The 72089-nt window shown below is 42.4% G+C and overlaps 5 protein-coding genes and 1 pseudogene across 5 annotated transcripts; 1 reads left to right on the top strand and 5 right to left on the bottom strand.

Moving 5' to 3' along the window:
* Window positions 1-1172: 1172 nt before the first annotated feature.
* On the bottom strand, window positions 1173-9547 carry LOC139457225 (secreted protein C-like). The gene is made up of 6 exons (XM_071238638.1): window positions 9534-9547; window positions 8397-8548; window positions 6656-7540; window positions 4966-5055; window positions 4136-4358; window positions 1173-1443 (listed from the first exon to the last, which is right to left on the bottom strand). Exons 1-6 carry the CDS (start codon window positions 9545-9547, stop codon window positions 1173-1175), a joined length of 1635 nt encoding a protein of 544 aa, XP_071094739.1.
* Window positions 9548-15067: 5520 nt separating this feature from the next.
* On the bottom strand, window positions 15068-31557 carry LOC139457707 (vitelline envelope sperm lysin receptor-like). Its single transcript, XM_071239061.1, has 9 exons — window positions 31516-31557; window positions 26476-26518; window positions 25455-25639; window positions 23964-24118; window positions 22070-22221; window positions 20238-20325; window positions 17897-18050; window positions 16054-16093; window positions 15068-15141 (listed from the first exon to the last, which is right to left on the bottom strand). The coding sequence occupies exons 1-9, from the start codon at window positions 31555-31557 to the stop codon at window positions 15068-15070; spliced, it is 933 nt and encodes a 310-aa protein (XP_071095162.1).
* A 2531-nt stretch (window positions 31558-34088) lies between these two features.
* Window positions 34089-36727, bottom strand: LOC139457224 (uncharacterized; annotated as a pseudogene).
* A 927-nt stretch (window positions 36728-37654) lies between these two features.
* LOC139457706 (uncharacterized) lies at window positions 37655-50991 on the bottom strand. The gene is made up of 10 exons (XM_071239060.1): window positions 50979-50991; window positions 50412-50513; window positions 47424-47882; window positions 45451-45543; window positions 44421-44685; window positions 43633-43890; window positions 42162-42256; window positions 41431-41520; window positions 40048-40258; window positions 37655-37904 (listed from the first exon to the last, which is right to left on the bottom strand). Exons 1-10 carry the CDS (start codon window positions 50989-50991, stop codon window positions 37655-37657), a joined length of 1836 nt encoding a protein of 611 aa, XP_071095161.1.
* A 2079-nt stretch (window positions 50992-53070) lies between these two features.
* Window positions 53071-56235, top strand: LOC139457705 (ankyrin repeat domain-containing protein 29-like). Its single transcript, XM_071239059.1, has 2 exons — window positions 53071-53137; window positions 54261-56235. The coding sequence occupies exon 2, from the start codon at window positions 54270-54272 to the stop codon at window positions 55476-55478; it is 1209 nt and encodes a 402-aa protein (XP_071095160.1). The 5' UTR covers window positions 53071-53137; window positions 54261-54269; the 3' UTR covers window positions 55479-56235.
* Window positions 56236-66039: 9804 nt separating this feature from the next.
* Window positions 66040-67569, bottom strand: LOC139457704 (beta-1,4-mannosyl-glycoprotein 4-beta-N-acetylglucosaminyltransferase-like). Its single transcript, XM_071239058.1, has one exon. The coding sequence runs from the start codon at window positions 67567-67569 to the stop codon at window positions 66040-66042; it is 1530 nt and encodes a 509-aa protein (XP_071095159.1).
* Between the last annotated feature and the right edge of the window lie 4520 nt (window positions 67570-72089).

Here is a 72089-nt window from a genome sequence, read left to right as displayed (position 1 = left end):
GGAAAGCCCGAAGTGGTGCAGGTCTCAGACGTTTACCCACGAGAAACCCACGAGCACAGGCATGGTGCTGACAAACCTAGAAACATAATTCGAGCGAACCGGGATTCGAACCGACAATCATAGGTTTCTGGCATGCCCAAGGGACGCAACTCTGCACAGCGAATCGCGGCGCCTTAGACGACTGGGCCACCCGTGCCCCCGGCTGCTTTTAGAAGAGATTTCTTATGAATATGGAAAGACGTTTTTTGCCTTCATTTATTTGAAAAGAATTTTATGTTCTCGAAAATGCTAGAAAATATAATATAATATATAATATAACCTTAGGTTTTACAAACAAACACGTTCACTGACATGTTAGATGTCCCGAAAAATATCGTATTATGCGTTAAAATGTTTAAGGATTGACTGTATTTTTTTCGGTTCATTGAGGTCTGAATCGAAAAACCGATGTGCAAACTGTATGAATCCGCGCAGTGGATTCTTACAAAAGTTTGCACATCGAAAATCCGGCTACTTAATTTAAAAACCAGAACTCTAAAATCAATGAAGGACACGAAAACAATCATAAAGACAATTTACACATTAAATACGTTTTATTGGAAAAAATAATACACTTCAACATTAATTTTGTTGAAACAATATCACAGGGTTTGGTGAAAAGATACATACAATGTATAGTCAATAACACGTCCATGGAGCTTGGTACGCTACCTTGATACTAGACTATGGAAACAGCAAATGTCGAGGCACAATGGCTGATTAATTTATCTATATAATATATAATTAATATAATATATATCTGTTGGCATGGTATAACATACTTCATCTGTTGGCATCGTATAACATACTTCATCTGTTGGCATGGTATAACATACTTCATCTGTTGGCATGGTATAACATACTTCGTCTGTTGGCATGGTATAACATACTTCATCTGTTGGCATGGTATAACATGCTTCATCTGTTGGCTTGGTATAACATACTTCATCTGTTGGTAAGTTAGTATTGCATACACTCGTTAGTTATAAAATGTACTTCATTTACAACACACTTAAACTGCTGTAAAGTCATAACACACTTCCAACCCCACTCCTACTGTAGGCACTGTATATACATGTTAAGGGCTTGTCGATCGCGACATTACAAATTAGTAATGGACATTAACACGCATGTTACGATACGATGGGCCTAGTCACGGTGAAGCTATTGATAGTGCAGGTATTTTGAGAATGTTGAAATACGTTGATTTTGCCACAACGGGCAATGTGGTTCGAGCTTGAGTGAGGTCTCGTTCTGTCAATCACGTCTGCTGTACCGCCACATTCAGCAGGCTGGTTCCTGTCGCTCTCCCAAACGTCGGTGAAGCCTTTGACGTCGAACCAACCGCTGGGGGTGTCGCTACATCGCATACAGGTGTCCCACCCCCAGTAGTCGGTGCCAATACTGGAAGTATAGATTGCCATGAACATATCAATATACTACCGTCAATCCGGATTAACGATGCCTGTTTATGTAGTAAAGTCCGCTTGTGTACATGTAAGCTCACCTGACAGCAACTGTTTGTGAAGTGGGGTTTTCGGGTTAACGGGGTTCCGGATATACGAGGTTACGCCGTTAGTACAAATCTCAATAGCGCGGAAACTTCGCCTTTAGCGTGTTTACCGTTATGTTTGTCTCTTTCAGAATTGCCTGCAATATTGTTTTTGCGGTTAGGAAGGTATAAACGTAACTTCCCGTGGGCATACTGTGTACTTACACAGATGTTTACGTTTATAAACAAATAAAAAAATACGTCAACAATAATAATTTCACATACTGCTTATTTATTCATTAACAAAAATAAAAACCCTGAATACAATCAGCGACATTGTTCAGCGCAATTATGTAACACAGACCCCGCCCATTCTATAATCAACCAATCAAGAAACAGTAGCTCGTGAGTGGGCGTGGCCTAATTGTATTTCGCTTTATGGAAACAAACACAAATATAATTGCTTGTATAGCCAATCAAAAGCCACGGAATCACTTGTAATTTACATATTCAGTCATTAACTGTTGATGTCACATATGGGTCAATTATTGTGTCTTAAAACATTACAACAACCATATAATCTACAGTACCTCAACAGTATTTCGTAGTGAATCTCGTATGCTTCGTACCAGAATCATTAGTGGCTGACCTATTCTGGAGAGAAGGGATTTGGGGGCGGTTGGGTAGCCTAGTGTTAAAAGCGTTCGCTTGTCACCCTGAAGACCCGGGTTCGATTCCCGACATGGGTACAATGTGTGAAGCCCATTTCTGGTGTCCCCCGCCGTGATATTGCTGGACTATTGCTAAAAGCGGCGTAAAACTATACTCACTCACTCACTCACTCACTCCCAGTGACGAGATAACCATGACTGTCACATTGAGTGTAATTGTGTCTAGCTGGTTCGTTCGTTCGTGAGTTGGGTTTAACGCCCCTTTGAGAACAGACGTTCCAGAATATCAGGCGTGTCAGATGTGGAAGGAAAGCTCGACTTGAATCAGATCTAAGACGTTTACCACTTTGGTGGACCCACGAGCACGAGTTTACTAAACTAGGGACATAATCGGGATTCGAACATACGATTATAGGTTCCTGGCACGCCTAAGGTACGCAACTCTGTTTAGCAAATTGCGGACCCTTCGACGACTAGACAACCAGTGCTCACAGACGGTACAGAGCCTAGCAGAAAATGTTTGCGTGTTTGCTTAATGTTTGCATTAACCCAGCTATATGACGGCGATCTGTAAATCACCGCGTCTGGACCAGACACTCCAGTGATCAATATCAGTGATCAATATAGGTTCCTGGCACGACTAAGGTACGCAACTCTGTTTAGCGAATTGCGGACCCTTCGACGACTGGACAACCAGTGCTCACAGACAGTACAGAGCCTAGCAGAAAATGTTTGCGTGTTTGCGATCTGTAACTCATCGCGTCTGGACCAGACACTCCAGTGATCAATATCGTGGGCAACGGTCCAAATCGTCGGGGTACGATGACACTATCAACCAAGTCGCCGAGCCAGACCGCCCGATCCACTTGGTTGCCTCTTACGACAACATAGAATATTATCGTAAATATTACATATATCGTAACATAGAATTCACAGCGGAGCACAGAATATGTAACTCAGTAAAACGTTAAATGTGTATGGAATTAATGAATGTCTCCTTTGTTTGGAAATTGAACATTTCTGCTGTAAATCGACATGTTCCACGTCTATGAACAAATGTGAATGTGTCCGGCGTTTTGCTTGCTTTTCTAACCGTTATACCCACGGGATGTGTCCGGCGAAAATACATGTGTCTGACGTTAATGCATGTATCGAGGGTAAATGCACGTGTCTGCTGTTAATGCATGTATCGAGGGTAAATACATGTGTCTGACGTTAATGCATGTATCGAGGGTAAATGCACGTGTCTGCTGTTAATGCATGTATCGAGGGTAAATGCTCGTGTCTGCTGTTAATGCATGCATCGAGGGTAAATTCACGTGTCTGCTGTTAATGCATGTATCGAGGGTAAATACATGTGTCTGACGTTAATGCATGTTTCGAGGGTAAATACATGTGTCTGACGTTAACGCATGTATCGAGGGTAAATACATGTGTCTGCTGTTAATGCATGCATCGAGGGTAAATGCACGTTTCTGCTGTTAATGCATGTATCGAGGGTAAATACATGTGTCTGCTGTTAATGCATGCATCGAGGGTAAATGCACGTGTCTGCTGTTAATGCATGTATTGAGGGTAAATGCACGTGTCTGACGTTAATGCATGCATCGAGGGTAAATTCAATTGTCTGCTGTTAATGCATGTATCGAGGGTAAATACATGTGTCTGACGTTAATGCATGCATCGAGGGTAAATGCACGTGTCTGCTGTTAATGCATGTATCGAGGGTAAATGCACGTGTCTGACGTTAATGCATGCATCGAGGGTAAATTCACGTGTCTGCTGTTAATGCATGTATCGAGGGTAAATACATGTGTCTGACGTTAATGCATGCATCGAGGGTAAATGCACGTGTCTGCTGTTAATGCATGTCTCTTCTTGATGCATGTGTCAGATGTTACTCCATGTGTCCAAGTCGTAAGGTTGAACTTACGTGTTAAGGTAGTAATAGTTGGCTTCACCCACAACGTTCGTTGTCTTTACGGACGGGGAACCTTCGGAGAATTCTACGCCATTGTACGGCCGCTGTCCGTCCTCGGCACCGCTCCAGTCCAGGGCTGTGTCTCCGCCGGTCTGGTAATAGTACTTGTCGAAGGCCGAAGAAGAACCAAAGGGCTGGTCACTCGAATAGCTCAACTCAACTGTATTGCCACCAGCTGTTATAATGGGGTAGTGTATATGAGGAATCGACCAAAACAAATACACTTTCCACCTATAAAGCGTGAGCGCAGGCGACTTCACAATCGATACTGGGTATATTGGTGAATGCCAAAGAAAGTATGGGAAAACTAACTCTCCAGGCTGGGGTGTTTTTGGCCAAAATACTTTTTTTCATAAAAATTTGTCCACAGGCTTTTACACACCCCCTCCCTCCCTTGACTAAACTCTCACTAACATAGGGCTGTTTGCGTGTTTTGAGGTAATGACTTGTCTCACACATTTCCAGTCTCCTATCCAACTACCCCCACCCCTAGAAAAACAAAAACAAGAACAACAAAAACAACAAAACACCAGCAACAAAACAAAACAAGAGAAAATTACAACAAAATTACAAAAAAAACATAAAGCAAAGCAAAACAAATCCCACACAGCAGCCCCCCAAAAGCAAACAACAACAAAAAACAAACAAGCAAACAAACACCTTTTGTATAGCATACCCTATCAACTTGACGATCTTTCAATTTCTTACAAGTATTACACGCTAATCATAAGTCGCTCGCCCACTTCAGTTCAATAGTTTCCCTTGTAAGTTGAGTTACAAACCTGGGTTCGTCCTCGTGTCGCTGAGACCGCCGCGGAAGAAGAGGTTGCTGCTGCCAGAGTACTGCATCATCACTACGGTCCTCTCATAACCTGAAAAAGGGCTCACCTGTTAAGTATCCAAAGGTGATCCTGAAACACTAACAAGCGCAGGTACAGTTCTACAGCACACAGTATAGATGGTCTCAACCCCCGATCTGGGCTTCCGGCATGCCGTGTAACAGGGCGAGACCTGATCTGATCTTGCCTTGTCCTCATATACTTGACCTGATGAGACCTGACCAGACCTGATCTTACCTTGTGTTTATCACCTCACCTGATCTTACCTTATATTAATTTATCTGACCTGATCTTACCTTTTATTAATTTATCTGACCCGATCTTACCTTGTGTTAATTTATCTGACCTGATCTCACCTTATCTTAATCTATTTGACCTGACCTAATCTTTAAAATAAAAAATGATGAGGTCAGGTCAGGTCGGTGATTTACACAAATCGAATCTGTGACGGAAACTCGACCCAACCCATGCGTGGCGGACACACGAACAACATTCATCCATTCCCAATTCCCAATTCCAAAGTATGCCTGTAACATATAAAGTTGATAAATCGTGGATTGAGTGTTCAACGATTTTACCCAGTATCAGTATCTCCATCCCACACTGGGAGTCAAGTGGTTAATGCGTTCGCTCGTCGGTTCGATTCCCCACATGGGTATATGAAGCCCATTTCTGATATCACCATCTTGAGTTTGCTGGCATATTGCTAAAAGCGGCGTCAAACCATACTTACTCACTCGCTCTCTCGCTTACTCATAAAGATCTGGCGATCGACACGTGCACAATGGTGGATAATAATAATAATGATGATGATGATGATGATGATGATGATGATGATAATATTAAAAATAAAAATGCTTTCTGTTTGCTGCTCAGGACCAGTCACTTCCCACTTGAAGCGCCTATGTGTGATTTTGCATCAAAATGTAAATATGACCTCTCAGACGTATCCAGGCCAACAAACCCGATCTTGTCTTTTTTGCTAAATCCAATGAAATCATTTATATCATTGTACCTTCTGTCCCCTTTGACACTAATGTGATTAACAAGATTCAGGAAAAAACATGGCAAATATGCTGACCTCGCTTTCGAAATGTCACGCTTGCATCCCAAGTACCAAGCTGTCCGACTCCCCATTGTTCTCGGTGCCTTAGGTTTGGTACTACCCATCGGGAGAGTACCCGGGTTTGCTACCAGGAATTCAGCCCTTCTGACAATCTGGGTAATGCAGTGTTGGGGAGTCTTCACATTCTCCGAAAAAGTCTGGGTGGGTTTGACTAGGCAGCTTTTCCTGGGAGAAGTCCCATTCGCTGTATGGGTTGCGTGTAGAAGGGGTAAGGGCCCTGAGCTGATGATGAGCCTAACCAGCCTGACTGTGCCAGGATCACCCAAACCCTCTTTGCAGCATTTTTTATTTTAATCTGTAAATAATAATAATGAGTGAGTGAGTGAGTATGGGTTTATGCCGCTTTTAGCAATATTCCAGCAATTTCACGGCGGGGGACACCAGAAATGGGCTTCACACATTGTACCCATGTCGGGAATCGAACCCGGGTCTTCGGCGTGACGAGCGAATGCTTTAACCACTGAGCTACCCAACCGCCCCTGTGAATAATAATAATAATAATAATACCTGATGCACACACTACATTCGGTGTTGTTGTTTGTAGAACAATAACCGTTGCCCCTGTTGATGCTGTGTTTATTCCGGGTTTAGTCTGCCTTGATACAGTTGATGCACTATTGCCTGATCCAGGTATTGTAAACCCAGGTACAGCTGAACCTCCATTGGTCAGTCCGGGTGTCGTCTGTCCAGCTGCAGTTGGGCCGCCACTGTTTGAACCGGGTGTCGTCTGTCCAGTTACAGTCGGGCCGCCACTGTTTGAACCGGGTGTCGTCTGTCCAGCTACAGTCGGGCCGCCACTGTTTGAACCGGGTGTCGTCTGTCCAGCTTCAATTGTGACGCCATTGCTCGAACCGGATGTCGTCTTTCCAGCTACAGTTATGCCGCCGTTGTTCGAACCGGATGTCGTCTGTCCAGCTACAATTATGCTACCGTTGTTCGAACCGGATGTCGTCTGCCCAGCTACAGTTATGCCACCGTTGTTCGAACCGGATGTCGTCTGCCCAGCTACAGTTGTACCGCCGTTGTTTGAACCGGATGTCGTCTGCCCATCTACAGTTATGCCACCGTTGTTCGAACCGGATGTCGTCTGCCCATCAACAGTTATGCTACCGTTGTTCGAACCGGATGTCGTCTGCCCATCTACAGTTATGCCACCATTGTTCGAACCGGATGTTGTCTGCCCGGCTACAGATGTGCCGCCGTTGTTCGAACCGGATGTCGTCTGCCCAGGTACAGTTATGCCACCGTTGTTCGAACCGGATGTCGTCTGCCCGGCTACAGTTGTGCCGCCATTGTTTGAACCGGATGTCGTCTGCCTTACTACAGTTGTGCTGCCATTTGATGTCGTTGATGAATTGCCTACCACATTGACGTCGCCTCCACTGTTTCCAACTGAAATAAATATATAATTACAATCACCAGAAAACAATAACCTGATGATTAATATTAACATAGTCTTGATAGAATAGAACATAAGTCGTTCGTTTAAATTGTTTCTTCTCTAATTGAAGAGAATCAGAACCCACAAGAACGATAGTAAATCTAAAATCAGCATTCCAAATGCCACGAATTTAACCATTTAACCACCCGAGAAAGGTTCCTCTGCTTAGATAACAGATGTTCGCCTTCGTATTCGTATCAGATATTTTTTGACAACTTAAACAAAATCAATTGAAAGGTTTTGAGGATTCTTGTATGGTTGCAATAGGTCACATTGAATCTTTGAATTCCGTCAACAAAATCTTAGGGCTAATTATAAGTAATAAAAAAATCTATCTAAACAGAGCGATACCTGCCCACTGCCAGAACACAGAATGCATATCGGAAATGTTAATTCAGCGCCCAGAATGAATGTTGTTTAAACGCCGCAACGTCGGACCGTAAATGATTCAAGTCGTTACCAGACCAAACGATGGTTGATAATATGAACAACATCCGACGCCTTCGGGGTACGTGAGTACGCAGTTACCACCCGATCCACTTTAGTCTCCGCTTACGACAGGCATAGGTGAGTGAGCGAGTGAATCTTGATCTTGAATTTTAACACTGGGGCCCCGTTCCACAAAGCGATGATAGCATTACGACCATTCTTCAAAACAGACCTACGCCCTCCGCAGCGTCAAACTTTGTGGAAGGGGTCCCTGGGTCTTTGATAAATCATTGGGCTTTCAGCGCTCAGATCGTTTTGTGGAACGGTGCTGTGACCTTAATCATCCCATGTAAAGGATGCTGTCGTATAGCTTCTCACCTGTCAGACCAACCGACACACCAATGACGGCACCACTAACAACGACACCTGCAACGACAGCGATGACGATCTTGACGAGGGGGGCACAAGCACCGACCTTCACTGCGGCTGTTCCTGCTTCTGCTGCTGCCGAATAATACCGATAATAAATGCTTTACAAATATTTGTGAACTGGATGCTAAAACTAAATTTCACTGTTACAGAACAGTATCGAAACATCAGTAATTGATAAAATTGAAGAGGCAGTCTCGACTTTTCGTACCATGGTATAGGTAGCAAGTTAGATGGTTTAACGCCGCTTTGAACAATACTTCAGTTATATCACGGCGTGTCAGCTTAATGTTGGAGGAAAGCCTGAAGTGATGCAGGTCTCAGACGTTTACCACTTCGGTGAAACCCACGAGCATGGGTATGGTGCTGACAAACCTAGAAACATAATGGGGGCGAACCGGGATTCGAACCCACAACCATAGATTTCTGGCGTGCCCAAGGGACGCAACTCTGCACAGCGAATCGCGGCGCCTTAGACGACTGGGCCACCCGTGCCCCCATTTCAGCTGAGAACGCTTGTTGACCATTGATATATAGTCTATACGTCTAAACGTAGTAATAAGCATATTCACACTTTGGTAAAATTAATACTAACTATATCAGTCAGAAGAATTTTCGTCGGAGCTCAACAGGGTAAATAAGAAAACACAATATACCTACATTTGTAAATTGATAATAAATTGTAAATTAATTCATCATGAACTTTACTCAGATTGGTAACCTTTTACCTGTTTAAGTTGTTGAATAAAAGGAGTAATCACTTATATTCATAACTGCAGGTTTAATTAAAGGTTTTTGATTAAACGGATAATCACATATATTTTGTAACGGTAGTTTTTCAGTTAAAGATACTTAAACAATCACATATATTTACTTATTCCAGTTTTTAAGTAAACGATCTTTTATGAAAGAAATAATCACATATTTACTAATTCCAGTTTTTAAGTAAACGATCTTAAAGTAAGTAAAAGGTGTGTAAAGAGACAAATAATCACGTACATACATACATATGTACGTGTTCCAGGTTTTAAGTAAATAATATTTTATCAAACAAACTATCACTTATAATTAGCAAATCAATATTACTGACCTGCCTCCATCGTGAATCCAGAAGGCGAACTAGGTAACGAAGGGTCTGGAGAAGTCGGCTATATAAGACCGTCATGTTTTGTTGATATGGGTTTCCAAAGAGATGGGTTCCATTTTGGTAGCTCAGATGTACCAAAGCCTGTACCAGGAGGCCCCTTCACTGGTACAGTCATGCGTAGTAATCTGATCCCCGAAACGAGAGTGACTGGAGAGGTTGAGTTCAAGGGTCAGAGGGATGTTGACTGAACCAATCAGAAAGCAGTATTTGGTTTCAAAAGACTATGACTATGATGGTGGTGGTGTGTTTCACAAGATGTTTTTTCGGTTGCTAGGATGTGATGTTGTACACAGTATTTTTGAAGAACTTCTTTGTGACGGGATTCGTGCAAGGGATTCAGTAGGATTGTCTCCGTGGGCATAAATTCATGGGGATTCTCCCGCGGGGTTGGTTGGTTGGTTTGTTGTTTAACGCCGCACTCAGCAATATTCCAGCTATATGACGGCGGTCTGTAAAAAATCGAGTATGGACCAGACAATCCAGTGATTGATATCATGAGCATCGACCCACGCAATTTGGATCGATGACATGCATCAACCACGTCAGCGAGCCTGACCACCCGATCCCGTTAGTCGCCTTTTACGACAAACATAGTCACCTTTTATCGCAAGCATGGGTTGCTGAAGACCTATTCTACACCGCAATCTCCACGGATCTCTCCCGCGGGGAGTCGGTTAAGATCAACAGTGTTCTCGTAAAAGGCGGAAAGGGGACAGCTTAAAAAAATGTTCCAATTAATGTCTTCAATCTTCACTATTACGTGTTCCCTCAATCCCGTGTTTGTTCATGTGAACACTTGACTTGACTTTGCATGTGTTTGTGACGGGCACCATCTGTGGGGCAGGATACATTCGCCTTTTCGCGAACACCTGGTGTCATAACTATTTGATAGTGATTCATAAACACGCTCATGATATAGTTCCTGGTGAGACATTACGTCACTCGATCCATTCTTGGTGACAGTTGAGTGACAGTACTTTGTCGGTCTACCCGTAGAATTGGTCTTCAGCAACCGTTGCTTGCCGTAAATGGCGACTGTGCTTGTCGTACGAGGCGACTAACGGGATCGGTCGGTCAGGCTCGCTGACTTGGTTGATGCAGGTAATCGATCCCAATTGCGTGAATCGATGCTCATGTTGTCAATCACTGGATTTTCTAGTCCAGACTCGATTACTTACAGACCTCCGTCATATAGCTGGAATATTCCTGAGTGCAGCGTTAAACAACAAACAAACAATATTTTACCATACACTTCATGGGATTATCAATCTAATTAAAATCATATCTTCGTGGTCACTACCTCTATACAAAGATCTGAGGACATCCCAGTGCAGGAAACGTCAGAACGATCTTTCACGAACATTGATCGACAATTGAAATGACATTCGTGACCAACTCGTTCTATTCCGGGACAAGCCGAATAGCGACTCGTGCATCTCTCGTGGCCGGGTTCCGTCTTAGCGCAAACGGGCATACATAAAACAATTGTCAACTTGTTACATAATAGGTCACATTATAGATTAAAATGAATGAATATACATATTTTTTAATCTATATGCTATGTTCAATATCGTGTTGATTTTCGTGTACTTGTTAAAACTGTTCTGTACTGTGGGCCATATGGCCTCAAATGCTCAAAGAGCTGTCTGTTGACTGAACGTTGCCCATTGTTTTAACAAGTTAAACCATTCGGATCTGATGTTTAGTCGTTGAAAAGGTCAGTTAAACAAACCCTCAGCGATCCGATCCGCACTCTCATCCGTACATAACATATCCATTTAAAAAAACCATAGCCTGTGTTGATAGTCAGATTCACCTGCAACAATATAAGATTCATCTGCAAGAATAGAATGACGTCATCATAATGGCTTCCTGGTTTGTAGTCCCATAAACATTCTTTTGGGTCAAAATGTGAGTGAGTGAGTGAATATGGTTTTACGCCGCTTTTAGCAATATTCCAGCAATATCACGGCGGGGGACAACAGAAATGGGCTTCGGGAATCGAACCCGGGTCTTGGCGTGACGAGGGAACGCTTTAACCACTAGGCTACCCGACCGCCCCGGGTCAAAATGTGAATTTAAAAAGCATGTTTGTTTTGTTTGTTGTTTAACGCAGCACTCGGCAAAATATTCCAGCTATATGACGGCAATCTGTAAATAATCGAGTCTGGACCAGACAATCCAGTGATTGACATCATGAGCAACGATCTTCGAGATTGGGATAAAATGACATGCATCAACCAAGTCTGCGAGCCTGACCACCCGATCACGTTAGTAGCTTCTAATGACAAGCATGTGTTACCGAAGACCTATTACAACCCTCATCTTCACGGGTCTGTTTGGCATGAAAGAATAAAGGGTATTATTAGCACATCGTTATATGAAAATGTTTTGTTTTTTTGCAATCAGAATTATACCAGCTATATGACTGCAGCATGTAAAAATCATCGAGTGTTGACGAGAAAATCCAGTGATTGATGGTATGAGCAACGTTCTTCGTCGACGATTTACGATGATACGCTATCACTGGGCCGAAACGTCCGATTCACTCAGTCTCCGAATTGCGGATAGGCTGTCGAGGTTCCATAACAATATAGAGACAATATGGCGATCGCTTACAAAAAACATTTCGGGTTGAGAATCGGGTCTTGCTTTGGAAAATATATTTACCAGCGTCCATAGCAACCTTAATCCAAACATTTGTTTTTGAGATGAGACGGATAGAAATGAGACTTGAACTAACATTTCAAAACTAAAGCAAACATACTTTGTGTTAAATACCGGGATGTAGTCACGTGCGGTCACCATGTTATACAGGTGAACGACATCGAGTAGATTAATCCCTGAAGCCTCTATTCGACAAAGTATTAATCTGTTGCTATTGGGATATCATAACTGGACATTGTCGGGATACAGGTGTTGAGTTTCAAGTGTTCACCTGATTGTGTCGGGTAGGTGATGGGTGGCTTAGGTGCGGGTGGTGTTTGGAAATCGGGGTGGGAGGGTTAGAGAGGCTGTGGGGCGATGGGGTAAGTTATAGACGCGTGTTTGATTTTATGAATTTCATTTGCAAAGTTTACATTGTTAAACAAATTTTGAGAATGAGGTGGTGAAATGGGGTTTAACGTCGCGTCCAAGATTATTGCGCTTATATAGAGACGTGCATGTACGTACGTGTACGCGTGCGCACGAGTATGGACTCGATTTATGGTGCTAGCACACTGAGATACCATGCCGCAGTTTAACATGAATACCCCACTCAGACACAGTATACTGACTCCGAGCCGACCAGTCCTTGTTTTAGACCCTTAATGCCGAGCGCCAGACAGGGTAACAAAATCTTGAGAATGAAAATACCTAAGACTGTCCAACGTCTACGCTAAAGTATGGGAGTTAGGATCGTCTTACAGCTACGCCCGCTTTGTTGAAGGGGGTCATTATCATTATCACCATGTACCTGATCAAAACAACGTGTCAGAAGGATTCTAATTAAATAGCGTCTCAACATCCAATAAGGTGTTTTGCAAACACGCTTGAATGCTATGACGTCACGATATATATGTCATCATATTGAACCAGCCAGGCTGCAGGATGTCGGGGTATTTCCGATACATATCGATCAAATTAATATAGAATTAATGTGGTGTTAATTTCGCCAAGACGAATAGCAAGAGATACTTCAAGAAGGAATTCACAAGCAGTATAAAGTTCAGGATCTAACGCTTTTCACCTGATGTTTGTTTTACGCCGCACTCAGCAATATTCCAGCTATGTGGCGGCGGGCAGGAAATAAACCAGTGTGGACCAGACAATCCAGTGGTTGACATGAGCATCAATCGGGGTCAGGGTCAGTGTCGGGGGTCAGGGTCAGGGTCAGGGTCGGGGGTCAGGGTCAGGGGTCGGGGGTAATATATATTTGAATAAGACCGTTGACACAGTCATCACAATGTGCATTATGACATTCGTATGTCGGCGCAGTAAGCATGTCCTTGTGTCGTTGCCTTAATATTTTTAGGTATATTTAAACCACGGTCCCATATCTTTACACAAGGTTGCGCATGATTGATTTTACTTTATAAACCTACTGGCTGTTTGTGGAACTCGATATGGAGTTTATTTTATATTGTGGTAACACCTCGCAGGAGGGCTTACAATCATTGTAAACCCTTGATAGAACAAAAACTACGAACAGCCTACGAGACGCACGTGCTGATGTCACCGGTTTCATTGAACCGAGTTCACGACTGCAGGCGATATTTCCTCTCCGTTTGTTTGTTTGTTGTTTAACGTCTCACTCAGCAATATTCCAGCTATATGACGGAGGTCTGTAAATAATCGAGTCTGGACCAGACAATCCAGTGATTGATATCATGAGCATCGATCCACGCAATTGGGATCGATGACCGTGCATCAAGCAAGTCAGCGAGCCTGACCACCTGATCCCGTTAGTCGCCTTTTACGGCAAGCTTGGGTTGCTGAAGATCTATTCTACCCCGAATCTTCACGGGTCATTTCCTCTCCGATACAGGTTATACATTTGAGAGTTTTTATTAGTTATTTAATTAAAAACGTTGTCTATGTGATGAGTCGGTTTAGAGGTTAGAGAAACCATTTCTCCTGGGGTATTACCAGCGATTGTAAACCCTGACATTCGAGGACATACCTACGACCCCCTCGGTATGTCACCTCATGTCAGTTTACAATCGCTGGTAATCCCTCGTAGAAATGGTTTCTCCTATACTTAGAAACAGCGAGCGGTGCTGCGGTTAGTTTCAACGTGCAAGTGTTCCCGTGTTTAAAGTAGGCCACTAATATTATGTTGACAAGCGCTCTTCGCCGGTCGACGGGTCGGGTGGGTATACATTCAACTTTCGTACGCTTTGTTCAACTCGAAAATATTCAAGTCAAAACGGCGGCCTGTAGATACTGGAGGCGAGGTGAAATGGGGTTTAACGTCGTTCGTCCGTGTGTGCTCGGGTGCGTGTGTGCGTCCGGACTGATGCCGATTTATAGTGCTAGCACACTGAGATACCATGCCGCAGTTTAACATGAATACCCCACTCAGACATAGTATACCGACTCCGAGCCGACCAGTCTTTGTTTTAGTCCCTTAATGCCGAGCGCCAAGCAGGTTAACAAGTACAATATCTTAACGTATTTTGGTATGACGCGGCCAGGGATCGACTCACGGACTTTCCGTTCTTCGGGCGGAAGCTCTACCCCTGGACCATGGAGGCGGTCCTATGGTAAGGGGAACAGCTCCGTGAACAAGGCACTGGAAAAAAACCTTTAAAAATAATAGGACACAGCTTTTCTCAGACATTTATTGAGGAACAGCTTTATCTTTCGGACAGTCGTAGGAACACGTCCCATGACCTACTGGCCGTGAACCCCAACACTGATGACCGATGGTGACCAGCCTCCACGTCAGACTTCGTCGACGTCGTGACCTTGACCCCGAGGAACAGTTGCGTCATCTTTCACCCCTCGATACTTCCGGATTTTGGAAACGGGCCGACGTCAACGTGATTTGGTTCTCAAATATACCTGGTAGAATAAAATGTTATTTCCTTTTAAGATGAGGTGAGGTGGGGTGAAATTGGGTTTAACGTCGCGTCCAAGATAATTGCACTCATATAGCGACTTGCATGCACTAGACCGGACTGATGCTGCTCTCCGTGCGGACGCTCTACCACTAGACCACGGAGGCGGTCTGCTTTTTAAGACCGAGTGTCTAAGTCCAATACGGACATATCACTAGAGACTGAAAAGTTACAAGGTTGTTTATTTGAATTTATCTGCTAGGGACGCTGATGAATTATAATATGCATTTAGGTTATATATATTCACAGACCCGTGAAGATCCGGGGTAGAATAGGTCTTTAGCAACCCATGCTTGCGGTAAAAGGCGACTAACGGGATCGGCTGGTCAGGTTCGCCGACTTGGTTGATGCACGGTCATCGATCCCAATTGCGTGGATCGATGCTCATGATGTCAATCACTGGGTTGTCTGGTCCAGACTCGATTATTTACAGACCGCCGTCATATAGCTGGAATATTGCTGAGTGCGGCGTTAAACAAACCAACCAACCAAATATATATATTCACCGAGTTCATTGTCAATTACAGTCAATTGTTTTTGTTGAAATATATAATTGAAGTTTGGTTGGTTTATTACGAGTAGGGAATGTTCTGGGTTTAAAATCGAATCTGGACTAAATCCAGTGATTGACATCATGAACATCAACGTACGTAAGTCACCGAGCTTCTAACAAGCAGAGGTAGCCTGGGACTATATTCTTACCCGGAATCCCCACTAGTTGGAAAAATTAGGTGAAACTTAAGGCTCAGTCTACAGTTCTCCATATTTTTCACGAAATGTTTTTTCTACAAACAAATTCCAAGCCCCAATAGATAACAGCCATTTTGACGTTTTTGAAGCTTGAACAGATACTAACCGTGGATATCCCTTCTGTCACGATTTTTACGACAGGAACTCTGAAATAGTAACAAATAGTAAGTTTGGGTATTTTATTTTTAGAAACGCGGTTACACATTCGCAAGAAACAAGCATCAGCAGTATTCCCGTAAGGTTAGGTTAAAATGGGGTTTAACCCATCTTCCTGTGGCAAGAAAATTAACTGACTTTAAAAGTCTAGTTTCCATCCTTGCCGACCATGGCTGGAATTCATGTGCTCTATCGTAGGGCCACCAGTGGCTATTACGATTTATGTCCCTTCTGTGCCTCTCCTATGGACCAATCAGATTCCACCTCTCATATCACTTGCATTTGCTTCAAACAAAATGGCGGCGCCCAGTCAAGACGATCTGATCGATAATCAAGATCTATATTGTGATAAAACGAGTCTTACATCGTGAAGTGCATCAAATCACGTGAGCACCTTAATCAAAAAGATGAAAAGATTTAGAAAATATCTGTTGACGCCGAGGTGGCGGTGCAAATACTTTGCAAATCCTGCAATCGACCGAAATCTGCATGAAAGTTTACGAACCGGATTTCGATTTCGTTGCGCGATTTTGATTGGACTATGCACAGACACGTTAGTCCACAATGCCAGTCTAGTTCGGCAAGGGTGGAAACTGAACTTTTTAAGTCAGTTAACTACTTACCTCGGGAAGATTGGTTTAATGTCGCGATAAAGATTATTTCAGTTTAAAAGCGACTTGCGTGCCTTTACTAGTTTAGCACAATTTAGATGCAGCTCTCATAGACTTAGGATCGAAGTAGGCAGGCATAGACAGAGAATTGAGAATATGTGAGCAATGTGATTTAAATGTGATTGAAGATGAGTTTCATTTTCTGTTAGTTTGTCCAAAATACGACCACCTTAGAAGAAAATATATTGATCTGCCTGGTTATGTACATCCCACTATACAAAGATTTACAACGATCATGTCAACAACTGATAAAGATACTCTAAAAAAATCTATCAATGTTCATTTATCATGCTATGTTAATTAGAATATGACCTGTTAAACGGATCTGTAACCACTCCCGAAAACAGAATTGTACTATGGGCCTGAGGCCTTTCAGTATGGAATAAAACTTATCCTATCCTACTAGTCCGGACTAATGCCGATTTTATAGTGCTAGTCAATTGAATCACCTTGCCGCAGTTTAACATGAATAGCCAGCCCCCTTTCGATATACCTTCTCCGAGCCAACAGGATGTTTTATCCATCAATCTCATTAAAATCAGATCTTAGTTCTCGATACCGCTAAACAAAAGGTCTGAGGACATCCCATTACAGCTCACGTCATACCGACCTTGCGCGTACTTTGACCGACCAATGGAATGATCAATCAGAAGGCAGCTTTCTCGTGCTTTACAGCACTAATTTCAAATCGGCAACTACGCTCCGAAACATATTTTGTCAAGTTCTCGATTACAAATTGGAAATCTAAACAAAAGAATATTCTGGAATGGCTAATAGATGCTCTAGATTGTATGGATTCAGTCATAAACCCGTAACTATCGTTCGGAATACCCCGTGTTAAAGTTTTCGAGGTTGCATGATTAGAAAATGACATTCCGACTGTCCCTTTCATGATCTGGTAAGCGATTGGTCGGATGAAAGGTCGTTCTGACGTGACCCCTAAAGGGATGTCCTCAGATCTTTGTTTAGCGGTAGCGAGAACTTAGATCTGATTTTAATGAAATTGTTTTATCCATTTAACGCCGAGCGTCTGACAGGGTTCCATCTTTTAACGCCTTTTGGTATGACCATCCGTTCTATCCACTAGACCAGGGAGGCGATATGAGGCTGACATTAACTCACCCCGTCACACAGTGTGCTGCAAAGCGTCACGTTACACTCAAACGCCAGAGTTTTCTCCCCTGGTAAGGTGAAACTGTCGAAGTAGGGGCCGATGCTTGTGAGGCCCTTCGTTTTGAAACTGGAGTGTCGGGGAAAGACTATCCCATCGCCGCATCTGGAGAACGACAACAGGAACAATTGTGAATAATTAAATTTAAGCTTAAAAAAAAAAATAATCAAAAAAGAAAATCAGCCATTACGTTTGACACCCATCCGGTCAAATGTCATTCTCAGCTCCCTGAGGGATACGCTTTGGGACACGTTACGATAAACATTACGTTTGGCCCGATGAATTGCAAAATAACTCAAAATAACACGGCAATCAATAACCTGTACCCAACAATATCTGCTGCTTATTTTTGTTCCCAGCAGTGAACAAAACGGTTTAAGAAACTATGTTATGTGTACAAGTTGACATCTTGAACGGAGGGGGGAGAACACAGGTAGGAGGAACAGCTCTCAAACACGCACACGCTACACAACGATACGGGGAAAGACAACCTATGGTCGTCTCATAATATACTACTCAAAAGAAGTTAAGGAACACCCGATTATTTCATATTATTTCATATTTCATCCCACAGTTCTGTTCAAACGTCCAACGTCACCTTTGACGGGACCCCAAATCAACTATTGGGTTCAGACCGCCCTGGTCATATTCATCTGTTGCAGCCGCGTCATATCTCTTTAAGGCTATTAGATGTCAGGGCCTTGCTGCCTGGATCCTGCATACTATGATATGGTGCATTGTCCATTAGGGTCTTGGCAGGCAATGCAGAAACCAATTTACTTTTCATCCACTCCAGAAATACCTTGCGGTCACTTCTGTGTGTAGTCCCCGTTGTCCTTGGCCCGGGAGACGAGGCCCCAGCCTGGAACTAGCACAGCCAGCATGGAGAAAGATAAGTGTCACCTTATCCCATTGGTAACTTTCTCCCAGACTCCTTACAGTCCCCACCGGGTACCCACTAACTGCTGGCTGTGTGAGAGGCATTTACCCACGTCTCATTTAGGAAAAAGGGCCATATCCTTCACGTTTCTCATCCATGGTTTAAAGATATACGTGTGTCACGAATGGAATACAGTCCTATTTTCACAACTTATATTTTTTTATTTGTGTTCAAATGTATGCAAAAGTTGCCATAGCTTTTATTTTGTAACAATTAAATCATGTTCAGTTTCAAGATATTTCTTCAAGAGTCTTAGTGGCATGTATTTATTTTCTGAACGCAGTGTAACAACTGCACGTCAGACTTGATTTTTCTGAAAACTGTCTAATTTATCAACCCTAATTTTTTTTGATATGTTCCCCTCCTGCTTTGCCTGATTGCTCGAGTCTCGTGGACGGACAACATTTTTCAGTTTGTTAGGAGACATACAAAGGGCTTTAGAAGCTCGTTTCAAGTATTTGTTAAATGCATTTAATGGTTTTCCTCTTTCTGCTTCACATTGACAGAAATCATACACCTTAACAATCAACTGTTTCACGTCAGCTGAAGTCTACAGCAACCGATGCTTGCTGTAAGAGGCGACTATAACGGGACCGGGTGGTCAGGCTCGCTGATTTGATTGATGCATGTCATCGTATCCCAATTGCGTAGATCGATGCTCATGATATCAATCACTGAATTGTCTGGTCCAGACTCGATTATTTTTCAGGCCGCCGTCATATAGCTGGAATATTGCTGAGTGCGGCGTTAACAACAAACAGTCAAACAAACATCATCTACGTATACATCTTTCGTATCTACGAATACATCTCTTTCGTATCTACGAATACATCTCTTTCGTATCTACATATACATCTTTCGTATCTACATAATTTATTTTTTTATGCATCTTTTTCGTATCTATGTATACATATTTCGTATCTATGTTTACATCCCTTTCGTATCTACGTATACATCTTTCGTATGTGCGTATATATCTTTCGTATCTACGTATACATATCTGGTTTGTAATACATCAGCATGGTATACTTCGTACCGACTCTGGGGCTCGATTATTTATAGACGTAATAGGCTGTGGCATAAACCTTTCTGCTTCACCTATGCCAATGGCAGTTTCATACAATTAATAGATTATTGAAAATGTGTGTAGCAATGTGTTTTGGACCGTAAACATGACTTTTAATTGCTGAAAAGTATTACAAACTGTAGTGACACCAGATCTTGTATTGTGAGGTTATCCGTTTTTTAAAAACGGTTCAAAATTCAGCATCGTACTGTGAAAACTCGACAGATTGGCCGCCATGTTGGGATTGGCCGCCATGTTGGGATTGGCCGCCATGTTGTCGACTTACCCCGCCCTCAGCACAGCGTATCTTGTCTCGGGGACAGAACCAACCACATCACAAGCGAGGGGGCTGACGCCCACTTCTTTTGAAGTCCCTGAAATGAAACCGTGAGTGAATTGTGTCATGGTGCGGTCGGTGATCGTGGGCATATAGCGCTTCTTTAGTCGCTTTATAAAATATTAATAACTGTACATATCAGGAGCTTTAGGGGGACAAGGAAGTGGGGATAACGATGATGTGGGGGGAGGGAAAACGGGGATGTGGGGGAGGGAAAACGAGGATGTGGGGGAGGGAAAACGAGGATGTGGGGGAGGGTAAACGGGGATGTGGGGGAGGGATAACGAGGATGTGGGGGATAACGATGATGTGGGGGGAGGGAAAACGAGGATGTGGGGGGAGGGAAAACGAGGATGTGGGGGAGGGTAAACGGGGATGTGGGGGAGGGAAAACGAGGATGTGGGGGAGGGATAACGAGGATGTGGGGGGAGGGATAACGAGGATGTGGGGGAGGGATAACGAGGATGTGGGGGAGGGATAACGAGGATGTGGGGGAGGGATAACGAGGATGTGGGGGGAGGGATAACGAGGATGGGGGGGGAAAGGGATAACGAGGATGGGGGGGGGAAAGGGATAACGAGGATGGGGGGGAAAGGGATAACGAGGATGGGGGGGGGGAAGGGATAACGAGGATGTGGGGGAGGGATAACGAGGATGTGGGGGGAGGGATAACGAGGATGTGGGGAGGGATAACGAGGATGTCGGGGAGGGATAACGAGGATGTCGGGGAGGGATAACGAGGATGGGGGGGGGGGGGGGAAGGGATAACGAGGATGTGGGGGAGGGATAACGAGGATGTCGGGGAGGGATAGCGAGGATGTCGGGGAGGGATAACGAAGGGGAGGGATAACGAAGATGTGGGGGAGGGATAACGAAGATGTGGGGGAGGGATAACGAGGATGTGTGGGGGGGGACAAAGCGGATGTGGGGGAGGGACAACGAGGATGTGGGGGGTAGAGATAACGAGGATGTGGGGGGAGGGATTACGAGGATGTGGGGGAGGGATAACGAGGATGTGGGGGGATAACGAGGATGTGTGGGAGGGATAACGAGGATGTGTGGGAGGGATAACGAGGATGTGGGGAGGGATAACGAGGATGTGGGAAGGGATAACGAGGATGTGGGGAGGGATAACGAGGATGTGGGGGGAGGGATAACGAGGATGTGGGGGAGGGATAACGAGGATGTGGGGGAGGGATAACGAGGATGTGGGGGGAATAACGAGGATGTGGGGGTGGGATAACGAGGATGTGAGGGGGATAACGAGGATGTGGGGGGGATAACGAGGATGTGGGGGATAACGAGGATGTGGGGGGGATAACGAGGATGTGGGGCAGGGATAACGAGGATGTCGGGGAGGGATAACGAGGATGTCGGGGAGGGATAACGAGGATGTCGGGGAGGGATAACGAGGATGTGGGGGAGGGATAACGAGGATGTCGGGGAGGGATAACGAGGATGTCGGGGAGGGATAACGAGGATGTCGGGGAGGGATAACGAGGATGTGGGGGAGGGATAACGAGGATGTGGGGGAGGGATAACGAGGATGGGGGAGGGATAACGAGGATGGGGGAGGGATAACGAGGATGTGGGGGGAGGATGTGGGTGATTTAACCACTTGGCTACCCGACCACCCCTGAATCAGTCAGTCTAACCAATATATATGATTAGAGTGGGCTGTTGCATACATTCATTTGAAACACGTTCCAGAAATGTAAAACAATTATTGCCTTTTTGGCAACCCCAACATCCAGTATTTAATATCTTCCGGTCGAGCTTACCGTCGGTTTTTATTTTTAAGGTGACCTTGCGACCGAGCGTCAATGCCTCGTCAGGGCGAAGGTCATTTCCAAGAATGTCTGCCATGGTCAATGTCACGGACGAACTGGAGACTGGGCCACTGTTGATCTGGAGCACCCGAGGAGCGACAAGCCTGGACGAGATGTTACATACTTTTAAAAAATAAAGTTTTAATTCTATACAACAATTTGTAATTCAAAATTATTAATATGGCCGATCCCTAAAACTTCCGCCCAATCACATGTATATATACACACTGTCAGCATAAGATGTTTTGAGGGATACATTTCGTGTCATCGTACTGTTGTTCCCAAGTTATATTTAGGGAACACAAGGGTTGCTGGGGATGCAAGGACCAACTCCATGTTGAGAAAGACCCGTGTAGATTCCGGGGTAGAATAGGTCTTCAGCAACCCATGCTTGCCGTAAAAGGCGACTATGCTTGTCGTAAAAGGCGACTAACGGGATCGGGTGGTCAGGCTCGCTGACTTGGTTGATGCATGTCATCGATCCCAATTGCGTGGGTCGATGCTCATGATGTCAATTACTGGATTGTCTGGTCCAGACTCGATTATTTACCGACTGCTGTCATATAGCTGGAATATTGCTGAGTGCGGCGTTAAACAACAAACCAACCAACCAACCAGAACTTTTCAACTCGTTCATAAAATTAGTATTACACGAGAGCTCGTTTAGTATTCTATATTTTTCTTTCCAAACCGGCTTCCACAGGAGATATGACTTCAGTAAGATTACATCACAATACTTTGCAGGCAATAGTGACGTATTCGGTTACTATGACGTCACAATGAAATCATGCCAATTATTAATATTTACGAATAATAAAGTAATGCCTGGAAATTTAGATAGTTGCTTGCTTAGATCTTGAAGTACGTCGTAACAACTTCATACTGGTAGTGTGTGACTTCATAGTGTTGGATTTGAACATAACATTAGAGCATAAATACTAGGTGTATCTCTCCCCCCCCCCCCCCTAAGTACAATCGACCAAGCTCTCGTAAATCTTGCTTGCTTGCTTGGTTTGTTGTTTAACGCCGCACTCAGCAATATTCCAGCTATATGGCGGCGGTCTGTAAATAATCGAGTCTGGACCAGACAATCCAGTGATAAATATCATGAACATCGATCAACCAAGTCAGCGAGCCTGACCCCTGATCCCATTAGTCGCCTTTTACGACAAGCATAGTCGCCTTTTACAGCAAGTATGGGTTGCTGAAGACCTATTCTACCCCGGAACCTTCACGGTTATCTCTCTGCTGCTGAAGCTGGTTAGCTGTACGTTTTACAACAGATACACTGCTTTTTAAGGTTTACAAAACTGAAAAAGTTGGGAGAGATTTTGGACGATAAACAGAATCTCACCCCAGTGTCTTGATATGAAATATGTCCATACTCGTCGATGGTTGGTTGGTTTGTTGTTTAACGCCGCACTCAGCAATATTCCAGCTATATGACGGCGGTCTGTAAATAATCGAGTCTGGACCAGACAATCCAGTGATTGACACCGTGAGCATCGATCCACACCATTGAGATACGATGACATGTATCAACCAAGTCAGCGAGCCTGACTACCCGACCCCGTTAGTCGCCTGGTACGACAGGCATAGTCGCCTTCACGGTGAGCATGGGTTGCTGAAGACCTATTCTACCCCAAATCTTCACGGTTTACAATCGTCGATGAAAGTTTTAAAATCCTCAGCAAGTCTTATAAAAAATGTATACATTGTAAAGGTTTTCTATTTGAAGTGGATATATTTTCACAATTACTTTTGTCTTTTTTATTTCTTTTCTCTTTTAAGGGGGTGGGGGGAATTTTCAACATCGAATTTGGAACTGCTTCATTCTGTTACTTACGTCTCTTCAATGGTCTGCTCGGCAGTGTCATCGAGGGCTTTGGCGTCAAAGGTACATGTGATGGTGTAGATCTCATCGCTCTGTTGCACCTGGTCGTCATCCTCGCCGTAGGCAACCACCACCCTCGTCACGTACGTCTCAACGTCCTTCCGCTTCTACAGTATCAAACATGGACTCGTCAGTGGAGCAGTTAAACAACATCCCCACACACGCACGTACGCACGCACGCACACGCACGCACACGCACGCACGCGCACACACGCGCACACCCGCACGCACCCGCACGCACGCACCCGCACGCACGCACGCGCACGCACACACACACACACACACGCACGCACGCACGCACGCACGCACGCACACGCACACGCACACGCGGGTGGGAGGATGGGGAGCTCAAGCCATGCTCTAATGTTATATTCAAATATGGTTTCTTTTTGTGGCAAGCCAACAATGATGAAGTCGCACACAACCAGTAACATCTTTTTAAATGTAAATAACGAATTACATTCTTTGGACTCATTTTTTTATCTACAATACGAGGCTTATGTAGAAACTTCGGTAAAGCAAGGCTTGGATATTTTTTTGGAGAATGTTTGTAGGTCAACTATTCACTGTTAGGTTTAGTTGAATAAGGTGAGGTGAAATTGGGTTTATTGCACTTATAAAGCGACGTGCATGCACGTGTGTGTGTGGCTGCTTGTACTAGTCCGGACTGATGCCGACTTATAGTGCTAGCCCACTTGGATACCATGCCGCAGTTTAACATGAATACCCCACTCAGACACAGTATACTGACTCCGAGCCGACCAGTCCTTGTTTTAGTCCCTTAATGCCGAGCGCCAGACAGGGTAACAACAAGTACCATCTTTAAACATCTATTGGTATGACGCGGCCGGGGATCGAACCCCGGACCTTCCGCTCTCCGTGCGGACGCTCTACCACTAGACCACGGAGGCGGTCTTTAGTTGAATAAGATGACATGCAACCTATCTAACAAATCGCCGAGCCTCGTCACCAGATCCGGTCAATCACCTCATACGACGAGCATGGGTTGCTTGGGACCCCATCTAACTCTTTCCACGAAGCCAAGCGAGGGACCGACAAAGTACTGACAGTCAACCGTTACCAAGAATGTTGTTTGTTGTTTAACGCCGCACTCAGCAATATTCCAGCTATATGACGGCGGTCTGTAAATAATCGAGTCCAGACAATCCAGTGATTAACATGTGCAATCGCGATACGATGACATGTATCAACCAAATCAGCGAGCCTGACCACCCGATCCCGTTAGTTGCATAGTATCCTCTTACGACAATCACAGTCGCCTCTTACGACAATCACAGTCGCCTCTTACGACAAGCATAGTCGCCTCTTACGACAAGCATGCTTTGCTGAAGATCAATTCTACCCCGCTTCTTCACGGGTAGACCGACAAACTACTGACACTCAATTGTTACCAAAAATGGATCGAGTGACGCTATGTCTCACCAGGAAGTTACATTTGGAGCTGCCCTTTCCCGGGAAGGAGATGGGGAGGTTGTAGGTGATCCCGTCGTTGCTTGTGAAGTCTACATCACCCGCCGGACACCTGGCAAAGACTAACGCCCTCGGGAGGTCCGTCAGCACGGTGACGACAGCATCGCCGACGTGGTCACTGCCGCAGTTGGTGCTCACTGAAAGTTTGGCAAATGTCAAGTTGGATTCATAATGAATGTTCTGCTATGCCTCACTCGTCAACTGGGGCGGTCGGGTAGCCTAGTGGTGTTAATCCAGTCCGGACCAGTGATTGCCATTGCTAGCAACGACCCAATCAACTAAGTCACCGAGCTTAATCGAGCTTCATCGAGCTATCTGGCCGCCTCATTCGACCAGCACCGGTTGCACATTATTACCACGGGGTTAACAGCAAACGAATGATTGACAGCAATATTCGAGCTCTACAACAGCGACTGGGATTTTTTTGTTTTGTTTGTTGTTTAACGCCGTACTCAGCAACATTCCAGCTATATGACGGCGATGTGTAAATAATCGAGTCTGGGCCAGACAATCCAGTGATTGCCATCCTGCGATCGACGCAATTGGGATACGATGACATGCATCAACCAAGTCAGCGAGCCTGACCACCCGATCCCGTTAGTCTCCTCGTACGACAAGCACAGTCGCCCTTTTACGGCAAGCATGGGTTGCTGAAGACCTATTCTACCCCGGATCTTCACGGGTCGAAAAATGCAAGGGAATATACACGAAATGCAAAGTAATAGTCCTCGCCATACCTCAATACTAGTGCAAAACTGGAACTTATTTTGCAAAATGTATCACAGGGGTGATAACGTCACGGTACCAGTGAGGATTTGGGTTAGACCAGCGACTAACGGGATGGGTAGTCCGGCTCGCTGACTTTGTTGATGCATGTCATCGTATCCCACTTGCGCACATCGATGCTCATGATGTCAATATCTGGATTGTGGCGTTAAACAACAAGGAAATGCTCCATGTACGCAAGGTTTACCTTTCAGAACGTAGTTTTTCGGGATAGCGCCGTAAACAGAAACCTGAAAATAAAAGCAATGACTAGGTGTGAGGGCATAACAGTGTTAAAGTTGTCAAAAATGACTTGAGCATGACCCCAAAATACTTTGACAGATTTTTCGCGATGAGTTTCCGCATCGTAGTGAGTTGAACGATATTATAGCTGTATCACAGCGTGTCGGCTTGATGTGGGAACAAAGCCCGAAGTTGATGCAAATCTTGTACGTTTATCAGTTTGGTGAAATCGAGTACGAATATCGTGCTGACAAATCTAAAAAAAATAATCGGGCTTAACCTGGATTCGAAGGTTTCTGGCGTGCGCAAACTTATTGACCCTTTTCACTTTCGCCATCTTGGATCGAAAACGAGGCTTGGAGAGCATAGCTCCATGCAGTGTGAGACGCATCAGCTGATAGGGAACAGAGCACGTTGTGCATGTCACTGGACATTTCAAACCATAAAATGGTATCCCTTGTAACTAATACAGAAGATATTTCACATTTAATCATGAGGTCCAACTAAATTATGCCTGTAATACACTGGAATTCGCGATTTGCTGTCAGGATCCCGGAAGTGAATCGAAAAGTGCATTTCGAGATACGTATTTCCGAAATAGATTGTTTTATCATAACCTCGTCGGCATCTGGGTACAGTGTGATAGTATATTCAATGACGGAAGTTTTGTTTCGTAAATGAACTGCATAACATGCAACACGTCCGTGTATTTTGCTTATTTGCACAGTCAACGCGTGGCCTTGCGAACTCGAGATCGTCGACCATGTTTATTTCACGTTTCATTGTGGTGTTTGCTGCACCACGCACTATCGTTTTGCCAGTTGACAAAAAACACTTTTTCTGCTATGATTTTCATCCAAACATTACGATGTAAATGAAATTGGTTTACAAAATGACTCGTGTGTCAACATACATTCAGAAAGGGCGATAACTAATCAGTGTATACAATGACAGATGAAACTTTACTTTTCCTTCAAACACTTATTTAACCGATTATTGGCGATTAAGATTGCACCGTGCACGATGTTTGAAATAAGCTGAAATGAAACTCAAAATTAAAACCAAAATTAAAAAAAATATATATATTGCGTGAAATTGTATTAATTTGTATATTTCTTCTAACATCAACTTCTTGAACACCCTGACCTATCCTAGATGACAGGGATTTGTATACCAAACTGAGGCTACTAATGCCAAAGTCACCAAACATCAAATTGAAAGCCAAATATAAGTTTGCTGTGCTTTCTTAGTCATCACAGGACAATAATTAATTATTTGTTTAAGAATGACAATAAAAAAACCCATGTCAGTAGATTAATTAAAGAATTAAGGTTTCAATCTGGGTCTGTAGATAGAGTTCGTTACACATCAGTTCAGAGTGACAAGAATAAATTTAACTTCAATTTTTTGTATATTCGTTCTTTGACATTGATCATGATACCCCTGGCTATCAAACTATTCATACACCAAATCTACCAAACAAAATTACACAAGTATTGTGGAATTAAAAAAAAATATGGCAACCACCAGGATAAGAGTTAGTGAAACAGGTTTTCCAATGTATCTGTAAGTGTTTCTGGTCTCAATAAGTTCATACAGAACAATGTATGATATGAAAATACTTATGACCAAACACAAATAAAGGTATTCTTTTCATAAAGCTTCAAAAATAAATATACAAATATATATTTACAGTCTATTTACATCTTAAAAGCTGGATATGTGTAAATATTAAATTGTTTATGCATTATCCAAAACTGATTATATATACCATACCATATATGGAGATTATCAAGTTTTATGATGAGAAAATTGAGAGTTTCGAAGGAAGTATTGTTTGTTTGTTTGTTGTTTAACGCCGCATTCAGCAATATTCCAGCTATATGACGGCGGTCTGTAAATAATCGAGTCTGGACCAGACAATCCAGTGATTAATATCATGAGCATCGATCCACGCAATGGGGATACAATGACATCCAGCAACTTCGTCAGCGAGCCTGACCACCCGATCCCGTTAGTCGCCTTTTACGACAAGCATAGTCACCTTTTACAGCAAGTATGGGTTGCTGAAGACCTATTCTATGCCGGAATCTTCAAGGGCTGAAGGAAGTATTGAAATTATGTCATTGTAACAGAGCTCCAGATAAGCTTTTGGTGTTGTGGGTATTTTACCCATGCGTTTTAATTTCATTGGGTATCAGTAATTCTATCTGCGTATTCAAATTTCTGTTACCCACTAGTTTTTACACATGTAGGTATTTAAGTTAAATATTCAAAAAGACTATTCATCTAGTCCCTGCAAACTGGTGTCGTGTGGGTTCGAGAGCTTTATAGGACTCAATACTACGATACTTCCACAAGAAAGTGTGATGGCAAATGATCATGATGTAACTGTCATCGTGGAGTTTGGCAAGGTTGACGGAATGCCCGTTTATAATTTCAAAATAAGTTGCTGATTTGCTAATCGAATACGCAGGGTTACTTCACAATATTTTGATGATACGCACACGTTTTATTTTTGTAGCGTATCTGTAATGTTCGTTGCGTATTTGATACGCTTGGTTTATATTTTAGTGCGTATTTCTGCATTTCTGATGCGTATTTCACGCAGATACGCAGCTTATCTGGACCTCTGAATTGTAATATGATTTCAATTATTAAATCATTGAGATATCTCACAAAACGTTCAGCATGCTTAAAATATATCCATCATGTTCATGTTTATTTTATTTCAGATATTACAACAATCTGATAATATTTGCCAGCAAACATGTAAATGGTGTTTAATGTTACCTATGAACTTACCAACCTCACATTTTACAAGAATATCATCTTGGAGAATTACTAATGTTCCCACAGTTTCAGTCAGTAATAAAATGTCAAAGTGGGTCGAGGGAAAAAGTACTTGACACATCCCCAATATTGTTATTTGTTCTGTTTCCAAAACCTGGTAATATATTTAAGGTGGTGAGGTGAAATGGGATTTAACGTCGCGTCCAAGATTATTGTACTTATATAGCGACGTGCATGCACGTTTATGTGTGTATGTGTGGCTGCTTGTACAAGTCCGGACTGATGCCGATTTCTAGTGCTAGCTCACTGAGATACCATGCCGCAGTTTAACATGAATACCCCACTCGGACACAATACACTGACTCCTTGTTTTAGCCCCTTAATGCCGAGCGCCAGACAGGGTAACAACAAGTACCATCTTTTAACGTCTTTTGGTATGACGCGGCCGGGGATCGAACCCCGGACCTTCCGCTCTCCGGGCGGAGGCTCTACCACTAGACCACGGAGAATACATTTAAGGAATCACTATTGCTCTAATTTGGACAACCTGGAAACCAAATAATTAAAATCAATTCTTATATCAAGAAAAGGCAAATAAAATGCGTGTTGGTTCAGTTGAATAATTCTGATTTATCGTCGGATATTAGTGAGTGTCTGATATGCAACTACCTAAAATCATCTGGATTTCTCATTTAACAAAGAAAAAACAGCAAATAATGTCTTTTTTTCTTAAAATAAGCTTGTTTATCGTCCACTTGAGTTATTCAAACTTTTCAAAGCTTAACATGGGTGTCTGTCAGTCAAAATCACCTTATTAAATTCCAGGAGGAAATAATTTTCTTGCTTGTAAACAAATGGTACAGAGTGTTGTTTTAGAATAGGTTTATTCTAACGTCGCGAGTCTGATAAATATTGGCCATGTTGTTGCGTGAGCGATTAAGGCTTTTCGCTTCCTCGTTCTATTTAAGTGAAACGTGACAGGAAGCACAATGTGTGTTATCAGCAGCACCCTCCTCCAGACATCCATCACCGGAGATGGTTTCAGTTGCAGCATACATCCTCCCCGTGAAGAAAGGAAATCAACAGAGCTGACTGTAGACGGTAGATATTCATTGTGTTGACTCTCTGGACTCAAAGCGTGAAATAAATAATATTGTAATAATATTTCTACTTGTGATTTTTTCACCTTCTCTCTAAATATTGCTCATTCAGTAAACATTCTTCTGAAATAGAGACGTTTTAGGAAAATTAATCACAGTGAATAACTTTACAGCCTACTTTAGAACAATCTTGAAGGTAACAATTCATCTGATATGTCTAAAACTCATACAGTGTATTCTGTTTAAATTAATGAAACCGATTTTGTATTATGTATTTAAACATGAACTACTTTGTTTAGTCTGACCATGCTGAAAACATACTTTTGCTAGAGTGAAATAAATAAGATTATTAAAATCAGGAGAAATATCACGTTTTGTCACACCTACCGTCAGTCTGCCTCATTGACACGATGGTTTTCTGAGTAAGGTCATGAAGATCACAATTAAAATATATGAATAGGACTTGTATTTGTTTTTTTTCAAATGACATGTTTATCTCATCTTGTGTATTTTTGTGTGATTTGATCCTTGTAGCCAGTACCTTCGCACACAGACTTTATTGCCTGCGCTTAAAATCTTCATTTCAGAAAGTATATCAGTAAACTGCCAAGTCGTTACAGATCTAAGATGAAACAGTAACGTCATAGATGTACTTTAAAAAGGGCGAGTGTTGTTTGACACCGCAGTCGGGTGTATGACGACCGCCTTTAAATGATGAAGATTGTACCCAATGTTCGAAGAAAACTAGTGAATGAAAACATGCGCACCTATTCACGGCAATATCTTCAATTACATACAACTATCCATTTCAGAAGCTGGGACGTGTTTCTGATCACATGGTTCCTCTTAAATTCGTCAACATGAAATCTTCGCAACTGAAGATTCAGTTTTATATTATTAAATCAAATATTTATAAAAGTTATTAAGTTATTGATAGATACACTGGTCGACCGTTTTATTTATGTAATAGCTAGCTGTAACTAAATTATATTATTTACAAATTGTTCACTTTTATTGCCAACTTTTACTTTGTAAATATAATTAACACGTTTTTTTTACCTGTGATAAAATATGACTGAAAAAAGCTCAATCTGTAAACATCTTCTACTCACGAGAAATGTGACGACAATCGCCAATCCAAAGCCAAACACCATACTCGCTGTTTCGACTGCTAGCTCTGTGTGCCCGCGGCGATGACTTCTCCAGCCTCACGTGCTGCACGTGCTCAGCTGATTGAGATGCACGTGCGAATGATTGCATTGCAGCTTACTTCGATCCCCTGTCGGGGTTCTTTTCCCGTTCTGGATTTCTTGAAATCACGTTGGAAATTGAAAATCATTGAATGGATTATTTTTCTAAAGCGATTAAATGATACTAGAGGTGAGATATACAGATGATATTTCATGTGTCGAGTGCAATATCATGTTTCTCTCATCGGGGGAAAACACAGCGACGTTTCATCACCCCTTGTATTTGCGACATAAAATTTAGTTCCGTGTTTGCAAAATCTTAAAGAATATAAAACTATACTTAGGGTAACGAAAACTCTTTACCATACATCTAGATATGATTATATGCAAAATCAACATTTACTTTAAAAAAATATTCTCGAAATCTACTAGACCGCTGTTAGGAGCGAAAGAATGCACGCTTGTCAATTAACCAAAATGTCGCTTTGCGAAACGAACAGTCTCGATTGACGAGTAAAATGAAAAATTTACAGTTTATAACGAAACATTTTCAAGAGAATAACAAACGTCAAGAAGCAACATTAACTCTATTAATGACCATCTGTCCTTAGACCGCCTCCGTGGTCTAGTGGTAGAGCGTCCGCACGGAGAGCGGAAGGTCCGGGGTTCGATCATACCGCGTCATACCAAAAGACGTTAAAATGGTACTTGTTGTTACCCTGTCTGGCGTTCGGCATTAAGGGGCTTAAACAAGGACTGGTCGGCTCGGAGTCAGTATACTGTGTCTGAGTGGGATATTCATGTAAAACTGCGGCACGGTATCTCAGTGAGATAGCACTATAAATCGGCATCAGTCCGGACTAGTACAAGCAGCCACAGCCACACACACACACGTGCATGTATCCAAGGTACTTTTAAACTTCTTAATGAGCGGTGTTAATTGGTGTTAGTTGGTCTTAATTACCGGAGTGTAACAGTCGTTACCTCTTCACCTGACTACGGCAATCCCCTCGTTCTTGGTGCTGACAGTCGGGGATGAGCGAGAGGTACCAAGTCAGAACCCGATGGCCTTGGATAAATTACCGTAATTCTCCCAATGAGCACAAAGAGTGTTCTTCGTCGATGGCTTTTTATTCAATCAAAAGATTGATCACCAACTTTATGGTCACGATGTACTAATGGACTTTAGCCGCGAAGCTTCAGGCAGTCCTGGCCGAAATACTGGAGGTCTAATCTGGCGTTTCCAAGAGTAAGATCGAGACCGTGGTGCTCAAGTGGGACCCTCGAGCCACCCCGAACCTTGGGTCTCCCCGTCTTTTTACCCCCAGCTTACGTCAAGGTTTTTCCCATTTTTTTCCTATTCCACTGGTCAACCACCTTTCCCCCCTCACCTTAGGTCGTTCTCCCCCCATTCTTATCTAATAACCATCACCTTATTCGTGCTTTAGCTTCTCACCCTTTTGGAATTCGAACTATCCCCCCCCCCCCCCCCCCCCCCCCCCCCCCGGCCAATACCATATATGTCTCAAGTCCCTGACGTTTCCGTCCTACTCATCTCTGTTCCACTTTTTATCCATTTCCTATCTAGTTAATCATTTTTCATTAATGTATAGCTCTCGACCTACTACCCTCACCCATGGTTACTGGTGGCCAGGCATGCTCCCGTAGTCTTCAACTACCAGAGCAGCCCGTCTCCTATATGACCGCCTCCGTGGTCCAGTGGTAGAGCGTCCGCCCGGAGAGCGGAAGGTCCGGGGTTCGATCCCCGGCCGCGTCATACCAAAAGACGTTAAAAGATGGTACTTGTTGTTACCCTGTCTGGCGCTCGGCATTAAGGGGTTAAAGCAAGGACTGGTCGGCTCGGAGTCAGTATACTGTGTCTGAGTGGGGTATTCATGTTAAACTGCGGCATGGTATCTCAGTGGGCTAGCACTATAAATCAGGATCAGTCCGGTCTAGTACAAGAAGCCACACACACACACACACGTGCATGTACGTCGCTATATAAGTGCAATAATATTGGACGCGACGTTAAACCCCATTTCACCTCACCTATGCCTATAATACGACCCCCGTTTTGGCGAAGAGTGTGTCCTCACACTCTCAAGACGTTGATTCACTTTTTGAATTTGGAATATTTGGAATACTTTGGGTGATAACCATCGTGACCATAAACTGGTTGACCGTGGACAGTTTCACAGCGTCATTGTACAATATTCATTATACATACAATTTCAATAGATGTGGAACATTATAATAACCACATCGTTTTTACAATAACAGTTCAATGTCTAAACAGAAACGACTCATCAAAAAATAATAATTGGTTTTATCTTAACCTTACTATCATTCTCATAACGAGAAGTTATATCGCCATATCGACACATATATTATGCGTAATGTAACTACCACTATAGATATTACTTCATAACACTTTTCATACAAATATATATTCACCTGTAACAAACTCTAATACAAATATCACTTCTAATGTACTAATGAAAAAGTGTGGGATGGGTGTGTGTGGGGGGTGGGGGGGTGGGGTGGGATGCTCGGCCCAAATACAACCGGACCGGTTGCCGTGGTCGTACTAGCACCGACGTTGGCCTGAAATAATTAATAAACGTCGTAACGTCAAATCTATTTAGTAGGTGTTGGGGCGGACTGACGTCTGGATTGTTTGTCAGGATAGGAGGAATTGCGGTTGACACCTTCCCGCAATTTAGTCCAAATGGTACTCGACAAACAGAGCACTGGTCTAAATTGAAGTTAGGTCTAACGGCGGGGGAAAACGACTCTCCCACATCCCTCCTTGTGTCATGGCCGCGTTCATATCGACCCTAGGAGGGAGGAGTAGTTCCATAAATCGTCGGGGGTCTGGTGCCCCCGCGTAGGGCGTTACTGTACGGTAGGATATATCGGACAGTTTCAAAAGGGCGACAGCACATTCCGCATGCTGCACCCGACGGCACCATTTACAGAATGTTATTGGTGGGAAATTGGTTCCTGAATCCGCAAACGGAAAAGTTTCATCCATGCAAAGGGCGCAACTTTTTAAAACGTGCGGCAATTCGAATTGTGTTCCCCTGCAAGGGAACCTGGCCCTTGCGAATCTCAGACTTCCTACAGTTTTTGTTGCACTCGGTTTGGACAGTGTATACCCAATCCCGGTTCTGGGAATGTCCAGCAGCTGCCAGAATAACTGCGCGTAAGCTTGCAAGTCGGCTCCCATGTCCGTCTGAAGCTGCGTTAGCTGGAAAAGGATTGCCAAATCTAACGTGCGAATTGCAGTCTTGACCACCAGGTCTACCAAGACTGGTAGATCGAAGTATAAGCCGTACATCAAAAGTACGGCTGCCCCTATATCCGCCGTGGAAGATATGTCCGTCAGGGAGGTCGGATATGCCGCTAGGGTGAGGGCCCGTCCTATGCGTTCGGCCAAATCAGGGGTGCTGGGTGTAAAAAGTATCGGGGGATGTAAGGTGAAGCGCGGACGCTTATATGTTTTGAATTTTCCATTAGCTAGATCCCGCTAAACACTTTAGAACGGGGGAGAGCTGGCTTAATTTCCGCCAAATTTTCCCTGGAATGACAACAGGGGAGGTTGTTTTTCCGATTCCTCGTCATGGGGAGTTACTACGCGTTCAGCCAGGTGGTTCTCCATCACGTTATCAGATACGAGCAGTGAGTGAGTATGGTTTTACGCCGCTTTTAGCAATATTCCAGCAATATCACGGCGGGGGACACCAGAAATGGGCTTCACACATTGTACCCATGTCGGGAATCGAACCCGGGTCTTCGGCGTGACGAGCGAACGCTTTAACTACTAGGCTACCCGACCGCCCCTCAGATACGAGCAAATATAAGAAGATATATACTCAGGGGCTGGCGATCTATAGCCCGTTTTTATCATGTTATTGTTATGTACAATTGCTACCCTTTTTTATGATTCCATTCTAGTTTTAAAACCTTTTTCTGTGATAAGTCTAGTACTTTTTACTGTCCTTCGTTGGCAGGTTTTTATATAAGTTTAATTGTATTTATAAACATATAACCTTGATAGTCACGATATGGCTGCAATTCTTCCAATGTGACTTTAAATATAACTCACTCACTGCCTATATATATAACGTATATAGTGTTAATTAATTAAATATATATATATATATATATATATATATATATAACGTATATAGTGTTAATTATATATATATATATATATATATATATATATATATATATATATATATATATATGGATGTAGTCTTACACTGAGGTATGGTTATACTTTGTTTTTTGGTTTTTTTTGCTTGATGGTCAACTGAATACCGATAATCTAAGTTCCAGGGGTAACACCCCTGTCGAACTTAATAGTGGTTGGCTGTATATGATATCACCGACTTGTACCGTCTAGTCGTAAATAGATACTGATCGCATGGATTCGAAGTTCCAGGGGTAATACTCCTGTTGAACTGTATAGCAGTTGATTGCAATGAGAACACCAACCAGTGACTTTATGGATACATTAACCTGTACCTGTACATGTTATTATAGGGGGTGGCTGTTGGCGGGTGACTGGCAGAAGAATTTGAGGGTCCAGTGGTGACGGGATATGTCGTTCTAAATTGAACCAAGTACATAAACAGCAGGTATCTTCCCTGGAGGACATTATACATCCGTGCAGCCACGTGCCGGGGAACCGTTACTACTACTGGAAGAGGGGTTTGAGTATCCGTAAGTGTGTTACTCAGGGACACACTGCTCATGGGCCATTGGATAAAGATTTTGGAAGTGAGACAGTGCATTAATCACACTTGGATACACAGATGCTCAGATGTACCCGTGTCAAAGATGATAATATTGAAACATAAATACAGTAAAGTAGGGTTATAACGAACGCAAATGGACCACTAATTTTAGTTCGTTATAACCGTAGTCCGTTATAAGGATATATACAGCATATATACCGGAAATGGCTGGGGCCAAAAAAAAACAGTTATAAGCGTGTTTGTAATAAACGTAGTTTATTGTTATTTTGCCTCAGATTTAAAACAAGTAATAATTTATTCACCGTTCACGTGGAATGCCCTGAAAAAATGTTTGTTCCTCTACTTGTATCGGAGAAACCATGCATACTTTTGAGCAATGGCTGTCAAAAAAGATCCCTTTAAACCCAAACTTGACGAGAGCTACCGAAGATTACCAATATTGAAATGCCACTTTTTTTGGTCTAATTTTTGGGTCTATATATGCCACTCAAAAGAAGTTAAAGAACATCCGATTCTTTCATATGACTACAGTTAATCTGTAATGGTATGGCTAGTCTGATTAACTAGTTTGCATACATTAGTCACATGAAAGAATCGATCAGTGATGATCCGTGTTATAGATCTTCAGCAACTCGCGTTTGCCGTAAAAGGCGACAATGCTTCTTGCAAAAGGCAGCTTAGTTAACGGGATCGAGAGGTCAGGCTCGCTGACTTGGTTAATACATGTCATTGTATACCAATTGCGTGGATCGATGCTCATGATGTCAATTACTGGATTGTCTGGTCCAGACTCGATTATTTACAGACCGCCGTCATATAGCTGGAATATTGCCGAGTGCGGCGTTAAAACAACAAACATTCATTGCTGGAATATTGCTTGATGCGCCGTAAAACCATACTCACTCACCCACTGAGGAGGGAAGATGTATTGAGACAATTGACGACAGACAAATGTGCCGTTACCATGACGACAACCCACTGACTGGTGTGTCAGTGTTGACGCGAAAGACACGTGCACGTAATTAAAATGTATAATATACATATGCCATGTACGAGAGTTGACTGATATTCTGAGCCTCACATAGTAGGAATTGCGTAATAGTGAATTTTGTTGTTGTGGACATAACATGATTACATAGAGGTATGTCCACAAAAAATTGAGTTAACTGAGCAAATTGCTTCGCTGTGAAAAGTCATAAAAAAGCACAACGTCCTTATGATTTCTTCATCCGAAAATTCTTATATCCGAAAAATTGTTTATCCGGACGGATGTAAGAATGCGGATTCCACATTTAGAAGTTTCTGATAGAGCAGGCAGAGCTATTGGTGTAAAATTCATTCAGTTTCCCACAAAAGGCAATGTGGAACGTCCCAGTGATGTTCCTGGTTCTTTCGTTGTCGTCAGCGTTGCCGGAACACAAGCCGTCCTGGTTCAACTGGGGCTCATGTCCGCCCGCCCAGGTCAGGTACACCTCGAACCAGCCGTTGTAGGTCTGGCTGCAGTTCATGCACACCTCCATGGAGTACACGTCGTCACCGAGGCTGCAGTGAATACGAAAGAGACGTTATTACGACAAAGTGGTGACTACGAGAGTATGGTGAATACGACAGAGGTGAATAGGACAGAGTGATGAATACGACAAAATGGTGAATACGACAGAGGTGAATAGGACAGAGTGATGAATACGACAAAATGGTGAAATACGACAGAGGTGAATAGGACAGAGTGATGAATACGACAAAATGGTGAATACGACAGAGGTGAATAGGACAGAGTGATGAATACGACAAAATGGTGAAATACGACAGAGGTGAATAGGGCAGAGTGATGAATACGACAAAATGGTGAAAATACGACAGAGGTGAATAGGACAGAGTGATGAATACGACAAAATGGTGAAATACGACAGAGGTGAATAGGACAGAGTGATGAATACGACAAAATGGTGAAATACGACAGAGGTGAATAGGACAGAGTGATGAATACGACAAAATGGTGAATACGACAGAGGTGAATAGGGCAGAGTGATGAATACGACAAAATGGTGAATACGACAGAGGTGAATAGGACAGAGTGATGCATATGAGAAAATGGTGAATACGACAGAGGTGAATAGGGCAGAGTGATGCATATGAGAAAATGGTGAATACGACAGAGGTGAATAGGGCAGAGTGATGAATACGACAAAATGGTGAATACGACAGAGGTGAATAGGACAGAGTGATGCATATGAGAAAATGGTGAATACGACAGAGGTGAATAGGGCAGAGTGATGCATATGAGAAAATGGTGAATACGACAGAGGTGAATAGGGCAGAGTGATGAATACGACAAAATGGTGAATACGACAGAGGTGAATAGGACAGAGTGATGCATATGAGAAAATGGTGAATACGACAGAGGTGAATAGGGCAGAGTGATGCATATGAGAAAATGGTGAATACGACAGAGGTGAATAGGGCAGAGTGATGCATATGAGAAAATGGTGAATACGACAGAGGTGAATAGGGCAGAGTGATGCATATGAGAAAATGGTGAATACGACAGAGTGGTGAAAACGACAAAGTGGTTAGTATGACAGAGTGGTGAATTCGACAAAGTGGTGAATGGGACAGAGTGGTAAATATGGCAAAGTAATTAATAAAACAGAGTGACGAATTCGACGAGGTGGTCAATATGACAAGAGTGGCGAATCCGACGAGATGGTGAATATGCCAAGGTGGCGAATATGATACAGGGGCGAATACGACAAGGTGGTCAATATGACAAAAGTGGCGAATCCGACGAGGTGGTCAATATGACAAAAGTGGCGAATATGATACAGGGGCGAATACGACGAGGTGGTCAATATGACAGAGCGGTGAATACGTCAAAGTGGTGAATACGAATGAAGTTACGTATAGTTTATATAAGTGAATGAGTTGGATATTACGCCGTTTTTAGCAATATTTCATCAATATCACCCATGTAGGGGCCTCCAGCGAATGCTTTAACCACAAGGCTACCCCACCGCCCCTATAGGTTATATGAAAAAAATAGTACTCAAGTCTCTTAATTTTTAACGGGGTGAGTATAGGCTGGTGGATTGGAGAAGTATATGTGGCGTGGAATGGTATAGGTGAAATTGTTGCGTGAAACATATACTCTGGAGCCTATACATCTTTAAATTTGATAAAAAAAGTCCATCCATTTAAGCTATAATAGCGGTAACGCTATTTTTCACAGCATTTCCATTAACTGAAAAGACCGAGGGCTTCTGCAAATGATAGCACCCTGAAAAATAGCGTTACCGTTATTATAGCTAAAATGGATGGAATTTTTTTATCAAATATAAAGAAACAACAATATCGGGTTTGAAACATGTACTGCAATCAACTCGACCCACTTTTACCAATATGGAAACTATTGATAATCGTGATAATCGCCCGTCGTCAAGCAATATGGGGGCATTATCAAATTACAGTGGCCCGCTCATTTCTTATAACATGCGGGCGATTTAATGATAATTCTATCCATTTTAACTATAATCATCTTTAAAGCGTTCGATCGACGTCCATCATTCGACTCCATGGTACTCCATGGTATCTTCGAAGCCTTAGAAGATTTATGCAAAATGTAAACGATACCGGCAATTGTTGATCAGTAACTCGGACAATGTGGTTAGGATAAATAGATTTGACTTACGTGTTGTAGAGGTAGTATTGCGGGCTGGCGATGTCTTTGCTTGTCCTCACCGTCGGCGACCCAGCCGCCGAGACGTTGTTGTACTGGCCCTGGTCAACTTCCCCTCCATCGTAGTCGAGGAAGTCGTCGCCAGCAGCCCATGCCTTGTAGGCGTCGAAGTAGCGTCCAGTACCTAACTCGCGGTGGCTTATCTCGATCGTAGAAGGTACAGCTGAAGGAAGAAGTTTGATCATCAACATCATCATCATCGTCGTCGTCGTCGACAACACCATCATCATCCTTATCATCGTTGTCGTCGTTATTATTATTATTATTATTATTATTATTATTATTATTATAATCGTGGTCTTATGTTTGGTTACTTAAATTCAATGAGCAGCAATGCTGGGTAAGCATATGAGGACTGTTCAAAAAGTTCTAAGCCTTACTAACTTCAGAGAAAGTACTCCCCAAGAAATACATGACCGCATGTGTCACAAGTATATGGGGATAAGTGCCCAAGCTACTCTACTGTTAAACGTTGGGTAGCTGTGTTTAAGGCTGGGAGAACAAGCCTTAATGATGACCCTAGATCTGGATGTCGCTCAACTTCCACCAATGAAGATTCAATCAAGCAGAAAGAAAAACTATGTTGTCAAATAGACGTATTAACATTGCTGAACTTGAGGAAGACACAGGTTTAAGCCATGGATCGACTGAAACTATTATTCCTGAATATTTACAGATGAATAAGGTATCTGTTCGTTGGATGCCAAAGTTTCTAAATTCAAAGAGAGATTAGTTACGGGTGATGAACATGGGTCTACCACTACGATCCCGAGTCAAAACGTCAATCCATGGAATGGCACCATTCAATTTCTCTGGCACCAAAGAAAACCAAGTCTTCAAGATCAGTGAAGAATGTTATGGCCACTGTATTCTGGGATGCAAAGGGTGGGATCCTTGTTGATTACTCAGAAAGTGAAAAGACGATTACCGGTGCCTACTATGCTGATTTGCCTCATCGCCTGAGAGATTCTATTAAACAAATGCGGCGAGGAATGCTGACTGCTGGAGTTCTACCACTTCATGACAATGCCTCTTCTCACACCTCTCGACTTGCAAAGGCTGCCTCACCCTCCATACTCGCCAGACCTGGCACCAAGTGATTTCCATCTAGTTTCTAAACTGAATGAATACCTTCGTGGAAACCCGTGAATGGGTTTTCTAGGGTGGCTTCAGAAAACTTCTTCCGGACTGGAATTTAAAAGCATCACTTTCGATATGAGAATATTATTGAAAAGCAAGGAGATTATGTTGAAAAATATAATTAAACACAATTGTTAGTTGTGTTTCTTAGACTTTTTGACCACCCCTTCAGATCACGCCTGAATGAGCAAGTACCTGTTGTGTAGTTGGCGGGAACCCCTCCCGATATGAACACTTCCGGGTCTGTAGAGTTGTACTGAATCAACACGACAGTCCTACTCATACCTGCAACAGTGAGTGAGTGAGTGAGTGAGCTAGTGAGTGAGTGAGTGCGTGCGTGCGTGCGTGCGTGCATGCGTATGGATTTTAGATACACGGCATGTCAGTTTAATCTAGGATGAAAGGTCTCTAGGTCTCAGACGTTTACCTTATAATAACAAAAGCAAAGGTATGGCCCTGACAAACATTGAAACATAATCGGGGCGATTCCGGTATTCAAGCCTTCTATCAGCGGATCCTGGCATGCTTATGGTACGCGAAAGGGAATTGCTGCATCTTAGATCACTCGACCATGCGTACACCCATACTGCCAAGACATTGTAAAGACAATGGAAGGTTTAGTTCAGCACACCTGCTTGAAATGTATCCAGCCCAAAATGCAGTTTCTTTTTTAAAACATTCATATATTTAACATGTGTGTTTGTTGTTCAACGTCACACTCAGAATATTCCAGCTATGTGACGAAGCATGGACGACATGTAGTGTGGACCAGCAACCCAGTGATTGATATTATGAGCAACGTCCCACGCCGTCGGGACACGATGACACGTAATTGAACAAGTGACCGACCCAAACCTAGGGGAAATGAAAGTCTACACAGTACAATATATAGCATTGAAATATCTAACACAACGTAAACAACCTACCGGACGGGCATACCGGCGTAGTCGAGCTTGGCGTAGTCGATGTTGATGGTGTAGCTTGTGATTGGTTGGCGTTGTTGTTGGAGTCGGGAGGATTGCTGTACAAAGGTCATAGAAACCATCGAAATAATGAGAGACGGAAATGTTTTTTAATTTCAGAAAATATCATGTAAGTAATCGTCTGGGCGGAAACAAACCAGTGGTTGATATTATGAGCAAGTGCCTCCCCCCGATCCAGTCGAACTCTGGATCCCGGCTGTCATTGACTTACGAGGGGCGTTCAATAAGTTTTGCAACTTCAATATAAGTCCAAGTCGCAGAATATCTTTTGCACTTTTATTTTTCAATATAATCTCCATTCAACCAAATACACTTATTCCATTTGTCCTTCAAGCTTTTAATACCACTTTTATAAAAATCTGCAGATTGGCCCTCTAACCACGCCTCTGTGGCTGCCTTTATGTCCTCGTCATCCCGGAAACGTCTTCCACGTAGGGCAGATTTCATTTGCCGGAACAGGAAATAGTCACTGGGGGCTAAGTCTGGGCTGTCGGGTGGGTGATTTAACTGTTCGAATCCACATTCACATATGGCGGCCTGTGCAATTCTCGACATGTGAACCGGACCATGTAAGGAACTTTATTACAGCGCGTTGTTCATGTTTGAGAGAATCCATGACTGTGACCACCCTTAGGTGAATGAAGCCATCTTACTTATTGTTGTGTCTGGAACTTGTTATGACACGTGTCAACCTGATGTTATGACTAGTGTCACACCTGCCACAAGTTGACATTGTTTGTGTAAACACAAATGCCCACGTTGCAAAACTTATTGAACGCCCCTCGTTACATCGACTTATCCGAAGTTCAAGACAAGATTCGATATGAAACCAGTGCCGGTAGTGATAATGCCAAGACCCTATGGATACACATTTGTCTAAGACGCCGCGATTCGCTGTGCAGAGTTGCGTCCCTTGGGCACACCAGAAACCTATGATTGTGGGTTCGAATTCCCGTTCGTCCCGATTATGTTTCTAGGTTTGTCAGCACCATACCCGTGCTCGTGGGTTTCACCAAAGTGGTAAACGTCTGAGCCATACATCATTTCGGGCTTTCCTCCCACGTTAAGCTGACACGTCGTGATATAACTGGAATGATGTTAAAAGCGGCGTTAAACCAAACTCATGCACTCACTCACTCAATCACTCTTTTTGGACACTGAAATATACTACTAAAAAGACGCTAATAACCACCCGAATTTCAGGCCGCTGTGATATAGCTGAAATATTGTTGATAACGAGGAATGACACGTCCTATTCTTTATACAGGGTCTTCCTGTTTGGCGTTACGTGGTTTACAGACAATAAATACAATACCACGAATCCATTTGTTCCCGAATGCATATTAAGGTAGCAGAATAAACCAAGTTTATTCGGGTGCTGTGCCGTCTGTTCCGAAACCAGACATGAACTTACAATTGGTTGATAGTACAGTTGTTTTCTCCAAATTCAAATACGTTGACCCGCCCGCAGTGGCCTACGTGGTACACGCTGCCGAATGGCCTTACGTCGGTCGCTTCGGCCGCTGTGCCACTACAGGTTGCGGGTTGGGCTATGGTGAAAGTCCGACTCTCCAGGAGTGTTGCGTTGGTGTAGCCTATTACCTCAAACCAACCCTGGATAGTACCAGTACAGTCCATACACACATCCATGGCCCAGTAGTCTTCGCCGAACCTTGATGAGCAACCCGAAATACAGACATAAAATGTACATGTTTTGTTTGTTTGTTTGTTTGTTTGTTGTTTAACGCCGCACTCAGCAATATTACCGCTATACGACAACGGTCTGTAAAAAATCGAGTCTGGACCAGACAAACCAGTGATTGACATCATGAGCATCGATCAACGCAATTGGGTACGATGACATGTATCAACCAAGTCAGCGAGCCTGACCACCCGATCCCATTAGTCGCCTCTTACGACAAGCATAGTCGCCTTTTCCGCCAAGCATGGGTTGCTGAAGACCTATTCTACCCCGGATCTTCACGGGTCACATGTACATGTGTACACCGAGAATACACCGTGACCTGGGATTTTATCCCCAAAATTAATCGTCCCAGAAAACAACTCCACTCCCATCCCCCACCCCCATCCCCAACCCTGCCCCCATATCAAGTGGCCGGCCCCTTATACTAGGTGGATTGTTAAATGAAAAGACTATTTTACTTATAGGTATTTTCACTTCGTTTGCACGTTCATACTTACGTGTTGTAAGAGAGGTAGTTAGGCTTCGTGTCGTCACTGGTTGTGAGAACAGCCGGGGACCCTTCCGCCACAGCTTTCGGAGATTGTTTGTACTCGCCCTGCGTGGATTCGAACCCGTACCAGTCGAGGTAGTTATCACCCACTGCCCATGCGTTATATGCGTTAAAGCCACCGGATGAGACAAAGGTTCTGTGTTGAATAGAGACGCTACATGGGTTGGTGTTTCCCACCACGCTGAGACATCGGCCTGTGAAGCTTGTATGAGCTGGAAGTAAACAACTCTGTCATTACTCGTTAAAGATTCTAGCAATCAGACTGACCAGTCGCCGTCTTGTAAAAGCCGATACATGCTGCTTTTAACTGTATTCAGTATCACGGAGTGTTATCTTTATAAGGGAGGAAAGCCCGAAGTGATGCAGGTCTTAGACGTTTACAACCTTGGTGAAACCAACGAAAAAGGGTATGGTGGTGACAAACCTAGAACTGGATATATGACCAGGGCGAACTGGATATATGAACCTACAATCATTTAGGTCTTTGAAAGGCATTTAGAAATGATGCATATAAGGAAGAGAATATATGGATGTGAACTTCTTTATTTTGAGGAACACAACGTTTCGGAGGAAATGATTACTCCTTCATTCACTTGATGAAGGAGTAAGCATATACTCCGAAACGTTGTGTTCCTCATAATAAAGAAGTTGACATCCATACTTTCTCTTCCCTACGATCATTAGTTTTTGGCATCGTGTGGGGCGCAGCGAATTGCGGCGCCTTGGATGAATGGGCCCCAAATGTCCTGTTCTTCTTAAATGATATATATTAATACGTTAGATATTTGTTCCGAATATAATAATGTGTAGAGATCCCCAAATGAGATTTAAATCATGTTTTGGCTCGAAACACATCTTACATGTGACAAATACAGTGCTTTAACACTATGTTAGTGATGACAGAGACCGTCATCCTGGTTTATTTACACAAGATCCAAGATGGCCGTCAAAATGGCGGATGACAAGAACTTTCCTACCGTTAACGACGCTTCCCGAGAGCCCCCCGCGGAAGAAAAGGTAGTCGTTGGCGTCGACGTTGGCTTTCATCAGAATGACGGTCCTGTTGAAACCTGGACGTCAGAATGAGTGAGTGAATGTTAGTTTACACAATGCTCAGAATTGTTACAGCTATATGATAACTGCCTGTTCATAATTATAGGAGGAGTAGGCAAAAGTTGTTGAAACATTACTTTATTTGTCCAATCGTAAATGTGGATCCGTCATGCAACAACTGTTTATTTGTCTGTTGTTTAACGCCTTTAAGCAATAGGACGGCGGCCTGAAAATTATGGAGTCTGGACCAGACAGTCCAGTGATTGATATTATGAACCCCATGAAAAATGTCACAGAGCCGGACCACCTGACCCATTTTGGCCTTTCTTACGTCAAGCTGCCGTCCCAGATAAATAACGATGTGTGTGGAGTTTTTTTTTTCGTGTGTGTTTTCGTGTGTGTAGCGAGCGAGCGGTGTTTGTTTGTTGTTTAACGTCGCACTCAGCATTTCAGTACATGACGACGACCTGTAAAAAATCGAATCAACAATTCAGTGATTGACACCGGAGTCACAGAGCCTGAACATCCGATCCTTAAGCACTTGAAGATCCGGGGTAGAATAGGTCTTCAGCAACCCATTCTTGCTGTAAAAGACGACTATGCTTGTCGTAAAAGGCGACTAACGGGATCGGGTGGTTGATACATGTCATCGATCCCAATTGCGTGGATCGATGCTCATGATGTCAATCACTGGATTGTCTGGTCCAGACTCGATTATTTACAGACCACTGTCATATAGCTGGAATATTGCTGAGTGTGGCGTTAAACAACAGACAAACAAACAAAACAAACCTTGCATAGCAGTCATCAATGCACATGGCGGACACACGAGATACTGACTTGTGATGCCATTTTCTCAGTTTCACTTTAAGAACATTTGACAATTTAATTTCACCCTTGATGATCAGTTTTGCCAAGTTTTATATTTTTAATATGTCTTAAAGTATGTTTACAGTGTTTGGACAAATAAGGTTTATCCTATATCTATCCATGGTGACGTTTCTTTTGCAGTTCAGTATATATTTGAGGCTTCTTAAATAGCGGTACGCGACAGCAGGTCCAAATAGATGTTCCCAGGGCTTATCCCAAAGGTATACCAGTGAGCCGGCATGTACTCTTGTGGTTTAATATGATTAAACCCCGAAAATTGAGAGCAGTTCATCTCAATAACATGTAAAATGTGACATCGATAAACGTTAAAGAAGTCCCAACCAACCACCAACAAGTACACCGTAGGTTATATTGATGTCCGGAAATAGAGTGAGTGAGTATGGTTTTACGCCGCTTTTAGCAATATCTGGAAATAGAACATATCCAACCCTATTTCCTCAAACCTCCAGAAAAAATTACGAGTCGAATGAAGATGGCAGCTGGAATACTTGGAAACTATTACTGAGGAAGTCATTCGCGCACAAAATTGCGCTAACCTGCCAAAATGGCGGAAATAATGACGACCTAGCTATCATTCGTGACCAACTCGTGTCATTCCGGGACAAGCCGAATAGCGACTTTTGCTCCTCTCGTGGCCATTTTTTGGCCACTCGTTGCCACTCGTTGCGTAATGGTTCACATATATTTCCCCATATTTTATATATATTTCAGTTGCAATTTAAAGGACATCGGGACGTGCGGCATTATGCAGTATGATTGCACACATTTCACTGTGTCTTGGGTATATTTTTAGATGCAAGACATATGTAAAATCAAAAATTATTTCTGAGGGATTATTTGACAAAGAACTTGAAATCATACGCGCATTCAGATTGGTTTGTAGTATTTTCGCACATGACATTCATCGATAGAAGGACGAGTCTTCTTGCAGGTTACGGAAAGGGGCGAGTGGTGACGAATGCCTAGCTATATGATGGTTTCGGAAGATATGTAAACAAATACCTACCATTGGTACATTCAAAATACGGGGTTGTGGTCGGTAGCGGCGTAGTTGTTGTTGTTACAGCTGGCGTTGTGCTGGTGAGGTTCTCGGTAAAGTCATTGGAGGTTGCTGTTTGGGAATTATCTCCCTTCGTCGTACTTTCACTATAACCGCCTTCAGTTGTTGGGGCATCTGATATGGTAGCGGTGCTATCAACATTTATTGGATCATTTGTTGTGGAGTTGTCTCCATTTGTTGTTTGCAAATCGTTTCCCTCAGCGGTTGTATCTCCTGTAACCCCAACGGTTGTTGTTCCGGAATAATTAGCGGTATCTGCTGTCGTGCCGCTAGAGTTATCGCCCTTCGTATTGCCAGTAGTGGTTACTTGCGGATCTTTGGTTGTTCCGGTGACGTCGACTGTTAGAGGCAGGGTTGTTGTCACATTGCTTTCAGCTGTTTGTGCGACGTCTTCGTTGTTCCGAACTTGGAGAAAGAAAATCAGACGTACGGAGTGAGTAAATGCGTGATTGTTCTGGTATTTTGAGAAGATAAAATAGAATATGTATGTCTCCTGATTTTTTTCAAAACTACTTGATGGGGAGGGATCATTTTTATTTGTTTCTTCAGATTGTTTCAAATTAATGAAAGTAAACTTGATTCTAATGAACCATTTAACCTTCTTGAATCTGACACACTGTGAATGGTTTAGCGAGTGCGAAAAGTTAGAATCGGGGCAAAAGCGAAATTTGAGTTGAAAAGGTCATGTCTGTAAAGTGGCCAAAACGTCTCCCCATAAATGGTGGGAAAAATTGAAGTGTCCTCTAAATCGGTTACTGAACATGATGGATGTTCTGAAAAAGAATGTGGGTAAAGAACATGTCTTGACTCCTCCATATCGTGAAAGCAAGTGTGCGGTTTGAATGAACATTCGTGAAAATGTTTTACAGTAGAATGGTCATGTCTATGTCAGTGGTGATAATGCGGATCCAGTATTTCAGCGAAAATGTCAATTATTTGAATTATTTTTGTCCCGAATTATGTGCTTGCATTTTTGTATTTTAAATTATGACCACCACTACTTTTCCCAAAAGAACTGTGGGCACCCCGCCCTACCAAAACCCTGTGTGAACCCCACGTTTCCACACAAGAAATGTGTGCACCCTGCCATTTAAACTGTGTGTCCATAGATAATCCAGTAATTGACATCATGAACATCGATCTACGTAATAGGGATACGGTGACATGCATCAACCAAGTCAGTGAGCCTGACCACCCGATCCTGTTGATTGTTCATTTATCACCATAAAGTTTAATTGTTCACACATCACCATAATGTTTAATCGTTCATACAGCACCATAAAAATGTTTAATTGTTCATATATCATCATAATGTTTCATTGTTTAATTATTTACCATCATAATGTTTAGTTGTTCATATACCATCATAATGTTTAATTGTTCATATACCATCATAATGTTTAGTTGTTCATATATCAGCATGTTTAGTTGTTCATATATCAGCATAATGTTTAATTGTTCATACATCACCATAAAAAAGTTAAATTGTTCATATATCATCATAATGTTTCATTGTTTAATTATTTACCATCATAATGTTTAGTTGTTCATATACCATCATAATGTTTAATTGTTCAAATACCATCATAATGTTTAGTTGTTCATATATCAGCATGTTTAGTTGTTCATATATCAGCATAATGTTTAATTGTTCATACATCACCATAAAAAAATTAAATTGTTCATATATCATCATAATGTTTCATTGTTTAATTATTTACCATCATAATGTTTAGCTGTTCATATATCAGCATAATGTTTAATTGTTCATATATCATCATAATGTTTAGTTGTTCATATATCATCGTAATGTTTAATTGTTCATATATCACCATAATGTTTGATTGTTCATATATCATCATATGTTTCATTGTTTAATTATTTACCATCATAATGTTTAGTTGTTCATATACCATCATAATGTTTAATTGTTCATATACCATCATAATGTTTAGTTGTTCATATATCATCATAATGTTTAGTTGTTCATATATCATCATAATGTTTAATTGTTCATATATCATCATAATGTTTAATTGTTCATATATCATCATATGTTTCATTGTTTATTTACCATCATAATGTTTAGTTGTTCATATATCATCATAATCTTTAATTGTTCATATATCACCATAATGTTTAATTGTTCATATATCATCATACGTTTCATTGTTTATTTACCATCATAATGTTTAATTGGTCATATATCACAATAATGTTTAATTGTTCATATACCATCATAATGTTTAGTTGTTCATACATCATCATAATGTTTAATTGTTCATATATCACCATAATGTTTAATTGTTCATATATCATCATATGTTTCATTGTTTATATTCCATCATAATGTTTAGTTGTTCATGTACCATCATAATGTTTAGTTGTTCATACATCATCATAATGTTTAATTGTTCATATATCACCATAATGTTTAATTGTTCATATATCATCATATGTTTCATTGTTTATATTCCATCATAATGTTTAGTTGTTCATGTACCATCATAATGTTTAGTTGTTCATACATCATCATAATGTTTAGTTGTTCATACATCATCATAATGTTTAATTGTTCATATATCATCATATGTTTCATTGTTTATTTACCATCATGATGTTCAGTTGTTTATTTACCATAATAATGTTTAGTTGTTCAAATATCATCATAAGGTTTAATTGTTTATATATCATTATGTTTAATTGTTCATACATGATCACAATGTTTTATTGTCCATATAACACCTTATGTTTCATTGTTTATTTACGTTTAATTGATCATAAACCACCATAATGTTAAATTGTTCATATAACGTCATAACGTTTAATTGTTCATACATCAGCATAATGGTAATTGTTCATAAACCACAATATATACAATATGTTTAATTATTCATATAAAAAAGGTAGTATCTACCAGAGTATACAACTTACGAGCCAGTGGAACTGCTATTGCGACGATGACGCCAACGGTTACCACGGAAACTGTTACTATGGAAATCTTGACAATGACAGAACACCCTCCGGCCTTGACCCCTACAATAAAATAACTGTGTTGTAACTTAATTCACTTATATAATTAAAAAAACCAACCCAACCTCCTACAGGCATTGATTTATCTTCAAAGGGAATAAATCTTTCAAATTTAATCAGAACAAAAACAAACAAACTATGCAGGTTTGAATATTTTTGTTTGTTGTTTAACGCCGCACTAAGCAATATTCCAGCTATGTGACGGCGGTCTGTATATAATCGAGTCTGGACCAGAAAATCCAGTGATTGTCAGCATGAGCATAGATCCACGCAATTGGGATCGATGACTTGCATCAACAAAGTCAGCGAGCCTGACCACCCGATCCCGTAAGTCGCATTTTACGACAAGCACAGTCGCCTTTTACGGCAAGCATGGTAGCCCTTACGACAAGCATAGTCGCCTTTTACGGCGCAGGTTTGAATAAACACTTAACGTCGAAATGTAGCGAGGAGTCTTTTTTAACTCACCTGTTGCGGACATGACTTCAACTCGGACAGTTTCAGAATGAACGCTATACGGTTTACGGTTTACATGCGACATCAAGACTTGAAATAAACCTTAGTAAGAAGTCGTGACTTGGGAGTCAACAAATATTATTTGAGAACAGGGCCGACACAAGGAACACGCACTTTAGTGAAGGGTGTACGGAGGTATCATTTCTTCTATCTCAACCATCTGTTTACCCAGGGTTTAGCAGAAGGGGGTCTTCCACGTACTCAATGGTAGTGGTATACGATCGGATTTAATATCTTATCACTGACTCTAAAATCGTCTCTATTATTAATTTTCCGTTGCATGCTAATTTCGTTTCCAAATCCGAATTTTTAGAGTTATTTTTCATTCCGAAGTTGCACTTTTCGATATAACCGGTCCTGACCACCAGCAATGTCCTTTCGTTTTTGTGCAACGTCAAATGTTTTTATTACAAAAATGATTGAGACTTCACGCTGGGATCTGTAATTATGACCATTGACAGGTTAAGGGTTTTTGCTGCCTGCGAGCTTATTTAGGTGAGGTGAGGTAAAATCGCGTTCAAGATTATTGCACTTATATAGCGACGCACATTCACTTTTTTAGCCCCTAATGTCGACCGCCAGGCAGGGTAACAACAAGTACCATCTTTTAACATCTTTTGGTATGACGCTGCCGGGGATCGAACCCAAGACCTTCCGCTCTCCGGGTGAATTATTTGATGTCTTTATATGAAGGATAATGTAGAGCAAACAGTTGGATGGGCTCTGTTAAAAACATCCTTTTGAAAGGGTAATACATTTTGGATTATAATTTGACCAAAAATGTTCCTTGAGACGTCACCTGTCGTGAGATGCTTACTGATAGGTGCACGTAATATTACCTTTCAAACCCGTATCAAATACACCACCATAGAAAAAACATTTTTTGTTTGTTCATTTAGCCAACATCAAACATAGATGTGTACTTTCTTTTGTCCGGGGGCACGGGTGGCCCAGTCGTCTGAGGCGCCGCGATTCGCTGTGCGGAGTTGCGTCTCTTGGGTACGTCAGAAACCTATGATTGTGGGTTCGAATCCCGGTTCGCACCAATTATGTTTCTAGGTTGGTCAGCACCATACCCGTGCTCGTGGGTTTCACTGAAGTGGTAAACGTCTGAGACCTGCATCACTTCGGGCTTTCCTCCCACATTAAGCTGACACGCCGTGATATAACTGGAATACTGTTAAAAGCGGCGTTGAACCCAACTCACTAACTCAGTTTTGTCCGGTTGTCCACTTTATTATTTAAATATACTGTCGCAATATATATATATCGATATAAATCGCAATATGTTTTAATGTGGCCTAAGATTCAGTGTAGACACTAGAAGCCACGGCAGCATAACTCCACACCGGGGGATGAGTGGTCGGGACAATCGCGGCAAGGTTTTTCGCCGACAGACAAGTGTGCCTGAGTGAAGTGGGCTAATAATTCTGTTTGTTCACAGATTATTAAACACTGGAATACGATATACGTGTTACTCAATTGATGGCCGATTGTGCAATTTCTGTTATGAAATGAGGCCTGTGAAGGCAAGTAAACTGCCGGGCAAAAGAAAGTATACACTTGAAAATCGGATTTGATAATTTTTTTTAGAAATGTTATCAATACGTTACCAGGCTTAAAAAAGTCGCCGAAACACTGCAAACGAAAGGCCCTAAAACAAATATGACTCCTGTTTCAAACACATCGCCATCGAAAAACCATTTCTTGTTAGTTTCAGTTTTAGCCACCATGACACATAGGTGTATATCTTCTTTTGTTCCGCAGTTTATCAATATCATGTTTTTAAAACATTTCAGGCATATCATTTCCCACACAGTGGCAACCCCTCGGAACAACATTTCATAAAACGTACGGTGAAATTTTCGTTGGCCTGCTACCTATTTTATTGATGAATTAATGGATAATAAACAAAGGTTTCAAAGATGAAAAAATACATCCGTCACATGTACCCGATGGTAGTAGAAGATTTGAACACCATTTTCCCAGTGCTCAACTTTCTTTCCCATTCAGAAATCAAAACAGAGTTACTTCCCTTGGAGCATTCCTCGTCCATGGTTTCGCAGTGGTAATGTAACGAACGCTCGAAAGCTGTTCCCGTTTCAGCTGATGTAAGTATGCCCTGGCGATTGTTTAAGCAACTATGCAGTTGTAATTCATGTAACACAATCTGTGACCCCCAAACATGTTCGAGTGAACCGCTATGCCTCTCTGCAACGTTGCTGGTGAATTCATACTTTGAGACTGGATAGTTAACGAAAGCGCTCATAAAATCTTCCGATTTCAATCTGCGACTTTACGAAATATGCGCATTTAGTCTATTACGCATCTGAAAGTGTGATCCTATCAAATATGCCCATGCCCCTTAATAGGCAAGGGATCAGTGAAGCCTAAATCAATTAAAGCTCTCACCCGCAATGCTGTAACACGCGATTGAAACCTTGTATCCGTTCTTTATCGGGTGAAAAATGATAATTAACGCTTTTCTTTTTTAGCTGAAACGCAAATCCCCTGGAAAGTTGATTTTGAACTGGACTTCACTCATTGTACATTTAGCCCGTATAGTGAGTCGAATACTGAGGAAGTGTATTAAGCCGAGCCGACCAGTCCTTGTTTTAGCCCTTTAATGCCGAGCGCCAGACAGGGTAACAACAAGTAACATCTTTTAACGTCTTTTGGTCCAGCTGCAGGTAGGCTAGTAGTTGAAGACGAAGGCTCCGTGTGTAGAAAAACATTGGTTCGAATCCCATTTGTGTTGTTGTTATTAAGAGATAAATATGTTGATCAATTAGTAATTTTTTTCTCGTGACAAATAAAATGTCCCAGAAAATCTTCATTCTTCAGACTGTTTAAAATAAAGAAACTGTCTGCCACAAGACTTACATTGTTGCAATGTGTTTTTCCTTAAAATATTCAGACTCTTAAATTTAATTGGGGGCACGGGTGGCCCAGACGCCTAGGCACCGCGATTCGCTGTGCAGAGTTGCGTCCTTTGGCCAGAAACCTATAATTGTGGGTTCGAATCCCGGTTCGCCCTGATTATGTTTCTAGGTTTGTCAACACCATACCCGTGCTCGTGGGTTTCACCGAAGTGGTAAACGTCTGAGACCTGCATCACTTCGGGCTTTCCTCCTACATTAAGCTGACACGCCGCGATACGACTGGCACCTCCCCGTGCGTCTGTCGAAAAAAAACTTTACTTGATAATAATTATTTTTTTATTGTATTCTCCAGATTCCAAGCATGAGTTCCGACGAGGAAGAGTTGCATCCCCCTCGGAATTTCCTCCCCCTCCGATCCATGATAAAGAGGGGAGAAGAAGAAGAGGCGTATAAATATATGACTGACAACAATTTGACAGCGGACTCTTTTGCGAGGAGGGTGAAATTCGGCGAGCGGAATGATATATTTTGTCCAGTTTGCATAGCCGCTCAGTCAGGACATCTTAGCATAATGAAAACTTTAATTTCAATGGGATTTTCCTATCAGAGTGCAAGTCCAAGTGATCTTGTGTTACATATGGCTCCTGTTCACTTGGCCTCATACGGCGGCCATCTTGCTGTGGTGAAATCGCTCATAGAAGAGCATGGCATCGACGTCAACACTCGCGATGGGTACGACAACACCCCGATCTACTGGGCTATCAATACTCTGGACGCTAATCTTGACCTTGTCAAGTATCTCATAACAGCTGGAGCACCTGTAAATATGAAAAATGAGATTGATAAATCATCCTTGCTCCACACGAGTGTGAAGTATGGCAACGCGGATGTGTGTACGTATCTGTTAGCGCAGGGAGCTGACGTAAAAGCACGTGATCATAACGGGTGCACGCCTCTACACATTGCCTCGGTGTGGGGTGACGAGAGTTCAGCACGTGCATTGCTTGACGCAGGAGCTGATGTGCATGCGCGTAACAGGTCTCGCGAGACTCCGATTCTTGTGGCGGCGAAACACGGGATTTGGCCGCTGATGAAAATGTTGTATTCGCGCGGGGCCGACCCAGATGATAACGACAATGACGGGAACACGGTTCTCAATTATGCAGTTACTAAACAGTCATACGAAACAGTTTACTACCTGACTGTACTTCTAAATGTTGAGTTGAACACGACAAGCTTGAAAAACGCAACACCATTTTGGTCTGCTGTTTCGTCATGTAATTTGGACATCGCCAGATTGTTAGTGGACTCTGGTTTTAAGCCAAGTCTGCCCGTTGGTGAGGACGGTCGCATTGTGTTTTCCTTTGCCCACATGGACAATGACAGCAATGAGTTGTTGGTGTCGTACGTAAAGGAGGTTGCCACTGCACCCCGGTCGCTGCAGGATCTGTGTACATTCAGAGTGAGGAGGGCCCTAGGGCCTCAACTGAGCACAGCAGTTACGTCCCTGCCCCTACCTGGGATTGTTAGAGACGTTGTCAGATTGTGTCGTATCCCCGCCACTGTGTGAACCGTATCCCCGACAATATCTGAGCCATATCCCCGGCACTGTATGAGCCATATCCCCGACAGTATCTGAGCCATATCCCCGACACTGTGTGAACCGTATCCCCGCCACAGTGTGAGCCGTATCCCCGACACTGTGTGAACCGTATCCCCGACAGTATCTGAGCCATATCCCCGACACTGTGTGAACCGTATCCCCGCCACTGTGTGAACCGTATCCCCGCCACTGTGTGAACCGTATCCCCGGCACTGTGTGAGCCATATCCCCGACAGTATCTGAGCCATATCCCCGACACTGTGTGAACCGTATCCCCGCCACAGTGTGAGCCGTATCCCCGACACTGTGTGAGCCATATCCCCGACAGTATCTAAGCCATATCCCCGACACTGTGTGAACCGTATCCCCGCCACAGTGTGAGCCGTATCCCCGGCACTGTGTGAGCCATATCCCCGACAGTATCTGAGCCATATCCCCGATACTGTGTGAACCGTATCCCCGCCACAGTGTGAGCCATATCCCCGCCACATTGTGAGCCATATCCCCGACAGTATCTGAGCCATATCCCCGACACTGTGTGAACCATATCCCCGACAGTATCTGAGCCATATCCCCGACACTGTGTGAACCATATCCCCGCCACAGTGTGAGCCGTATCCCCGCCACATTGTGAGCCATATCCCCGACAGTATCTGAGCCATATCCCCGAGACTGTGTGAACCATATCCCCGACAGTATCTGAGCCATATCCCCGACACTGTGTGAGCCGTATCCCCGACAGTATCTGAGCCATATCCCCACCACTGTGTGAACCATATCCCCGACAGTATCTGAGCCATATCCCCGACACTGTGTGAACCATATCCCCGACAGTATCTGAGCCATATCCCCGACACTGTGTGAACCATATCCACGACATTATCTGAGCCATATCCCCGGCACTGTGTGAACCGTATCCACGACAGTATCTGAGCCATATCCCCGACAGTATCTGAGCCATATCCCCGACACTGTGTCAACCACATCCACGACAGTATCTGAGCCATATCCCCGCCACTGTGTGAGCCATATCCCCGACACTGTGTGAACCATATCCCCGACAGTATCTGAGCCATATCCCCGCCACTGTGTGAACCATATCCCCGCGTCTGTGTGTGCCGTATCCCCGACAGTATCTGAGCCATATCCCCGCCACTGTGTGAACTATATCCCCGACAGTGTGTGAGCCATATCCCCGACAGTGTGTGAGCCATATTCCCGACAGTGTGTGAGCCGTATCCCCGACAGTGTGTGAGCCATATTCCCGCCACTGTGTGAGCCATATTCCCGCCACTGTGTGAGCCATATCCTCGACACTGTGTGAACAGTTTCCCCGACGCTGTCCGAGTTTTAACCCCAACACTAGATGGGTCATATTCCAGACACTGTGTGAATCGCATCCCCGATATTGACTGATCGGTATCCATGAGACTGTGTGAACAGTTTCTCCGACACTGTCCGAGTTTTAACCCAGACACTAGATGGACACTGTGTGAACCGCATCCCCGACACTGTCCGAGTTTTAACCCCGACACTGTGTAAAGCGTTTCCCTGACACTGTCTCATCTGTATCCATGACACTGTCTTTTCTTTTTTAAAAATTTATTTTATTTCATTTTGGAGTAGACAAACACTATGTTTACAGAATATAGTTCAAATGCAATCTTAAATACATACAAGTTACAAAGTATATCTATAGATGATAACAAACAAAACTATTCCAGTGTCATACTGTTGGATTGTGAAGGTTCGTGGTTTTAAACGAATAGGTGGTGACAGAGAGAACAAAATGTCAAAATCGGTTATTTCTTGTTTGATGTGTGGGAAATTTGGTATGGAGTCGGAAATGTTTGATTTGAATATGTTTTGCTTTGTTACAGTTTGAATATGATTTAATACATCATTTCGTTTTTGTTGATATTCTAATAAAATTGTCAATTTTGAAAATTCTAGTTCTATTCCAGTTTTGTCTTTGGCACATTACTCTGTAAAACGAATTTGTGACGCCTTAGAGCAATTGCCCATCGGCCCCTTGATTAAGAGTATGCAGGATGTTGTTTTGAGTGTCTGGTATCACCACCAGCGTTGACACCATGAGTGTGATAAATATGTCCTCAACATGTACCATCAGTGCAGAATCCAGTGACAATATGTATCAGCAGTGAAAGATCCTGGTGCACATACATAGCGACGTGCAGGCACGTGTGTGTGTGTGTGTGTGTGTGTGTGTGTGTGTGTGTGTGTGTGTGTGTGTGTGTGTGTGTGTGTGTGTGCGTGCGTGCTTGTACTAGACCGGACTGCCGCAGTTTAACATGAAAACCCCACTCAGACACAGTATACTGACTCCGAGCCGACCAGTCCTTGTTTTAGCCCCATAATGCCGATCGCCAGACAGTGTAACAACAAGTACCATCTTTTAACGTCTTTTGGTATGACGCGCGCGGGGATCGAACCCGGACCTTCCGCTCTCCGGGCAGACGCTCTACCACTAGAATTCCAACACTGAAAGATCCTGTGACAATTTCTACTATCAGTGTAGGATCTCGTGACAACATGTACCTCGTATGTAGGATCTCGTGACAGTATGTACTACAGTGTAGGATACCGTGACTATATGTAGCACTTGTGTAGGATCGCGTGACAGTATGTACAACAGTGTAGGATCCCGTGACAGTATGAACCATTGTGTAGGATCGCGTGACAGTATATACTACTGTGTAGGATACCGTGACAATATGTAGCACTTGTGTAGGATCGCGTGACAGTATGTACTACAGTGTAGGATACTCGTGACAATATGTAGCACTTGTGTAGGATCGCGTGACAGTATGTACAACAGTGTAGGATCCCGTGACAATATGAACCACTTGTGTAGGATCGCGTGACAGTATATACTACTGTGTAGGATACTCGTGACAATATGTAGCACTTGTGTAGGATCGCGTGACAGTATGTACTACAGTGTAGGATACTCGTGACAATATGTAGCACTTGTGTAGGATCGCGTGACAGTATGTACTACAGTGTAGGATACTCGTGACAATATGTAGCACTTGTGTAGGATCGCGTGACAGTATGTACTACAGTGTAGGATACTCGTGACAATATGTAGCACTTGTGTAGGATCGCGTGACATTATGTACTACAGTGTAGGATACCGTGACAATATGTAGCACTTGTGTAGGATCGCGTGACAGTATGTACTACAGTGTAGGATACCGTGACAATATGTAGCACTTGTGTAGGATCGCGTGACAGTATATACTACAGTGTAGGATACCGTGACAATATGTACCTCGTATGTAGGATCGCGTGACATTATGTACTACTGTGTAGGATACTCGTGGTCTAGTGGATGGAGTGTCTGCTCGGAGAGCGGGAGGTAAGTGGTTCGATCCCCGGCCGCGTCATACCGTTGTTTAACGCCGCACTCAACAATATTCCAGCTTTTTGACGGCGGTCTGTAATTGAGTCTGGACCAGACAATCCAGTGATTGATATGAAGAGCATCGATCCTCGCAATTTGGATACGATGACATGCATCGACCAAGTCAGCGAGCCTGACCACCCGATCCCGTTAGTCGCCTCTTACGTCAAGCATACTCGCCTTTTACGTCAAGCATTGGTTGCTGTAGACCTATTCTATCCCGGATCTTCACGGGTTGTAAGAATTGTGTGATGTCCACTAATTGATATGTTTGCAAAACGGACCTGACATACAAATACAAACTTCCGAATCCCAATTCCATGGTATTGTTTTGACAGCTTAATAGCTACTTTTGTATGCGGACATACAGATTAGATAGCAATACTCAAGTTGGACAGATTACTCTTGCTGTAACCTTCAGATTATTTCCGAATAAAGGCGTGACGTCATTTATTATGTACGATTGCAAATAATACATATCTGGAAAACAATAACGCGCTGCTCTGAAAAAGTTAATCACAGTCGTGCTAATTGTAATCGTTGAACTTATTTTGGTACAGCTATGAATGCATAGCTAAGATAGGAATGTTTGCGACTTGTTAAAACGCACTGTCAGGGATGCTAAATCCAAGTCCACTTAGAATTCATTGTGAGCTGTTTTTTATACTTGATCAATTAATAGGTAAATGGTTAATGTAGGACTATCGTGCAAAGCTGCTGGTCGTCGTGGGCAACCCGTTACCACAACTTGGCCATGAGCAGATTCGCACAGAAAAGTTAAAAAAAAAGAACTGAGGTAAAGGACCGTCCATGGTCTGGTCTGCCTTGTGTGACGTCGGCACGCGAAGATCACGACCCGCTCCGCTTGTTTAAGCGACAAATAAGTCAGTCACAAAGACAGCGCGTCGTAATACATTTACATCAAGTACAAGACGTCAAAATGGCCGACACGATACACGTGACGGGGGGATTTCCGAAGTTGTTAATGAACCTGTGGCGGTTACATGTGTTAGTCATCATTGATCAACTGACCGATTATTGAAAGGGGATTAAAGATGTGTCAAACAGACACCAAGGTAAATTCGTAGATTGCTGGAGATAATTCTACAATTACAAATTCTTATATTTCAGCCCAACATATATTTTATACATAGGTATGAAAGTTACTTTCGTTTTTTGTATATCGACTTAAGCACTGGGTATTTTGTTCTGTTACAATGAGATTTGTAAAACAATATCACATAAAGATAGTTTTTCAAGTGGAAACAGCTGCACAGTAAATATAATTTCAGTGAGGACAACGTGTATGCTGGCACACATCTAGATTTTGCCCAATATGTACTATGGCCTTTGATCGTTGAAGTGTCGTGTTACTTTCAAACGTCTACGAAAATCCTCCCAGAATTCCGACCCAGCTCATAATGTCTTCCATGACAGCAATATTGAAAATAACCTACTATTTTCTTAATTTATCATTGTGAAATGGGGTATGTATTCAGTCCGTGTAGTAAACACATTTGTTTGTTACATTGTTTGTCTATTTTCTTAACGAAAAACATCATTATTGAGTTTTGGTCACGTGGTTACTATCCGACTGAGGTACGGGTGTCAGGTGACTGCGAGCGGCTATATTTAGCAGCACATGTCCATTACCAGCATGAAATGAAAGAGAAATACGTGGAGATGTACTATTTAAAGCGTTATTGGCCAAGGTCACTGCTACATATATCGTTACCGCTCTCCGTCACCTGACTGTCGATTCATACCCGGATTGTAGTCACGTCATTAAAACTCCTTGCCATATTTTTTCCTATGTCGCTATGTAATGCAGTGTAGGCTGTTAAATTCAAAATGTCAACGCCGAATACTTCAAAAGGCGTAAGAGGCACGAAGTAATATGAATGGATCACTGAGCATCTGTGCTAAGAGTAAGCGTGCACCTATTATTAGGTTAAAATGCGTCTAAAAAACGTTAGAAAATGGTAACAAAATTGTAACAAATTAAACTGTTTATGGCTGCAATGATGAGTTGCATTAGATATACAAAGTCCATGACAGAGAACTTTTAGTTCGAAAGGAATTAATAGAGAAAAGACATTTCACATTTATCACAAGAGTATTCTGGTCATTTCATATTTATCATTGGATTGTAACAAAGACAGGCCAGGCCCGAACGCTATAAAATGATACCTTCAACATTAGAAGAGAGCGCGGTTTGCAGTCGATCGAGTCGAATACTGATCGATCTAAGTTCTCCCCATTTTTTTGACGTGCCTGGCCGGTCTGATCCTGTCGTGTTTTGATAGATGGGATGAGAGTAAGTAAAACTATGTTAGTATTAAGCTGGTGTTGCGCTTCTTTATTATGCGAGTATGAATGCTGATGGAGACAGCTTGTAGAGAGCGTCGTAAGACCAATCACTCCTTGACTGAGCTGAGCCGATGCTGACAAGGTCAGTCATGGCCAAACTGACCATGATGACCAGGAACGGCAATACTTTAAGTAACTGCATTTGTTTCACCCAGTGTCTTGCTACAGTCTGTTTGATCCTAGAGGTCATCTCTTTCAAATAATTCTTGCAGCTCTCTGTCAAGTCTCTGTGTAAAACTCCCTTTACCTAGTCCATGCTTCTGTTTTCGGGTTATTCCCATCTGTGTCTTCACTGCATTAGCAAGTCTGTACTTTCTTATCATCTGTCCTTTCCTGATCCTAGTTCCGACGAAGTTTTTCTTTTGAATGTTACTTCCTGTTTTGTACTTTTTTCTGAGAGCCTCACTTCAACCAAAATGAAATACAACATTCCTTCTGACCTTGGAGACTAGGTCTTTTTTAAGTGGTAGCTGTTAAAACCGGAGTCCTATCAGTAGAGCTTTGTTTTTGTTCTGTAGTTCAAAATTATCCATTCTCTTCTCTTCTCTTTCTCCTTATCCATCTCTGAATGTACTTTACAACTTTCCCTTTTTCTGCCATCAGACCTTCCCTTAGCTTTTCGTTATCTCGATAACACTTTGCAGTAGACCGATTTCTCTTCTTTCCGCTGGCAATCTGTTGGTGTGAACGAGGAGCTGCTGGACCTTCACCAACAGGTGACATTGGTGGCGTTTGTAGTTCTTCGCGTACCTCTTATCTGCTCTCTGTGAGATCTTTTGGCCTTCTTCTAGTTATGCCTCTGTTGTCGCTTCTCTCTGTTTGACATGGTGTTGATAGAAGCACGTCTACTATCAGCAAGGTCATGGCTGTACTTTTTGCTTTTTCTCCTGTAGATATTGGGTTCGTCTTTCAGGATCCCTGTCCCTTCTGACCCTTGAAGATTCCGGGGTAAAATAGGTCTTCAGCAACCCATGCTTGCCGTAAAAGGTGACTATGCTTGTCGTAAAAGGCGACTAACGGGATCGGGTGGTCAGGCTCGCTGACTTGGTTGATACATGTCATCGTATCCCAATTGCGTGGACCGATGTACATGTTGTCAATCACTGGATTGTCTGGTCCAGACTCGATTATTTACAGACCGCCGTTATATAGCTGGAATATTGCTGAGTCCGGCGTTAAACAACCAACCAACCCTTCTTTCTCGGAACCGTCGTTGTTTCTCAACATTTGTCAATGCCAGTTGGAAACAGTGCAATTGGAGGAAGTATTTTATACATATGTAGCATTCATCAATGTTTACTGCCGTAAAAGGCGACTATGCTTGTCGTAAGAGGCGACTAACGGGATCGGGTGGTCAGGCTCGCTGACTTGGTTGATGCATGTCATCGTATCCAAATTGCGAGGATCGATGCTCATGACATCAATCACTGGGTTATTTACAGACCGCCGTCATATAGCTGGAATATTGCTGAGTGCGGCGTTAAACAACAAACAAACAAACAAACAAACTGCTAATTTGACTAGATCAAAGAACTACAGGAAATGTCTTTGCTACCACATCAGTAACATAGACAACCAAACTTGTTATAGGTTCCCAAATCAAGGTTGTTGTTTGATCAATGACAGATAAGGGGTCTTATTACAGTTGACCTTTAATGATAATGAAAATATAATGATTTCCCAAACGTTGTATTTGGTGTAACTGTAAATTCAATATTTTATTGAATATAATATCGTATCATATCTTTTATCCTTGAAAGTAAGAATAAATCAATTCCTATCAAACATTCTAAATAGATTGAACACATCTACTACCATTTGTCTATCATAATTGTTTGGTTTGTGGCGTAACTTAAAATTCTAAACTGATTATTAGCAAATTCTCACATTAAACTTTCAAAATGAAATATTGTAATATGTAGAATTGTCAAACTTTCAACTATAAAACAAAACATATACCCAAATACACATTCAGAAAGAGATTAAAATAAAAAACCAAACCTGTCTTTCAAAGGTTACACCAAGGACAGTTACACTAAGACCCTATTTTCATTCAACCTGAAAAATGAAAATAATGACTGCTCCCTGTACAGTAGCAGACAGCATTCATGACCAGTGCATTTGACTCTTCCATTATAAATGTAAGGCTAAATGTACACCAAAGACATGGAATTTTCATATGGTGATACTTGATCTTACCTTTTTTTCCAGTTTGAAGAACTTTTTCTTCTGCTGTCTCCTAAATAAAGTTTCTCATGGATGACAGGAGGTGATGTCATTTACTTTCTTTCTATATACATATAGATAGCTCTTTAGCAAGCAAATGGTTACACCAAGAACAGGGACCTTTTAGACAGGCATGTTTTGCTTATTTATTATTATGGTAAACCACGGTTAAAACGAACACGCTTATAAAGAACTGACGGATAAAATGAACTTACTTTTTGGTCCCAACTATTTGCTGTACGTAGTTATGCTGTGTATATGCTTATGGCGAACTACGGTTATAACGAACTAAAATTAGTAGTCCCTTTGAGTTCGTTATAACCGTAGTTTACAGTATTCAAAGAAAGAAATAATAAGGAAACTTATGTTTATTTTAAAGACTCCACTCCAAATAAAAAAATAACAATATGAATGCATATGTATATGATATAAAATTTGAAATATGGTCACTGTAAATAGCATTCAGTGTCTACTGACAGTGATATCTTAACAATTTAAGTCTATAAACCACTTCACTCACAAAGCCGATGTTCGATGGTATATTATCACCACCACTGAAATATTAGAGATGAAAGGACTATCTTAAACTTTATGACGTAAAAAGGGTACATATTTTGATAATGGCCCACATACTTCATTCCAAAAGGTTTAAGCTAACGTGAGACAATAAATCCCGCTTCTTTATTATTTTTTCTACTCATTACACCAAACTGTTGTCCATGACCACTTGTTTTTCTTAGTTCATCATTATGTTTTATTTTGTATAATGCCTCCATGAATATAACTTGTACTGGAGATGTATTAACATAAGCCTTCTTGGCTTGTTTGCCGATGCAGATTATGTTTAAATCATGTAACCATGGTTACTCGGCAGTGCTCATCAACTAATGATGTGCAGAGATGCGCCCCTTTGGCACGACAGAAACTTATGATAGTGTGTTCGAATCCCTGTCCGAATTATGTTAAGCCTTATGTTTACCCATTACGGCTCACGTCAGAACCACCTTTTATCCAACCGATCAGCGCGTCGCTAACCAGATCCGGAAAGTGACAGTCGGAATGTGTTTTCTAATCATGCAACCTCGAAAAAGTTAACACGGTGTATTCCGAACGACAGCCAACTCGTCCCATTCCGAGACAAGCCGAATTCAGACTCGTGCCCCTATTGCAGGTTTTCATATTGGCGTATGAAGACGAGAACTATATGTACATAATATGTTTCTGGCACATTTCGGTGTTCTATCCTCATCATGTAAACCAATTTATGTTCTTTATTATGAAGCATTCCTACATTTCACCTTAAAATTGTCAGCTGGCAAATAATCGAGTCTGGACCAAACAATCCAGTGACGCCAAACAACGTCATTAGGATACGATGACATTCACCAACAAGTCAGCGAGCCTGACCACCCGATCCCGTTAGTCGCCTCTCTGAACAATGACGCAGAGAACGCAAAGTAACTACTCAATCATAACCAAGTTTCTTCCTCTCACGTTCAAGCATGTCATCACTTATTTTTACTCATCCATTTACATAACATGTATTTTGCCTTATAGGTACAAAGGAATGTATTTTAGCGGATAATCTGAGCTGGTTAATGTTTCTAATATATATTTACACACCTGTTTAAAGTGGAGCCAATTTCAAATACGCCCTGCTACCAAATTATTGTGCAGTGGAAATACATTGTATGGGAAATAAAGCGTAGTTACATTAACAATCAACAAACCTGATTATCTTGTGTATACAAGTACTGAGGACGTGTTAGATACAACTATATAACATAAGAACAACTTCTCAGGTGAATGTAAGTATCTAACTGTTACAGAAAAGACATCCTCAACGTGTTCTCAACTATGAGACATGAAAACTAAATTAAAACGATAATATGAAGCCCGTCTTGTCTACTATTTCTTGGCGATGACAACAGTGAAAACCGTGTCAAAATGAATGGCTGCAAGAAGCATGTATTTCAGCCAAATTGTACGAAGTACGATGCGTTTGGGCTAACTTTTCTACAACCGAATCTTTTAACCAATTCTTTTAAGAATCTACAAACCAAGTCTCATCCTAGAATGGTAGGAGTTGGTAACAAATGAGTAATGTGCAATTGAACCACATAATAAGAATTTATTTATGTCAGTCAGGGTGAGCAATGAATTCCCGCATATACCATGTAACAGTAAACGAACGTAAAATGCTCTGGTCTTAGATATGTGTAATTACTAGTTTAAACCTAGGTAATGACATTTGTACTGTAAAGACATATGTGTAACCTATATAGTGAGTGAGTATGGTTTTAAATCGCTGTCAGCTTAAGTCCAACCATACCACGGCGGGTGACTCCAGAAATGGGCATCACACATTGTACCCATATTTGGGAATCAAACACGGGCGAACGTTTCAAGCACCATGCGACCCCACTGTCCGTTACCTATAGAGATGAATTTGAATTCGCGATCAGTGAAGATTGCTTCCTCCCTCTATTCCTAACTGTTTGAACCTTAGAATCCATATTTCACAGCTGTTGGGTTATGTAACATAAAATTAAAGTATTCTTTATACTTGCACAGGTAAGGGAGGTCTTTCAATACATAAATGTCGTTCAAACAAATTGGATGAAACTTTGTCTTTCCATCGAAGTATTCCCCTTTTCTAAACAGAGTAGCAACGTAGTCAAACGTGCATTTCTCTGGGTAGTCCCCCCATCGGGGGAAGTCAGCATTAATAGCAGAAGTCAGCTTCGTGATAACCTCCCTTGGAGAGGAGAACCATGATGCATGCCATCCAGCATAGTTGCCAGGTGATCCAATGAGCCATGTTCGTAACGCACCAAATGTTGAACTTCCTTTGGCCATTTTACCAGCTCGGAGTGCATATACATTCCCCTTGTAAAAGTCTCTAAACATATGTATGCTACAGACGCTTATAACCTTGGTAGGCGCACGTTCCCAATAGAAGCCATACATAAAACTCTGAAGCACAAAGCCAACCGGGAAAGGATAACCATTGTGAAGCTTTAGAAATTGCAATAGTTTCACATCCGGAGTTTCATCAGTGTCCATGTAGATGAACAGATCATCATTTCTGAGTCCTGAAACTCTTGTCTCTATGGCTGAAACAATATATTGGTTGATGTGTTTCTCTGCCACGTCTCCTTTTAATTGTCCTTGAGCTGGAAAAGAGTTAACGAAGACGTGCATTATCTTGTGGTGGAATCGCTTCATGTAGCCTCTCCTCAAATTGTGTAGTAACCGTAATGGTCGTGTGTCTCCATGTCCAGTATAGTTGGATTCCAGAATCACAAACAGATCCACGGCTGAGTGCACCTGTAACATCTTCAGCATCAGTACATGGTGCTCCATATTAAATTTTGTGGCTAGAATTAGCCGTCGTGGCTTATCTCGTGGTTTACCATGAAATGATGGCAGGGCCTTCTGGATTAGTATTGGCACCGAGCAATGCTGCCCAACATAACCAGAAGTGCACACACACGTTACAGTTGTACCCTGTTTTCTTGAAATGGCTGTACCTCGAATAAAACATCTCTTAGTTCCATTTAAAATTGTGAATTCCTCGTAATGCTGATTGGAAAGAGTAAAGTTCCATGGCTTCTTTAGATCATACTCTTTATACAAATTAGGTCCATCATCTTCAGGTAGATCCAGAGGCTGAGTGTTGTTGATGGAAAAGAAACGATCTATTGAGGAATACCACTGTTCAAGACGTCTCAGTTCTCCAGATCTAAATGGAAGCAATCTGTTGTTATCTCTGAGGACGCAGGACGCATTTATCTCGCGTTGTGGATATCCACTATTAGGAAGCTTTTGAGTCCGTAAGGGATGTTCTGTTGCGTTGCTTGAATATGTAATTGCTACGCTTGTAACATTTCTGGTGAAGATGGCATTCCGTAGCAATCCTTTACTGTGTGTTCCCCTTAGAAACAATATAAACGGAATGAAGATTTGGAAACAGACAAAAACTATGAAAAACTTTAAAATTGTTCTTTTCTTTGCACACATGCATTGGCCCATCTTAGAACATCGACCTGTCTTTTCTTCTCAAATAGGGTTGTGATTGCAGCACTGTAAACTTTATGCAGCCAAACGATCCTTGAAAAGATATTATGTCGATAGTGGTGATGTTTAAAGATTCTTCTCTGACTCTGACTTATGCTTCTTGAAAGGATGTTATCTACAAAATATAATCAATTACATGACGTTATTTCGAGGTTAAAATGGAACAGATCTGTTTCTGGTACTTCAGGGGCGGGAAACACTGGAAACTCGGTGTGGATGACTGTTTTTATCGTTTGTTGTAGTGGCAACTGCGCTCCTCGGGCATATATAACATTGGCCAACTGTGTTCAATTTTACAGTGAATGTGATGACCTGGAGTAGCAACAGCATTCCCAAAGCAGATTTAATATTCCTTTTGGGACATATTGTTGAATCTATTCTGAACACTTACACTTAGCTCCAAGGCTTGTACGAGACACAATTGCTCCTCATGTAAGTACCGTTTCAGGAGTCGCGAATTATGTTGGCCTTATTTCACTTCAATAAATTTCTGAAATTGAAATAAAAATGGATTGAAAAGGATTATATATACCATCAACACCTTCCGGAGAGAGGAAGGTCTAGATTCGATCCCCGGCTGCGTCCTACCATAAGACGGTTAGACAAACGTGCATGCACGTCGCTATATAAGTGTAACAATCTTGAACACGACGTTCAACCCGATTTCACAGCATCTCACCACGTAGATTTCTATGCATTATTTAACATGATGACAGTTACAGCATGTCTGGACAGTTACAGTATGTCTGGACAGTTACAGTATATGCGGACAGTTACAGTATTTCTGGACAGTTACAATATGTCTGGACAGATACAGTCTGGTGGACAGATACAGTATGTCTGGACAGATACAGCATGTCTGGACAGATACAGCATGTCTGGACAGATACAGCATGTCTGGACAGATACAGTATGTCTTGCCAGTAACAGTATGTCTGGACAGATACAACATGTTTGGACAGATACAGTATGTCTGGACAGATACAGCATGTTTGGACAGATACAGTCTGGTGGACAGATACAGTATGTCTGGACAGATACAGTATGTCTTGCCAGTAACAGTATGTCTGGACAGATACAGTATGTCTTGCCAGTAACAGTATGTCTGGACAGATACTGTATGTCTGGACAGATACAGTATGTCTGGACAGATACAGTATGTCTTGCCAGTAACAGTATGTCTGGACAGATACAGTCTGGTGGACAGTTACAGTATGTCTGGACAGATACAGTCTGATGGACAGTTACAGTATGTCTGGACAGATACAGTATGTCTTGCCAGTAACAGTATGTCTGGACAGATACAGTCTGGTGGACAGTTACAGTATGTCTGGACAGATACAGCATGTTTGGACAGATACAGTATGTCTGGACAGATACAGCATGTCTTGCCAGTAACAATATGTCTGGACAGTAACAGTATGTCTGGACAGTTACAGCATGTCTGGACAGTTACAGTATGTCTGGAGAGATACAGTCTGGTGGACAGATACAGTATGTCTGGACAGATACAGTTTGGTGGACAGTTACAGTATGTCTGGACAGATACAGCATGTCTGGACAGATACAGTATGTCTTGACAGTTACAGCATGTCTAGCCAGTAAAAATATGTCTGGACAGTTACAGTATGTCTGGACAGTTACAGCATGTCTGGACAGTTACAATATGTCTGGACAGATACAGTCTGGTGGACAGATACAGTATGTCTGGACAGATACAGTCTGGTGGACAGATACAGTCTGGTGGACAGATACAGTATGTCTGGACAGATACAGCATGTCTGGACAGATACAGTCTGATGGACAGATACAGCATGTCTGGACAGTTACAGCATGTCTGGACAGATACAGTATGTCTGGACAGATACAGTCTGGTGGACAGATACAGTCTGGTGGACAGATACAGTCTGTCTGGACAGATACAGTATGTCTGGACAGATACAGTCTGGTGAACAGATACAGCATGTCTGGACAGATACAGTCTGGTGGACAGATACAGTCTGTCTGGACAGATACAGTATGTCTAGACAGATACAGTCTGGTGGACAGATACAGCATGTCTGGACAGATACAGTATGTCTTGACAGATACAGTCTGGTGGACAGATACAGCCTGGTGGACAGATACAGTATATCTGGACAGATACAGTTTGGTGGACAGTTACAGTATGTCTGGACAGATACAGTCTGGTGGATAGATACAGTATGTCTGGACAGATACAGTCTGGTGGACAGATACAGTATGTCTGGACAGATACAGTCTGGTGGACAGTTACAGTCTGGTGGACAGATACAGTATGTCTGGACAGATACAGCATGTCTGGACAGATACAGTATGTCTGGACAGATACAGTCTGGTGGACAGATACAGTATGTCTGGACAGATACAGCATGTCTGGACAGATACAGTATGTCTGGACAGATACAGTCTGGTGGACAGATACAGCATGTCTGGACAGATACAGTATGTCTGGACAGATACAGTACGTCTGGACAGATACAGTATGTCTTGCCAGTAACAGTATGTCTGGACAGATACAGTCTGGTGGACAGATACAGTCTGGTGGACAGATACAGTCTGGTGGACAGATACAGCATGTCTGGACAGATACAGTATGTCTGGACAGATACAGTCTGGTGGACAGATACAGTATGTCTGGACAGATACAGTCTGGTGGACAGCTACAGTATGTCTGGACAGATAAAGTATGTCTGGATAGATAGAGTATGTCTGGACAGATACAGTCTGGTGGACAGATACAGTATGTCTGGACAGATACAGTTTTGTGGACAGTTACAGTATGTCTGGATAGATAAAGTCTGGTGGACAGATACAGTATGTCTGGACAGATACAGTTTGGTGGACAGTTACAGTATGTCTGGACAGATATAGTCTGGTGGATAGATACAGTATGTCTGGACAGATACAGTCTGGTGGACAGATACAGTATGTCTGGACAGATACAGTCTGGTGGACAGATACAGTCTGGTGGACAGTTACAGTCTGGTGGACAGATACAGTATGTCTGGACAGATACAGTATGTCTGGACAGATACAGTATGTCTGGACAGTTACAGCATGTCTGGACAGATACAGTATGTCTGGACAGATACAGTCTGGTTGACAGATACAGTATGTCTGGACAGATACAGTATGTCTGGACAGATACAGTATGTCTGGACAGATACAGTCTGGTGGACAGATACAGTATGTCTGAACAGATACAGTATGTCTGGACAGATACAGTATGTCTGGACAGATACAGTATGTCTGGACAGATACAGTCTGGTGGACAGATACAGTATGTCTGAACAGATACAGTCTGGTGGACAGATACAGTCTGGTGGACAGATACAGTCTGGTGGACAGATACAGCATGTCTGGACAGATACAGTATGTCTGGACAGATACAGTATGTCTGGACAGATACAGTATGTCTGGACAGATACAGTCTGGTGGACAGATACAGTATGTCTGAACAGATACAGTCTGGTGGACAGATACAGTCTGGTGGACAGATACAGCATGTCTGGACAGATACAGTATGTCTGGACAGATACAGTATGTCTGGACAGATACAGTATGTCTGGACAGATACAGTATGTCAGGACAGATACAGTCTGGTGGACAGATACAGTATGTCTGGACAGATACAGTATGTCAGGACAGATACAGTCTGGTGGACAGATACAGTCTGGTGGACAGTTACAGTATGTCTGGACAGATACAGTCTGGTGGACAGATACAGTCTGGTGGACAGGTGGACAGTATGGAATACTGTAAAGGACATTCTCGCGATCTCCCATTCTCGCGATCTCGACCTTTGGAAAAGATTTGGCCAAAATCTCGAGTTCTCGCGATCTCGCATTCTCGTGTTTTTGCAACATTTAGATATGATGCCAAATCTCGCAATCTCGACTTGACAAATTAGGCCACAAAAACACGAAATCGCGAGAACGCGAGAATGCGACATTTCATTTTCTCGCGATCTGGCGTTCTCGTGTTCTCGTTTTTTTAGACGCTGTCCGTGCGCATGCGTAATATCATAAGGTCAAGGCGCATGCGCACGTTAGTATTCCGGTGGTCATGCTTCTTTCATGTTCTTCATTCTCCAAGCAGCATTTAGCAAACTTATGACTTGAGCTTGAAAATGCTATTATGTAATTTACATACACAAAGTCCTATGTAGCCTAGAGTAGAGTCTTCTCCCTTTGGTACAGTTTCCTACTTTAAATTAAAATCCTCAACATGCTCAATATAATTTAACAAAAGAAATTGTGTACATCAATGTCCAGTGATAGTGAAAACATTAAAGCGTGAGGACACTGGAAACAAAATATCACTGTCAGTGAGAGAGTAAATATTGCTTAAAGCCACATCAGTAGTATTGCAGCTATTCGCGGGGACACCATCAGTCATAGAAATAATCACAGGCCAGTGGTTTTCTCCACGAGGCAATATTATACACGGCTAGC

The sequence above is a fragment of the Haliotis cracherodii genome, unplaced genomic scaffold, assembly GCF_022045235.1.
Source record: "Haliotis cracherodii isolate W230 unplaced genomic scaffold, xgHalCrac1.p SCAF_12, whole genome shotgun sequence".
Classification (NCBI taxonomy): Eukaryota; Metazoa; Mollusca; class Gastropoda; order Lepetellida; family Haliotidae; genus Haliotis; species Haliotis cracherodii.
This window is presented reverse-complemented; position numbering and strand designations above follow the sequence as displayed.

What these genes read in the sequence shown, in the direction of transcription:
- LOC139457225 (XM_071238638.1), bottom strand. An exon ending in TGTGTCGGTTGGTCTGACAG is followed by an intron (nt 7,541 to 8,396) that starts GTGAGAAGCTAT and finishes TATTTATTTCAG; the next exon opens with TTGGAAACAGTGGAGGCGAC. An exon ending in CGACACGAGGACGAACCCAG is followed by an intron (nt 4,359 to 4,965) that starts GTTTGTAACTCA and finishes CCATTATAACAG; the next exon opens with CTGGTGGCAATACAGTTGAG.
- LOC139457707 (XM_071239061.1), bottom strand. Translation starts at nt 31,557, where the DNA reads ATGGTGTTTGGCTTTGGATTGGCGATTGTCGTCACATTTCTC. An exon ending in GCTCCAAATGTAACTTCCTG is followed by an intron (nt 24,119 to 25,454) that starts GTGAGACATAGC and finishes TTGATACTGTAG; the next exon opens with AAGCGGAAGGACGTTGAGAC. An exon ending in CTTAAAAATAAAAACCGACG is followed by an intron (nt 20,326 to 22,069) that starts GTAAGCTCGACC and finishes GTTTCATTTCAG; the next exon opens with GGACTTCAAAAGAAGTGGGC.
- LOC139457706 (XM_071239060.1), bottom strand. An exon ending in GTATTTTGAATGTACCAATG is followed by an intron (nt 45,544 to 47,423) that starts GTAGGTATTTGT and finishes TCTGACGTCCAG; the next exon opens with GTTTCAACAGGACCGTCATT. An exon ending in TCCCGCCAACTACACAACAG is followed by an intron (nt 40,259 to 41,430) that starts GTACTTGCTCAT and finishes TTCTTCCTTCAG; the next exon opens with CTGTACCTTCTACGATCGAG.
- LOC139457705 (XM_071239059.1), top strand. Translation starts at nt 54,270, where the DNA reads ATGAGTTCCGACGAGGAAGAGTTGCATCCCCCTCGGAATTTCCTCCCC.
- LOC139457704 (XM_071239058.1), bottom strand. Translation starts at nt 67,569, where the DNA reads ATGGGCCAATGCATGTGTGCAAAGAAAAGAACAATTTTAAAGTTTTTC.